We start from the raw sequence: 71795 nt of genomic DNA on the forward strand, positions 1-71795 counted from the left end.
TTTTACTACATCCCATGTATTAGTTGGGATCTACATGTGCTAAGTTAATGTCTGTCAATCTTCTGAAATCCCAATTGTTCCGAGAATCCTCATTTTTGTTTTCAAAATCTAGGAACCCTAAAATGTAAAAGCCTAAGGCTCTGAGCATGCTTTCCAATGTCCTGTGTCAGGAGGTCCTGCTGCCCCATAAGGGGTCACAGCCGGAGTCCCTGCACTGGGAGTGGCTACAAATCAGACTGGCCTGTATGGTGGTGGGACAGATCCTCCCCTCAGCCCCCATGAGGCTGTGTCCTTGGTTCTGAGGACAGCGGAGCTGATCCCAGCCACCGCAAGGGGCAGCAGAGCCCCCCTGCTTCTGCCTGTGCCCAGGACACGGATGCTCATGGTGAGGGACCCAGGGAAGCCTCACTGTCTGGTCAGCGAGGACTTCAGGGCTTCCTCCAGTTGTCTTCGAGGCCCAGATGATGGCTGCAGCTGGAAGCAGGAGGAGGCTCTGCCCAGAGGAGGAAGTCTTTGTCCCTGAGGCAACGATGTGTTTATTCTCTCTGGAACAAAATAGACAGCTGCCCATCCAAATTGCTTACCTTCTCACAGCTAGGCAGAACTCTCTTCTGGGTCCCCCTAAGTTCCCTGGCTCTTGCCTGATGGGGAGCAGAAAAAGCTTCTCCTCCTACTTTCGCAGCCAGCCAGGCCTGCCATCTAACACTGGACTCATTATCCAGCCATGAAAACTAGCTCACTCTCCATCTGCCCCTGTGTCTTCTAATAATCACGGCTGGAGGAATCTCTAGTCCGTCCCATGGACCTCTCACTTCATTAGTCCCAACTCATTAGCTCGAGCAATGAATTCATCTGTATCTTCTTTCTCCTGCCTACCCTGCACTGGGCCCTGATGGCAGGGAAGAGGGCTGGGGAGAAGGGTTTGGCCAGGTCCCCTAGTTAGTCACATTCATTCATTCATTCATTCATTCATTCATTCATCAAATGCCTACTGAGTCCCGGAACAGGTGGTGTAGTCCTGGTACTTAGGCCTGCCATACCCCTGCTACAAGGGGAGGTGTCAGAGGAGAGTTAAGGGTGGATGTGAAGAGCAGTCACTTTGAATTGAGCTTTATTGGGGTGCTGTCTGTAATTCTTACTGTAAGATCCACGTCCTGGGCTGGGGATTTAGCTCAGCAGCACAAGCGCCTGCCTGGGCAGCACCAGGTCATGAGTTCGAACCTAGGTACCAAAAATAAACCCACATCATTCATTGATTGTTTTAAATAGTTGTTTGTAACAAAGGATCTGCGTTTAGGGTAAAATGCAACTCTGTGCACCGATCCAGCGACGCATCTCCCCACTTCTGTCATTGTATCTAGTGTTGTAGACCTTTCTCCCCGCAAATCCCACAAGCCTCCGCCACTGTCACCGCTGTGCACCCGCCCTGCACAGCCAGTCGGAGTCAGCCTGTTGGCCAGGAGGCGTGTCTCACCAACTGACTCTAAAGCGGTTTTCACAGGTGAACTTCAAAATAAGGCACTTTGGAGGGTGGCTGCATCCCCGCACGTGTGGCTTCCCTGGACGATTAGAATGGGAAGCCCTGGCTCTGGCCGAGGGAGTTCTGGAAGGTTCTTTCTAAATATCTTGTTACTCTCTACTCAGCTATATGACTCCTACAGCGAAGATAAAAAGAGCCTATCTTTAGTTTTTCTCCCTATCCCCTTTTTTCTCTTCCTTTTTTTCTCCCTTTCTTCCTTCCCTTCTTTTTTTTTACTTACGTTTTGATATTGCATCTGGCTGTCATGGGCTTTGTTGGGCAGGGACATGCTGGAGCTGAGTTTTGGGGTAATGGCTAGCTCGTTCCTCCACCTTCCTGGCCCCTGCCAGCTAGAAGCTTGGGCCCAGGCCTCTTGGAAGCCAAGTCCCTTCCCTTCTGGCCCAGTGAGCAGCTGTCCTCTAGGGGCCAGCCGCTGCTCTCTTTGGGGGAGGAAGCAGATGGGAAGCCACAGACTCCTGGACTCTGTGTTTGGTTCGCTGCCAGTCCCTCCTCTCCCCCTTCCCCTCTCTCATGTCACTTAAGGCTGCCTTCATAGTTTGGTAAATAATCGCTCCATGTGATCCGCACTCAGCCCACCCTCTCTTCCTGCCAGTACAAATAATTTGGCAGCATAAACACTGTCATGGGCAATCATTCGCAAGCTCCTTTCCATCAAGCATGCTTTATTTATTTACTTATTTTTCAGAAAAAAGAAAGAAAGGAAAGAAACTGGAAGATGTGAGAGTGGGTTATGTGTCTTTCTTGTCTGTGGAATTTCAGGGGATTTGATAAAATGTTCTGACAGCTGGCAAGTTAAGACTGCTTTTAAGTGAGGGCTAATACACATCCTCCTGGATCAAGAGCGGATTGAGGGGGCTGTGTGAGGAAGGGGTCGCCCGCCCCATCTCACGTTGCTCTTCCTGGGCCACGTGGGAAGCGCCGCTCAGCTGAGCTTACTCAAGTGGCATTGAAACGAATCCAGCACTTCACCATCTGGCCTTGATTGTAAACATGTGTATACAAAAGTGAGTGTCACTTCAGCTAATTCACGAGGGCCGCAGCTTTGGTGCTTGCTGCAGCTGTCCTGGGATGAGGGGCAGAGCTGTGATTCTGGAGGAGCCTGGGGTGTACAAGTGGGCGTATGGCTTCCTGCAGGGTCTATCCTGGCCAGCAGGCCAGCAGGGAGTCGAGGCTGCAAAGCTCTGGGACGTGTGCTGGAGGTCCTGGCCCCACCTTTCTGCGAGCAGCTGGTAGCCTCAGAGCCAGCTGCCTGGACATCACTGCTCTGATTGTTAATCATTTTCCATCCAGACCGTAGATACCCCCAAGCAGGTCTGCCATGCTCCTGGGTCTCCGTGGTAGATTTATAATTGAGAAGTTATTGTTGCATTAAAATAAACCAATAACTTTTTCTTTGTCTTTCTGCCCACGGTTGCCTCGACTTCTGTTTTTGTTTGCTGGGTGCAGAGACGAGCAGGATTCTCACTCTTTCGAGGTGAAGGGCCAATTAATGGGTTCTCTCTGCCTCTGGAATGTGGGTCAGTGAGATATTGGTTAAGTGTTTATAATCTCCGAGGCTTAGTTTTATCATCGTTCAAATGAGACCATGGTCCTGTACCTCTCTAGGCCCCTCTCATAGGCCTCGCAGTCCTGGTGCCCAGGTGAGGAAAGGGACGGCACAGGGGACTCGAGAGCCCTGACTGTGGGACAGACCGAGAAGCAGATTTCTGGGTTGGGATGGGGTGACAGCCGTCATGGTGGACACTCAAACGCACCCCGTCCTGCTCTCCTCTGCAGCTCAGTCCTGTCCTTCTGCAGCCTCCCAGGCCATCTTGGGTGGTTTGATCAGGTGTCACCTGGTAGGTGTAGCTGTTGCTTCATGTCAGGAAACAAAGAATTACTCCAAGGAGGGGATGGCTTCCAGGCAGCACCAAGAGGCCAGGTCCACCATCTAGCCTGGCTGGTCTCTCTGGCCCCCGCCTCTGCTTCCCAAACAGTCAGTCCAGCCTCAGAGGACCAAGCTTCCCCTGCCCAGCTTTCTACCCCTCAGTCTGCCCCAGTGAGTGAGTGACATGTCCCTTTGTCTCCCTCCTCCTCTGCTCCTCAAAAACACAACAGCTTTAATTTTTTACACATGTGAAGAAAATGTACTTTTCCAAACAGCCCCAGGGACACACAAGTGGGGGCAAGCTAATTATCTCCTGTTTTCCTCTAGTGGGGGTGATTGTGGCTGTGGGGATGGGAGTGGGAATCAGCAGGGCCATGTTCAGCCCCAAGATGAAATGGGGGGGGTGCACTGCTGACACTCGGAATCAGGGGACCACAGGGCTACAGGAAGCCTGTGTATCTGTCCCCAGAGCCTGGCACCTGGAGCATGTTGGCAGGAGCCTCAGGGGTTCTACCAGGGCCAAGTCCATAGGGGCTGCTCAGCAGGTGTCACGGGGAGGCCATTGAGATGGGGGTGGTTGGGTGACAAGGCCCTGTTCTTTCCTTTAGGGGCCTAACAGCAGACAGGCTCCTGTAAAGACCGAACTGAGACCTCCAGGTGAAGGTATGGTGGCCCCAGCAGCCCCAAATCTAGGAAACCAAACAGGGACCACGCCTCACATGGCACACGCCCTGCGACAGAAACCCAGTTAAAGCTGGATGGAGGGAGGCAAGAAAACCACTTAATGTGGACTCTATTTGCCTTGCTAATTTAGGTGTGTGTGTGTGTGTGTATCTGTGCATGTGCTTTCCTGTTGAGTGAATGTTTATAAAATCTTAATTAGGTTGTGTGTATTGGAACAGAGATGGAAATACGCCTTTTTTCCCCCTGTAATGGTCTCACGTCCCCGGGGGGACATTAAACTCCATCCACGATATTCTCCAAGTACAGAAAATAGTAATGGCCTCTGACGATGAGTTTCAAAGGAGGAGGGGGAAGAGTCTCTGATTCGATTGCAGACGGATGGCTGATAGTTAACTTTTTTTCTTTTTAAATCAAAACCTCAAATTGGACTCAACGCAGCTATTTATTACCTGTCAGGAGAAGCTGGCCTTTGAATATCACACTCGTATTAGATACATTTTTAATAGCCTCTCGTGTGTCGGGTCCACAGGGCAGAGGGGAGCACTGAGCTATGCGCATAGAAGGTGGGTGCTAAGTAGGTGGTACTTGGTGGGCATGAAGGCAGGAAGGTCTCACAGTATCTTATCCCTCCTCTGCTACTGGGACCCCAGGACACTGCTGTTTCTGTCCAGTGCATGTGAGGGGTGCCCACCAGGGAGGCCAGAAGACTCAGGTCTGCAGGAGAAGGTGAATCGGCAGGAGAGTTGCTTCGTTTACATGGCAACCTTGGTGTGTCTGATGCTCACCTCCTGGAAGTGGCCCCTGGGCTGTTTCAAGGGGTTCAGTTCAGCACCAGTTCATCTTTGCTGTCAGGGACAGTGCCAGGAGTGTGGACAGCTAGGATGCCCTGTCAGATGCAGCCACCCCAGAGCTACGTCTGTCCACCTGGTCAGACTCAGGGTAGAAAGGCTATGCCATTTGGCTTTCGGTTTTTTCCCAAATCTCTCTGTGGGCCGCCAGCACCTGAAGCTTTGCATAAGGCTGAGAACTCTTGGAAACAGAGTCAGAGTGAAGCTCTTCAAGGTAAGAGGAGAGTGATGCTTGCTAGCTGTTCTCTTTTTGGGGAGCCAGCCAAGGCATTCCCTGGAGAAGGTGGCATGTCTCACACTTCCTTCTGCATGCACCCCTCTTGTACATCTTGTGAAAGGCAGAGCCTATTTAGGGCCTGAGATTCTGTGTCTGTCTAGTGCCCAGGTAAGGCTAAGGCTACTGGTTCAAGGACCATGCTTTGAATACGAGCGTGGAGTCCAGCACAGTGACGCTGGGCAGGAGCTCTATTGGCATCTCCAGAGGGCTTGTGAGAACATAGGTTTCTGGGTCCCATTCCCAGGGCTCTGACTTATCAGAGTGGGGTGGAGGGTGTGAACCTAAATTTCTAATAGGCCTGCAGGTGGTCACGATAATCCAGGGACCACACTTCTTTGGAGGGGGGATCTGAACCTCAGGCTTTCACATTGAGTTATATTCTTCCCCTATATTTCTTTTATCTTTTATTTTTTCCTTAAATTTGGAGACAGGATCTTACTAAGTGCCCAAGTGGAGCTCCAACTTGCTACCCTCCTGCTTCAGGCTCCTAAGGCTGGGATTACAATCTTATACCACCGTGCCAGGCCAGAGACTGCCTTTTGAGAATGGCTGGCCTAAGGACCAAGTCCTGCTGTAAAGGTGCTTAGCGCTGGACAGAGAAGTGAGGCCACAATAGCAAGCAGACAACAGGTGCACCCCAAGTGCTGTGGGAGTCAAGGGAAGAATTAAGGGTGGGCGTTGAAGACTTGGCCCAAATGCGGTAAGTGGGGAGGAAAGGGCCCTCCACTTGGAGGGTTTTCTCTGTAGGGCTGCTGAAATACCAAATGCGAGAGAGTTCAGCCTTGAAACTCTTCCTCTGTCCCTTCCTGCCCTCTTTGCCCTCTGGGGATCACAAGAAAAGTGAGTGCTGTCTGTCTCCAGTGGGGACCCCGAGATGCTTCATGCTCACCTTGGCTGTGTGTTCTCAGAACACCTGGCTATTTTTTTTACTGTTAGCAACATCTCAGACTTGTCCCCAGATTCCGACCTAATGGTTCTTAGGGAGGGGACAGATATCAGGGTTTTTTGTTTTTGTTTTTGTTTTTTTTAAACAAAGCTCCCCCGGGCCAAGATTGAGAATCACTGGCCAGAACCAAGTATAGTCCATCCACCAGCTGTGGCTCCCAGTGGGGCTGGGCAGTGGATTGCCTTCCATTCCTACACTGCATCCTTACCACACCCCAACCCTAAGCAGGTAGCTGAACCTCTGCTGAACATCTGCATCCCTGAGAGAGGGGCAAACTACTTTCCTGCCTGGGCTTCCCTTGCGTGTGGGAGCTCTTAGGACAGAGGAGCAGATGGAAGTGTCAGTGTGCCATGTTAATGCTGCTTTTGGGTGTCACCTAAGCTCTCATTTCGCTGTCAAGTTCCAGATGTGACATTTGGATAGTAAACTGCTGCCACCAGGCACTTGCTGGGGAGATCAAAGCACCCGACAGCATCCAGAGACACCCTGGCTCTGGCTGCCAAGGACTGGAAGCTGTGGGCATGGGGCAGGATGGGTCTGGCACACGGACTGTTTTAGCTTGAAGACCAGCTGCAGCAGACAGCTGTGCTCCCAGAGAAACCTTCATGCTCTGAGCGGCTCCTTCGCCTCCAGCCCTGGCTCTCCCATCAGCAGGTGCGTTGGGGTGCTCCTGTGTGTACTCATTGGGGACCTGAAGTATGGTGCTGTGGACTCTGACGGCCGCCTGTGGGTACACCACATGACATCCTTCACTGTGAGGAAGAGACAGTGTGGTCTAGGGACTGGGACCTGCAGAAAAAGCAAAGAGAGGCTGGACCCCTTCCTTCCATGGTGCAAGCGGAGGGGTGTGTCGGTATGAGATTGCCCACCTTTGAAGGTCTGGATTGTCCTTGTGTCGCTGGGTGCCTCTGCTGTGTCTTCTGGAGCTAGCAGACTGAAGACAGGAACTTAAAGGTACACTGGTCTCGGGCACCAATCTGAGTGCAGGTGGTCTTCTGGGAAGTGTCCTTGCTCCCCCTGAGTCCTCAGCAGCTGCCTGGTGTCACTGCTGTTTATTAACCTCTCCTGCACACAGCAAAGAACACTGCGTCTCTCCACATAAGCACTCAGGAATTTCACTTATTTAGTGCTCGGCTCCCTCCTCCCCACATTTCTGAAGACACTGTTATTAACATCTCCCTGGTCAGGTTTCTGAAAGAACAGTTTGTCTCTTCTTGATAAGAGAGTCTGAGAGAAGCGTGTTCTATGGGGTACACTTGGGGCCAAGAATCAACTCTGGCCTCTCCTTCCCCCGGTCCTCAATTCTTCCCACTGGGAGGAAGAAAGTTAATGGAGTCCACGCTGCCCTCCAGTGTCCCTCTCTGCTCCCAAGTTTTCAGAGGCTCTGGAGAGCCCATCAGGTTTTGTGCTCCAAAGAAATTTGATGTAGGAAGGTCTGGAGTACTTTTGGATAACCCAGGAAAGGGCTGGTTCTGGGCGTTCTGAAGGCCCTGGTAAAATGAGAGAGGTGAGAGATGCTCTCCCAGCACGTGGGGAGATGGCCAGTGGCATCTCCTCTCTCCTTCCTTCCCTCCCTCCCTCAGGGTGGTGTGGGGATATATGTGGTCCTGACCCCCACAGGAAGCCATCTTTAAACAGATTGGCAAATGGAAGGATTTGTGACAATGAGAAAGATGCCTCCTTGGCCACGTGCAGGAAGCTGTACCACCGAGCATGGAGCCACAGGTGCTGGGCAACCAGGGGTTCCAGTCTGAAGCGGTACTGGGGGAGGTTATTCTTGAATGTCCCTGTTAGTCTGGAGGGCAACGAGTGATGCCAACACCTCCCAGTCCTCATGGATGGGAGCTTCTCAGCAAAGCATCTGCTGTGTGTCTCTCAGTGAACAGTCAGAGAAACACGTTGGCAGGGCAAACCTACAAGACTGCTCCCAACCCTTAAGCCTCCCTACCAGGCCCAGCCTAACTTGGGCTCCCTCAGATGTATCAGCACACAGACGCATCATCACATGTGTGTCATGGTCACACAGGTGCATAACCAACACACAGATGCACCACCACCATGCAGGTGGTATCACAGCTACACAGGTGCATCACTGCACAGGTGCATCATTTCACAGGTGCAACACCGCACAGGTGCATTACCGCACAGGTGCATCATCTCCCAGGTGCATCACTCACTGCCCAGGTGCATCACCCTGGAGGTGCACTACCTGAATCCCTCCATCCTGCATCACTTTTACTTCTGCGTTGCCTGGATACCTCTCCTCACCCTCCTTCCACCTGCCCAAGTGGAAGTAATCTCCACAGAATTGTTGGCACACTTTCTCTCCCATTGGTGGCATAGATCGATTTCCCCTTCTTATCCTAGTTTCCCACCTGCATATCTTATATCATCTCTGAGTTGGCAAGCTCCTTAATGATGAGAGTCATAGCTCATCCATCTTTATGGCCACGTTGCACCCAGCACTGCACATGTTGATTGAATGATAAGAAACCCAACCTAGTGACATTCTGGGGATATGTGTCATCATGAGAAAGTTGTTCATCTCTATTTTGCTGCTGAAGTTGAGGATCTCTTGGTCCAGGGAAACGGAAAGGAAGAGCCTCCTATGAGTTGTCAGCAATTGACAGCCACTTCTGGGTCTGTTACTATGAGGTGGTATTAGGTGCTGACAGGGCTACGGGTGAGGATAGGACCCAGAGGGATGTCACTCTTCCTCTCCTTAATTAACTCACTCCCCTGCTACCGATGTAGTCCAGCCGCACTGGTGACAAGAATCCCCTGGAGAAGAGGCTCTCTTGGTTCTCACAGTACCTTCTCTGGTGCCACCTCTTGACTTCTTGGTGCACCCAGACCTGGATGTCTTTGCTCTGAATGTCTTTAGTGCACACACTATTCCTTCTCACCCTTAGATGCCCAGTGTTCCGTCCTTCTGTCCGTCCTCTGCACACTCTTTCCTATCTGAACATCTGTTGTCATTGCAAGGTTCAGGGGTTAAGGTTGCAGTCCTCTTCTGAGCAACTTTTCAGGATTTATTTGGTAAAACTCACTGCTTCTTCCTGTGATGTATTCCATATTCACTGGTTTATCTGCTCTTTGGCATAATTTTTTGTGTCAGGATGGAAGACCAAGCTGTTATTGTTTAAGCAACCGTGGGATGTTTGAATAACAAAGTGCATTTCTCTCTTACCCAGTAATGTTTGTGGGGTGAGTGGCTTGGATTGGTAGGCACTCTCTGCTCTTTATGGCATTTGGAGGCCTGGATTGTGAGGTTCTGCCCTGCCTGAGGCACTGTGGCCAGAGACGGGTCTGCGGTTGTTCAAGTCAGTCAACGGCTGACAAGGAGAGCTTACTCCATTGCTCCCTTCTCCGTGAGCTCTGTTTTGAGCAGTGCGGTCATTGGGTTTCTCCAGCGATGGCGCAGCACAGTGAACAGGCAGACAGCCCCAGATTTCAAGCTGTGGTAGAGGGAACCCTACAAATGTTTTCCCCACATCCCTGTCCCAGCCAGGTGTGACAGTGTAGGCCTATCATCCCAGCACTCTGCGAGGGTGAGACAGAAGGATTGCAAGTTCATACCTCGCCTGGGCAATTTAGTGGGTTATTTTAGTGGCTAAATTCTGTCTCAAAATAAAACAAAAATAGGAGCTGGGTATGTTGCTTAAGGAAAAGGCCCTGGGTTCAACAATTCCCAGTATTGTAAAGGGAAAAATTATCTCTGTCCCTCGATTATTCGTGGACACTAACCCACCTGGAGTATGCAAAAGACACCAGCCTCTCAGCCACAGGCTTGGCTGTAAAGCTAGTGCGCTAATTAGGTACTGTTGTTAAGGGATTTTGTAAATGTGATTTAGGGTCCTAATCAGCTGAATTTAAAATAGGTATATTATCTTGGATTTCTAGGCACTCACAGTAACCGTATACAAGGAAGGCTTGCCATCACATTCAATGCCTGGAGAAGAAGTAGAGAGGAGTTCCCGGCATGAGCAGCCAGGAACTGAGCTGGAGTCCTACAGCCACAAGGGACCTTACTCGGCCACGAGCTGGAGTGAGCTTGGACACACATTCCTCTCGTAGCTCCCAATGAGAGCCGCGCCAACAGACGCCGTGAGGGTGTGCTTTTGGAAACTGGAACCAACCTGGACCTCCGACTTGGTCCAAGTAGTAGATGTGCATTGGGTGAAGCCATGAGGTTTGTGCTAACTTGTTACGGCAGCAGCAGGAGTGCATACCGAGGCCTCGCAAACCCCTCTCTTCATGTTGGTCTGTGGTTAGGCTAGGACATGGCTGACCTGGGCTGGGCTATGCTGCAGACGCCTGTGCTGGATGGGGGCACTGCTACATTATCTGCAGAGCCAGGATAGCATTCTGCTAAAGGAGAGCATGGGAAACCAGAGACCACAATCCACTCGGCCCCTTCCTACTGATGTCACCCTGGCCCTGTTGTCTTCTCGAATAGCACCAGCACCTGCCTGCACATGACTCACCTGCTTCTTATGTTTATTTATATGCGTGCATGCATCTCCCATACTGAAATATTAACTCTATGAAGGTGGAGAGCTGTGGCTATTTTGTTCCCTATGTATCTTAAGCACTGAGATCAGATTTGGAACATAACAGGAGGTCAATATGCGTTTGTTGAGTGAATGAATGATCTCACCAAGGCATCACGAACCACAACAGTCCACAATGTGGACCATGATTCATTTTGTGCAGGAAAAGCAACCTTCACCACAGCCCAGTGAGATGGACAAAAACCTCATCACAATGCAAAAAACAAACTCAACTCTCAGTTCTCATTTGGAATCTCTGATGGTATCAAGGAGTTGGAGGATGCGCTAAAAATACCGCTCCAAAAACTCATCTGAGAGAACAGCGCTCTTCCCCTTCGGCTGGCTGTTGGCGGGGCCCTGGGTCTATAAATTCAAACCAGAGGGCGTGCCAATCCCCGAAGACTTCACTCCTGGAGCTGAGATAATAATCCCAGGGTTTTGGCAGGATTTTCTGGATCTCACTCGGCTTCTCTTCATCATGAAAGGACGGCCCGTCCCTGCCAAATGGAACCACCTCGGAACAGCCTGCCAGGCCCGTCAGCTCCTCCCTTCGCAGAGCCGGCTGACTGGCGGATCCCGCCGCTGTCTGGTGCCAGGCGTGCGCCTCCGTTAACCCGCTCAGGTCTCCACTCGGCAGGAGTTGTTTTCATCCTCTCATGGATGGGAAATGAACTCACTTTCCCCAAGTTACACGGACACAGGTGGTGGCCCAGAGGCTGGCCCTCCTTCCACCACGCTATGTGGGTGGAAGGTTCTAGAACTCCTGAAACTGGGTGTGGCTGGCCCTGTCTAGGGTCCGGTGCCAGAGGCGGTGTGCTGCATGCATATATGTGTGTGTGTGTGTGTGCGTGAGAGAGAGAGAGAGAGAGAGAGAGAGAGAGAGAGAGAGAGAGATCTTCTATAGCCTGTGACCTGGCTTCTTGCATTCCCTGGCTCCTTCTCAGGACTCCTGAACTCTTATGCAGAGAAGCATGGTAGCCTGGGGAGGTGGCCACTGGGAGCAAAAGAGTCACAGGAGGAGTAAGGAGCAAGGGTAGACCCGGTCACAGGTCGTGATGGCTGGAGGGGTGCCTAGAGGACCCAGGGGTTTCCCAGGAGCCATTGTCATCACCACCCCCACTGTAATGTGTTTATTGCTATATTCCTCATCAGCTATATCATCCCCTTCGCACCACTGTGATGGGGATGATTACACAATGTTATTAATATTGTACTGACATTTTAATATTAAAATAATGAACAACTTTGTCATCATTACATTATTATTCTATCACTCTATCGTAATCACCATATCATATATCAGAATAATCACTGTGTTATATGTCAGGATATGTAATCATATCACTATCATCATAATATAACAACAAATACATGGGGCATTTGCTGTGCATTAGACATCCATTAAAGACCTAGTGCACATATAGAATGATCCTCATTTGACAGAGAAAGAAACTGAGGCAGGTTCAGGCTCCTGCCTGAAGTACCCCTCAGTAAGTATGCAGCAGGGCAGAGCCCGGCGGGCTGATTCCAGGGCTGACAACATAGATATTGTGCTTTCACTTAAAATGCTGCATGACTGAGCGCTCCAGGCCCGCCCACTCAGAGGGAGAGGAGGAGCCGGGAGGGCAGGGCCTGGGAGACCCGGGATCAGAAGGCCCTGACCTTCTAGAGACATGGCCAGGGGGAGTGTACGGCAGTTGTATTAAAATGCAAATTTCTGCCTTGCTTGCTGGTTTATCATCTGACTCGTTATACAATTTGCCAGTTATAGAAGAAAAATTACCATAATGGGGCCCTAGGGAATGGTTGTAAAAAGGAGACCAAACGTTACTTATCGGCCGTTCCACTACAATTATCTTCTGCGTTTATTCCTTTCCTGCTGCGAAAAAAATGAAACCATCAATGCCAGGGCCAGGGTGCTGACCAGGCGGGAGGCAGAGGCTGGGTCTTTGATGTACTTTCTCCCTCTGTTCACTGTCCTGGCCTGGCCACTGTTCTCTCTGCCAGCAGGCTGGAGGAAAATTTTCCAAACAGGAAGAGATCAGTGTTCTTCAGGGGAAGTTCAGGCATCTCCTGGATTCACTTCTATAGAGCTGGCAGGATCCACTTTCTTAGGGGCTAGCAGTAGAGGTGGGACAGTTCAGGAGGACCTCCTGGGCGCAATCCCTTGGCCTCCACAGGGGCTAGACAGGCACTCTGGGCCCAGGGAGGCTGCAGGGACGCAGGCTTCCACAAGAGGGCGGTTGTGGTGTGGGACAGCCCCCTGGCAGCTCAAACTCTGAAGTTGTCTTTCCCACCTGTGTGTGCCAGCCTGACCCTATTCCTGAGCTCTCCACAGGCAGGGGATGAGTCTTTGCAGTTTGCTTATCTCAGTATCTAGCCTGGTGCTTGGAACCTAATAAGCAAGAAATAAATATTTGATGAATGAATGAAAGTGTCTTTCTGTGAGCACGTGCCTGTGTGTTTCCAGGTTATTCCAGAGTCCTCCCCATGGGCTGGCTTCTTTCAGGTCTAGCCAGATCTTCTCCAAGCCCCAAGGCCTCTGATGATTTCCTAGGCTTCTATAATCAGCATATGAAAACAGACAGGGGAGCAGATAATGATGCTCTGCAGGCTGCCTATGCATACCGTTTAGCTATTTATGTGTTTTTGCAAACTGTAGGCTTTCCTGTCATTCTTTTGTGTTCCACCATGGACTCAGATTTTCTTTTGTCTTATCCTGGGGCACCTGCTCCCCATTTACTTCTGCCACAGCATGCAAGATAAGCCCTCAGGGCTCCTTAGCTAAATTTGCACAGGACAAATTCAAAGCCACATACCAAATGCTTGGTAACAATGCCTAAAAGGGAGCTCTCCAACCTCCAGCTTCTCAGTCTCTCTGCAGAGTCCAAGCATGACTGTTAGCTTTTGCACAACTTCTGAGAAGTTTCTCAAGATGGAGAAGACACCCCATGGTAGCTGGGGCCAGGGTGTTGGAGGGATCAGAGAATACCTTTCCAGGGTGATCTCTATTCCCCAATAAGTGGTTAAAACCAGCCAAAGTTCATGCTTTTCCCATGCTTCCCAAACCTGTCAGGCCACTTCCCTGAAGAGGTTTCTCAGAACATTATAGTTTGTACTGCTAAGCCTTGTGGCTGAGGGGACAAGTTTTCCCCATATTGAGAAGTTTCTTTCTCAACAGGAAGGTGGAGCTCTGAGGTGAGATCAAGCGGAGGTTTCCAGTGACAATCACAAATCCCTAGAGCAGGGGTACAGCCCAAGGTTCAAAGATAGCCTACCATCTGTTATTTACAGCCCATGAGTTAAAAATGCTTTTGGCTTTTGCAAATGGTAGGGAAAAAAATAAAAGGAATATTAATCTACAACACAAGCCAGTGATATAAGTTCATATCCCAGTGTCCATGGGTATGGATTTACTGGAACATCACCATGCTCATTTGTGTGGTTTTATCTCTAGGGATGACTTTGCAGCAGTTGAAGAGCTGAGGAGTGGTGAGAAAGATCACATGGCCCAGCTGGGTATGATGGCATTTGCCTATAACCCCAGCACTTGGGAAGGTTGAGGAAGGAGGATCACAAGTTTAAGTCCAGCCTGGGCATTTCAGTAACTTAGACCTTGTCTTTAGAAAAAGGGGGCGAGAGGGGCTGGGAATGTAGCTCAGTGTAAAGGCCCTGAGTTCAACTCCTAGTAACACAAACAAAACAAAACAAAAGTAAAAACACAGGGCCCGCAAGAGTCACCATTTTATTCTTTAGAGAAAGCGTTTGTTAAACTCTGTCCTCGAGCCCAGACTGTTCCTGTGACCCCTACCCCAGCCCCAGTGTGGCACCTGGGCAATCTGAACATCACAGGACATACGTTTGCTTTTAGGGGAGTTTTTTGTTCTACATTACCTTATACCTCTAGAAATGGAGAGAGAGAAGCGGGGAAGGAGGAAGCTGAGCGCTACCAGTTATGGAACACAGTACGTCTTACGGTCCTGCTTAAGTCAGCTTCATTATCTCCCTGGAAAACACTGCTGCCAGCAGGGGACTGGGAAACCTCAGACAGACAGGTCTACAGTACTGATCGGGCACCAGAGAGCCAGGCTTCCGAACTCTGAACTCACTGGTGCTCCATCTGTCCCTGCCTTGGGGGCACTTGTCACACGCATCCCAATTCGAGTATTGAAGCTCTGGTCATAATGCAATGTGATATTAAATATTCAGCTCAGATGTTTGCTTGGCACTGCCACAGGCAGATGCTGTGACACTCAGTGAGAAGCCGCATTATCAGCAGGGCCAGTGCCCTGTGTTCAGAGAGCTCTGATGCCTTTGCGGCCATTGTAAGCACAGCCTGTCACAAGCCTCCTGGGGATCTGCCACTGAGCACCCACCACTTCCACATGCACGATTTTCACAACCACCCTTCTGTGGAAGACAAAATTAACTTCCTTTACAGAAAAGGGACTAAGGCTGAGTCCCCAGATTCCCCCATTAGTGGGGGTCTCTGGATCTGCTTGCCTGCAGTTAGCATCATTTTGTCTGCAGGGACGGAGAAGAGCATGAAAGGATGGTGTTACTGCTGGTCTCTGGACCTAGCTCCAGAGTGGGCTCACCTTGGGATGGGCCTCCACGTTAACTCTTAGGGACCATTCTCAGAGGGCAGTGTCTAAGCTCTCTGGCCTGCTGGGAGCCACACTCCAATCGGAGCTGAGCATGGGGAGGTGGGGCTTGTTTCATTCTGCCTTGAATTATTTGCTGGCACACCTGTCCTCCCTGAATTATCAACTTGTCGGCTCAGGGACAGTCTCTCAGTCTCTCTTAGATCTGCCAAGCAGACAAATATTAAGTGCCTACTGTCTGCCAGACAATCTGCTAGCTGTGGGACACAGTGCTCTATATATGTGGTGGGTGTGTAGGAAATGCTGATTCTATGAATGAGTCTCTGCTGATTCAGTTCACACCAGTGCCAGGCTTTTTCTAGGGGCTTCTCAGAGATACCAGAGTCCTTGAAAAAAGAGGAGGGATGACACAGATATGCAGGGTAGCCTGGTGTCTCCTGTTGCCTCATCCATCTGCATCGCTGCTCTGAAAGGGATGTTGTCTCCATCACGAAAGGTCAGCAGGTCAGTGTTGGCAGCTGCTGGTTTATCCAATGGCAGATTTTATGAACCCGGAAGGAGGCACAGATTCTTTTCTAATCTTCTTCTTTTGACTCCATTTACTTTGTCCTGGGACCTCTCTTTAATCCCATTACCATATTCAGTGCCCATAAACTGTTCGCAGTTAAAAATGGTAGGATTTCCCAGTGAAGTCTTCAGGTACTGGGCGAGGAACCCATTTCCTTGACTCTCAGGAGGAAACGCTTATACTGCTGGGAGAGAAGCAGCTGTCCTTCACTCCAGATTCGCCTTCTGCATCAGGTATGCTGCTGAGCCCTCCGATCTGGCTGCCTCTCCTCAGCCTTCAAAGTCATGCACTGTCCCTTGGAGGTAAACAGCATTCAAGGCTGCTCAGTGTCAGGGTTTGTAAACAGAAACAGCAGAGGGGTGACATACCAAATGACCTGGCTCCCTGGCCATATCTTGCTCTCTGACGATTCCTGTCTTTGTTCTAGGAAAAGCCAGGGAGGTGGTGGCACCATTGTGGCATCTGTCATCCAGATCCATCACCTAGACAGCTGTCCTCCTCCAGGTTAAGCCAGGAGGAGAAGGCCAGAGACTCATCACTGAATCTGGCTTCCCATTGGAGGACGCATTACCTTCTTGAACAATAGCCAACAAGTGACTTGACCCTCCAGGAAGAGACAGGACCTTCAAATCTGTGAATGCTACATAGGGCAAACTCTCAGAACTGAGTCCCAGTGATCTGGACTCAGTCACTTGGGACCCATAAGAATCTACCTGTGTTGGATGGTAAACAGCACCCTGGCCTCTGTCCCCCGAGATGCTAGTAGCACCTCCTCTTCCAGTGTCTCTAGATATAGCCAAATGCCCCCCAGGAGAAAAGATCATCCCCTTCTGAAAATCACTGAGAAAAAGGAAAAGAGAACTGGGTGGGAAGATTCATTTATTTTGAACACATGAAAGCTCCCTGAGAGCTACCAGTCCTTGACCTTGGACCGTTGAAATCTACGTTAGGCTTGGAGTTCACTCTTCCCCGCCAACCACATCCCCCCTGCACACACACACCAGGGCCCATCCCCGAAGAGTCCCGCAGATCTGCCTGGGCTTCAGCTCCCGGAAGGAAGCGTGGTGAGGAATGTTGATGAACAGCTGATTAAGGAATCAACACAGTAAAGGGCAAAGGGATCTGACTCAGAAAGGCGAGAAGGCCGCTGGGTGTTTTGATGGAGCAAAGTAGGATGCCACAGTCCAGGGCTGGGGTGGGCTTACCAGGGAGGGCACAGGAGGTGACTCTGTTTGCTAAACATTTAGAGCTTATAATCCACAGGATGGCTTTATCTCCTTCAACCTTCTGATGCATCCACTGTTTGATCAACTGTGAATCCCTTTGCCTTTTAAATGTTTAACTATAAGCTGTTGACTCTGGGTTAATGTATGCTCCATCTTTCCTTCCCTCCCCGGCTGAGCCCTCTCTCCTGGGCAGGGATGGGACTGTCATACTTTGTCCCCTGAAGGACCAAACACAAGTGGAGATGAGGTAGCCATTGGTGAGTTCTGAAGACATCAGCCGAGCTGGAAAAGGTTCATCATATTGTGTCAACTGGACTTAGGCATCAACGTGCACAGCATGACCCACTCTGCTCTTTAAGAGGTGGACAAATAGTTGTGTACTCACCAATCTGAAATATTAGCAGTTGGTACCTCTGGTGGTGGATCACCTGATTTTAGCTTCATTTCTCGTAATTTCTTTGCATGGTTTCAGGCTTTATTGGGGCCTCCAAGAAGCTTCTAGGGCAGAGGGTTGTCTGCACTGGGGAGATGGTTTTTTGGGACCTCTTTGTTTTGCTGTGTCTGTTTTTGTCTGCTTGCTATATTGAGGACTCAACCCAGGACTTACATACTGAGCTACACCCCTGCACACCCCCTTTTTTTCTTAAATTTGGGAAAGGATCCTGCTAGCTCACTAAATTGCCCAGCCTGGGCTGATACTTTAGATTGAGCCTCCTGATTCAGTCTTCCGAAGTGCTAGGATAGCAGGTGTGTGCCACCATGCCCAGCTTGTGGCTGCTTTTGAGTGCGTGTTGGGTGACAGGGCTACATGAAGGCCCCAGAGATCAGGTGGGAGTGTCACAGCCTCACTGGCTGCCCTCAGCCCTCCCTACCACATATTTCTCATTCTACGTAGCTCATTGATTGTAACAAAATAATTTTTCCCTATTCAAAACAATTCCATAAATGCACTTGTAGAAGATGTCTCGTTTCACGCCAAAAAGCATCTCTGGAGTTGTCATCACATGCAGTATGCACAGTGAGCTCCTGGTGGAGATGGGGAAAGTTCTAGGATGACAAAGTGGGGAAGGGCTGTGGCCTCCGGGATCCCCCGGCCTGCGGGCTCCAGGAGCTGCAGAGGTGCCCATAATGACAAGTAAACCACAGGGGTTATTGAAGGAGGGAGAAATTCTACTTGGGGGAAATCTAGGGTGGCTTCCTGGTGCAAGTATCATTTTTTTTTCTTTTTATTGGTACCAGGGATCGAACTCACGACCGCCTGCTTGCAAGGCAGGTGCTTATGCCGCTGAGCTAAATTGGAACGATACAGAGAAGATTAGCATGGCCCATTTTGAAGCACCCAAAAGGTTTCCAGAGGTCTTGGGAGTAAGGTGAGGAGGTAGCAGGGAAGGTGCAGGTGAGCAGAGACAGTGGAAGGAGAGAGCTCAGCAGGGTCCCAGGTCAGTTTCAATTCCCTGCCAAGGGCTTGGAACACTGCAGCCAGGGTCCCTCCCACCGGCCTCTGGCTCCCAGCACTGATTCCTTCCTGAGTTCCACAGCCTCACCCAGCCAGGTGCTTTGTGCTCAGCGAAATCCCCGAGTTTGGAATCTATGATAATTTCCTCCGAGCATGGACGATGTTGTGCTGTGCATTTAAAATTGGGTTCATAAGCAAATTACTTCAGTAAATAAAATTTCAAGGCCAGTTGGTTGTCCTACTCCAGCAAGCCCTTGTTGCAGACAAGGGCAGGAGGGAAGCAGGACACTGAGAAACAGGAGGGCGAAGCACTGCTGTAGGAATCCTGCAGCCCACTTCCTGTGGGGGTGGGGCAGGGTAGGAGGTGAGGCAGGCCCAGCCAAAGCTTATGGATTGACCTCTCCCTACACCAGGCTTCCATGTAGTCAGAAAGGCAGGTGACACAAGGAGCCTGTTCTGAATGTCACATCTGTCCTGTCCCCTGGGCCAGCAGTAAAGAGCATTAGACTTGCCACCAGCTTATGAATTCTGATTTGAATATTTACTAACTGTTTGGGCCTAGGCACGTAATTTGCTCTCTCTCTCTCTCTCTCTCTCTCTCTCTCTCTCTCTCCTTTGTGGTACTGAGGATTGAACTCCAGGACCTTCACACTGAACCACATCCCCAGTCCTTTTTAAATTTTCTATTTTGAGGCAAAGTCTCCCTAAGTCACTAAGTTGGCCAGGCTGGGCTCCCGTTTGCCATCTTCCTGCTTCAGCCTCCCAGAGAGCTGGGGCTCTAGGCACGTACCTCCATACCTGGCTTGATTTGCCTTTTCATAGCCTTGCTAATATCAATTTCGAGGATTTGGCAAATTCCAGGCATTTTGCTTAGTGTTTCTCCAGTATCAGCTATACCCACCCTTAGCAGATGAGGAAACTGAGGCAGAGAGTGAGAGAATGAGAGAGGGGTTAAGCAATCTGACCAGTGTGGGGTGGTGTAGCTTAGTTCTGGGGTAAGTGACAAGAGAGGCCAGGCTCCAGCACCAGGCTGCAGGAGGCACTTGATAAATGGTCATTTCTAGGGTTGGCTTGGGGCTTCCTGTTCTATGCTTCTGCTGACCAGCCAGACTCCCTGGGAAGGGCTGACCCCAAAAGAGGCTCCATGGAGTGTGGGGCCATTCATCTGTCCCAGGTAGCTTCATGGTGAAGCTGGGGACTAGAGGACCAGGACCGTGGAGGGCAAGTTTTCCTGTTTCCCAGCACAGCCCTGACTGGAGCCCATTTACATCTTAAAACCCAACTTAGAAAACCACAATCCATCAGCCAGTGATGGTGTAAATTGCTTTGCTAAATATATTTCTGGTACATGGTAAGTAAAAATATCATGAATTTAATAAGCCTTGGAATTCACATTTTTCCAATCCTAATTAAGTTTCTCCTCTGCGTCGGACGTGCTCTTCAGTTTGCGAGGTTGGCCAGGGAAGGCTAAGCTTAGCTCAGGGCTTAAACATCCGTTAATGCATTTCACCCACTGGGCGTGATGTGGCCAGGTCATTACTGCCACTGCACGGAGGCCACTGAACCTCAGGGAGGCCCACAGCCCTGTCGAGGGGCACAGGCAGAATCCAGCACTGGAATCAGGTATTGCTGCCTCCTTCTAGTGCCCTTCGTCCAGTGGTCCTAGTGGGTCAGTGAAGTGGCCTTTCTGGCCCCAGGGTCTGTGTACAGCTTGCCTGTCCCCCGGGTGTACCCTGGACCATCCATCTCCTTCATAGCTGTGTACATGACACCTGCTCACTCCTGAGTCCCCTGTACTTGTGTACACCGGCAGGGCAGTTGATGGTCAGGGGAGGCACCTCTGCCCTGAATAGCTGCTGTGAGGACGGAGGTTTACCATCATAAGGGTTAATTTTATTTGCATCCAGTCTGGGCCGCCATGACCTTTGGTCAAACCTTATTTGGGATATTTCTGTGAAGGTGTTACTGGGATGCGTGGAGCGCTCTGACCTCCACAGTGCAGCTGGCCTCATCCAACAGCTGAAGGCCGGGTTGAGCAGACTCACTTTTCCAGAGCAAGACAGAACCCTGCAGGCAGTGACCTTGGGGTTGGAGCCGTATCTCCAGGCTGCCAGCCTCCTCACAGCTATGTGAGCCAGCTCCTTAGGGTGCATCTCTGTGCCCAAGGGTGCGTGTGCCCTGAGAACCTCAGTGCCAGTGTTTCTTCCCATATGGAACCCCCATGGAGCCCCAGGAACAGGATCCCTAGTTGGTGTTTTTCAGAGGAGGAACTAGGGTTCCCAGAGCGTCAGCCTGGAAGAATGGGGAAAGCCCAGGAGCGAGTCTAAATCCCATTTGACTTTATGGTCACTGCTTAGGGCCTCTGCTTCTTCAGTCACACACTGGGGACAACACCTCCTTGCAAGGTGAGTCCAAGAGTCAGGGTGAGATCTGAGAGGACTTGGATGTGGAGGGCAAAGTGGGGCACAGAGCCAGGAGTGTGTGTCTGCCACTGGGTTAAGGCACCCACAGCACAGCTGAGCACCTGGGCTTCCTGGCCTCGGTCCTCAGGCTCCCAGGGAGCACGGGCACCTCCGGGTGGCCTGGGCCCTTACCAGGTGCCATTCTTGCTCCTGTGAGGCGGGGCAGATCCTGTCTGTGGGTGGGGAGGGCTGGCACTCCGTCTTCTGTCACTGAGCCTGCTGTGGTGCTGCTGTGTAACTGTCTACAGAACATTAGCTGCACATTACAGGGTTATGTTCCATAGCAAGATGTATTCCCCAGACCCGGGGATTCCGAAGAGTGGCACGTGGGCCCCGGGGAGGGGATGAGGCTGGAAGTCTCCTGCCCTCCCCTGCTGAGCCCGAGGCTGTAACACAAGCATCCTGCATCCGGGAGTCTCTGAAGCCTAGGACAGCCACCGGCCCCAGCTCCTTCCCCAGGGTCCCTAGTATCCTGAAATGCGTACTCTGGGTTGTATGGGGCTGCAGGAAGCCAGGTAAGGTCTCAGAGGTGGCCAATGGCTTTAGTGGCTGAATGCCCTCAGCTGACTGCCTTCCTCCATGGACTCAGTCTTTGGGTCTGCACTAGATCCGCTAAAGCCCTTCTGGCTTCTGATACCAAACTGCTTGGCTTCTATGTGGCTCTGAAGCTCTGCCCAGGCTTTGCTCTTTGGGGTGGCTTATCCTACTTCTGCTCGGGTCTCCACCAGCCCAGTGTCTCTGGTGACACAGCCTGGCCCTTTCTGGCTTTTTCTCTGAAGTGTCCCTAGCCCATCTCTGGGATAAGCGAGCAGGCCCTGCCACAACTGTCACAGGGTGCCCTCTCTATCCTGGGCCTGGCGACAAGGGCTATGAGGGGGACAGGCTGATACATCCTATTCATCGTTAGAGAATCATCGTCTTCCCCATCTGCAGGCCTCAGGGGGCTGCTTAGGGGTGGTTGAGGGCACTGGCTGCAGAAGTAGCCACTGGCGTTTCCCATGTGACCTTGCAGGAGCTGTCTGGCCTCTCATGCCTCAGTTTCCTTTTCTCTGAAATAAAGATGTCAACAGACTTCATCAGCTGTTGTGAGGAATAAATGAGACAGGGAAGGAGCCCGTGGAACAGAACCATGTCCTAAACACCAAGCCCATCTCGTCTCCCTTCCGCACAGTCAGCTAAGGCAGGACGAAGCTGCCCTGCTGGGTGTGCATGTGGAGGACGCCTCTTCTCTCCTGTCCCCTGGAGGGCGTAGCAGGAGCCGGCAGTGCTGTCAGCAGACTTCCTGTCCACCTCTTGCTCTCCCCTGGGCGCTCTTCCTTGAGTGGACTGAGCTCCATTCTCTGTGCAGCACCTCTTCCATGAGGGACTCTGGCTGGGGGAGGGGCACAAGGTTGAAAGAGGTGGAGAAGGCACAAAGCTAGTGGGAGCTGGACTGCTCAGATCAAGGAATGGGGCTTGGGGGGGTCCCCTCGGAGGCCACGTGACCCTTGCCCTGCTCTAACAATGGGACTAAGGGATGGCTGGTCAGGCTTAAAGAGACCCCCAGCCACTGGTCAGCTCCCTGGGCCCACTGCCAGAGGGACCAGCTCCGGCAGGGAGGCAGTAGTGTCCTGGACCCCACCCGTGTCTCACCTGGAAACCTGGGCAACCACAGCCAGGCCCGACCTGCTGAGGATGGAGATGGGATCGAGGGGCAGGGCTTCGGGTTTTGTGGAGACAGTGGTTGAAAATGAGGAGGATGAAATGCAGGATGGAATGATGTTGCTTTAATAAGGCATGGCTGAAACTACGGATCATTTGGCCAAATGTCTTTAAGCGAGTAGGCGAGGGAGGGTGGGCAGAATGGACTCAGAGGGAGTTACGGGGACACCATGCTCATTCTGCCCTGCTACAGTCCATGGGTTACATTTCTGATCTTCCTGTGGGGCCCACATGCGTGCTTTCCCCGGTGGGGTGGCACACCACCTGAGGCATAGTGAGCCTTTCAAAAATCCCAGTAGAATGGACTAAGGCAAGGGCCTGAGGTTTCTAACCTTGGAACTCAGGGAGGAGGAATTTCCAGGGCTTCCCAAGCTTCCCGAGAGGGGGTGACTGCCAGTGGCTGTCCTGGCCTTGTCCTTCCATACTGGCTCCAGGCCCAGGCAAGGATGAGGAGGGTGGGAAGCCAGTGTGGCACCTTCTCACGGTGTTCCTGGAGCAGGACATCGCAGACTGAGGCAGAGAAACAGCTGCTGTCAGCGTTGGCGGGAGCCATGCGTTGAGGGCTGTGGTGCAGGTGCCACTGGCTGCTCCGCCACAGGACACTGCCATAGCCCAGCGCAGACCCAGGCCGGGAGAGCCAACACTGGCAGCGAGGGAGGGGAGGGGAGGGGAGGGGAGGGGCAGGCAGGTGCCTCCTCCCCTAACTTTTCCTGCCGTCTGTCCTGAAAGCCAGGACTGCAAAGTAAGTGGAATCTCAGCCTCTCCTGAGCTCAGAGCCCCTCAGGCAGCTTGTGACGGTGTTCAGTGTCCACGGTCCAGAGTCCAGAGCTGCAGCAAGGAGATCCCGAAGCCTAGTAACTGGGAACTCACATTTGTCATCTGGGCTGCTGGCAACTGGGTCTGCTGGAGGACACGGCCCCTCCTCACGGTTTCCTCACTGAGCTCCTAAGTTATCTTTTTCAGATGTGTAGGGCCTACTCCCTTTCCTAACTGCTCCCGTGCTGCCAGCCCTCTGGGCTTCTCTTCTGTTAAACTCCTCTTCGGGTTTGAGACATACAGGTGTGCGCACATGTGCGCATGCGCACACTCAGGGCCGTGGGCCGGGGTCACCGCGCCCCTTCTTATTTCCACACCCTCTTATTTCCACCAGCACCTCCCTCTCTCGCCCCAAGGGCTTTCAGTAGCTTGTGCATGGTGCGAGGCCCTGGAGGAGCCGTCTCTCCCCATCCTCAGGGCGTCCTTCTAGGGCTGTCCAGTGGGTGGGCTGCCCTCATGGGTGGGACAGGTGGGGAACCCCCCCCCCCCCCAGCCCGGGAGGCCTCACGGCTCGCAGAGTCACGGCAGTGGCCTCTCCGCATCCTCCCCTCCTGAAGCTGGCTTTGGGCTCCAGAGTGGCTGCAGCCACCAAGCCCGGGACTGAGGCATGTGATCCTACCGCAGGTATTTTTAGCTTTCTCATTAACCGAGTGCTTTCAAATTAGCCTTCTATTAACCTCAAAGGAAAATGAAAGTGTGTTTTTTTCTTCTCAGAGTGAGTCTCTCCTGCAGAATATCAAGGTTTCCATGATTAACGTTTCATGTGCCTTGACGCCCTAATGAAGTTAGATTCTCTAATATCTAACTTGATGGAATAATTGGTCCGTCGTCCCGGCAATGGCGAGGGTGATGCTGCCCCGCGGGGGAAGTGGTCTTCGCCTCCTAGCTTGTGGTCGTGGGCTTCTGCTGCCTCTTTTCTCTTTTGGAAGACCCCACACTCCCGCCCAATGTCCCCCCTTGGAGAGGGGTCCAGAGCCAGCACCTCCTCTCTGTTCTGAGCTGGAGGGCAAGGCCTGTCCTGAACCGGTGATTCTTGGAAGCTCCATCCGGGACTGAGCCTCAAATCTGGGTCGAAGAGGCAGCCTGTTGACTTTGGCAGTGTCCTCTGAAGTGGCCTTATCACTCCAAATCAGGATTTGGACTGCAGAGGGGATAAATGGCCGTGCAATTTCCCAGCTGTGTCAGACAGGAAGTTGGATGTGGCAAATCCAATTTCCATGGCCATCGGAGAGGTGGGAGCCACGCGCTGGCCGGGTCACCTGTCTGCTCACAGGGTCTGTCTCGGGAGGGAGCCTGCTGGAAGGGACAAGCCAAGCAGGCGTTCAGAGGAGATCAGGGAGGAGAGCAGGTGGCTGCCGGTACCTGACTCCTGTGTCCCTGTGTCATGAAGGAAACGCTAGGGCTGGTTCTGGAGGCCTTGACTGGTCTGTGCCATCCCTGGTCGGACCTGTCCGCCCCGGTGTGCTGTCCTGTCTCCCCTCATTCCTGGGCTCCTCCCTGCCCTCACCACTCGCTGCCTGTCCACCACCTTGACTTTGCGTCCCTCCTCTCTCCTTCTTTGCAGGTCTGTGCTTCCTAACATCATCACAAGACAGAAGGGCTTGGGGCTTCTCAGCCGAAGGTCCCTGCGGGAGACACTTGGGTCCCCGCAAACAGTGTGGACGGAGAGGCTTCTGCCCTGTGTGTGCGTGTACTGCCCCATCTCCTAGGTGGACAGGGGCCTCCCTAGGGGTCCGGTGCTACTCCCTGGCCACCCCAGCAAGGAGTTGACTGGTTCTCTTCTGGATGTGGCCAGGTTTCTGGAGGCCTGATGAAAGGTAGGAGGCCCAAGAAGAAGGTGACAAAGCAGGTCATTCAGTCACATGGACAGGGGTGACCCAAATAGGTCTCCAGCTCCTCCTCCTCTTAGCCAGTGGTCCCCTATCCATGAGCCCCTGAAGGTCCTTCTGCCCCTTCATTTTGAGTTTGAAATGCACCCAGTGGGTGTAGTGGTGCATGCTTGTTATCTCAGCACTCAGGAGGCTGAGGCAGGAGGATCATGGTGAATTCGAGGCTAGCTTGGGCTACACAGTGAGTTCAAGGCCAGCCTGAACTGCGTAGCAAGATCAGGTCTCAAATAAAACAAAACAAACAAACAAACAAAAATTAAAACTCAAGTCAGAGCACAGATCAGGGAGAGCCAAGATGAAAGTTAGGCCCCTGCCTGTGAGTCGGCCTGTGCATGGACTTGGGAGAGAACACCCCCATCGCCACCCCCTTGAGCAACCAGCTGACCGGCCGATTAGATTCACAGGAACTGTGTTACCTGATTGACTTTGTAAGCCTAAAACCAAGCAGCTATTTAGAGGACAACAATATGCAGTACAGTAACTATTGTGGGTTTCCTGTGGTCTTATCATTGCTTTGATTCATTTGCTTGCTGTTTTATTCCCTTTTATAATTAAATAAAAAATAAATAGAAATTAAAAAGCAAGCCCAACCCTTCCCCGCCAGACTTCTGCCTTCTGTAGTTGCTACCAAGTTAGTAGTGTCACCTCTGTGCCACTGACATCAGAAATCTGGGCACCACCCTAGGCCCTGCCACACCCCGTGCCAATGACATCCCTCCGCTGGCTCCCTGCCCTCTGCCCGCTGTCCCTGCAGGAACTCAGGGCCTTAGCGCCATTTCTGAGCACCCTACAGTCAGCCCTCAGCTTGTCTTTCTGCTTAAAAGCTTCACCCCAAGCCCATTGTCCTTTCTGCAGCCACAGTGCTTGCTGCGAAGTGTGCTTCTGGTTGGGCAGCTCTTTTGCTAACACTGTCAGTGGCTCCCGGTTCCCTTTGGCTGAAGCTCACCTCCCCTCCATTGACCCAGAAATGTCCCAGGAGGAGGCCGAGCTGTTTCTCTAGCTTCTCCCCCCTCACTTTCCCTTATTCACAGCCAGGATCAACCAGCTGTGCTTACCGTTTGCTGTTTCATCCCTCTGGGCTTTGCACACAATGGTGCCTCTGCCTATAATGTTCTGCTCCATCCAGTGTACTCCTATTCATCCTACAAGACCTCTTCAGATTTACCCTCCCATGTGAGCCATAAGAGCAGAGAGGTTCTTTTGCACATGTAATGAAATCCCTGCACCTTGTACATGCTGTGCCCTTGATCTCACTGGTGGCCCCACTGAGGCTCTATGGAAATGTAGAGGAGCGTTCTGGGTCTTCTTCATCCTGAAGGGTGTCATGACATTCTGTCCTTTCAGTCACGGTGCTGTAGTCTCCTAAGCTTTCTGGACAGAGTGAGACTCACGCTGCCCGTGCCAGGTCCCCATGTTCCTCCTTTTGACTCCACCTTCTTTCTCCTCAGCATTGTTTCTCTGAGGAGTAGAAGCCCACGCAGGGTACCAGCCTCTCTACCATCCTCCGTCCTCTGCCACTTCTTCTTCCTGCCCACCCTGTGACAGCCGCCTGTCCTCGTCCCTGCTTCCCAGAGGCCCTGGCCAGAAGGAGCACCAGACTGGAGCTGCAGATCGTCCTTCAGGCGCCACATCCGTACAGCGGCTCCTGCAGCCCGTCCTCAGTGACTGCAGCCAAGGGCTGAGGGTGGGCGGGTCCCCTGGCACTAGAGGAGGGCGGCCTCTGTTTTTCCTGTGCCCCTTCCCCTGCCCCAACCATTTGCCACCATCGGTCCACTCAGGAAAGGTGGCATCAGGGTGAGGCGCATTTTGAACAAACTCATACATGAAAACCCAGCTGTAAAGACAGGGAGGGGGTAATTAGTCTCTTTTCAAGAGAATTCTTATATTTCAAAAGGCTCTGTGGCGGGGAGCCTGTAATTAGCTGGCTCCCCAGAGTACTGACCCAGCATCAGCGGGCAGCCAGGCGGGGCTGCTCCTGTATTCACCCGGACCCCACCCACTCGCTTTCCTTCCTGCCTGGATGCTTCATTCTTCCTCCTCCTCTTCCTCCTCTTCCTCTTCTCCCTGCTCCTCTTCCTCCTCCTCCTCTTCCCTTCCCCTCTTCCTTCTCTTTTCCTTCCTCCTCCTCTTTCTTCTCCTCCTTCTTTTTGATTTTTAACTCATCTCTGTATATTACCCCTTCCCTTTGAGGTAGAGAAGAAGCCAGGGTTGATTTTCCTTATTTTGTAGATGTAGGAATTTGAGGTTTTAATCATACAATTGGAAACGGGTTCTAGAAGAGGCAGAAACTGTTAGTCCACTGAATAACTGTGCTCCTTCTCTTCCTTAGTGGGCGAATCCGCCTTATTTGGGAGACATAATGAAATTGTCTGTAGTTTCTGGCTTTGTGAGTAGCTGGGACCGGCCACGGGGTCCCTGATGGGCGGTGCTTTGAGCAACAGGTTCAGCTGGGAGGAAGCACTGCCAGTAGGTCCCGCCCTCACTGTCTTCCTCCTTTCTCCCTGGAAGATGGTGGCAGGAGCTCCAGCAGCTTTTGTGTAAGAGCTTTCATTCAAGAGAAAAAAGAAGCTGCCATCTTGGTTCAGCCATTGATAGCTCGGCTCTTGTGTTCTTCCCAGCAGAACCTAAGTCTCGATAATCAAAATTCAGTGACTCAGCTCCAGGATGTCATGCTTGGTTTGGAGGCAGAAGGGGTAGGATTGGTTTTATTCCATCTTCGTAACTTTCTCCACATCAGTGTCTGTCACCATCTCGCTCTTGTTAGCCTGTGGATAAGTGTCCTGGGAGCAATCAAGAGAAGACTCTTAAAAACGAGTGGTCCAGGGCCACAGCACTCAATAGGAAGTGTTACAGGGGCGTCCCTGGGGAGCTGTTTCCAGGTTCTTGGTGCCCCCAGTTGTGCAGGACACTCAGGAAAAATAGCGAGGGTAACGTTCAGTAAAATGAAAGTACACTCCTTAGCGTGAGACGAGGCAGTGAGGAGAGCTAGCAGATGAGGGGGCAGGCACTGGGATTCCGCTGGGCTTGGGATTATGGGAGGATCCCTCCCTGTGGATTGACAGGAGTCACAGCCAGTTGGGGTATCCATCTCACTGGTCCACCGTGAGGAGGGAGTTCTGGATCATATAAGCTTTTTGAAGGAAGCATCATGGCATCCAAAGCCCATGGTGAGGATGTCAAAACCACATGCAAATGAAGGTGGGTGCAAGCCCGGGTCATGTACTTTTGGTTTGATGCATTCCTGGGGTTAGGGGGACAGGATGACTGTTACCCCTGGGTTTCCGTGTTTTGACATGGTCGTCCTTGTTCCCTCTGGCTCCTTGGTCCTTGCCCCACAACTTTCTGTTGTCTACTGGTCTTTGCTCTAACTCCTACCTGGGACACCAACCACCACACTGGGCAGCAGCCGCAGTACCAATGCCATTTTGGGATTTGTTCCCCTCCCCTCTCTGACACTGGCACAGTGGAAGCAGATTGGTGAGTGTTCAGAGTTTTCTGGCTGCACGCACGATGCCCAGTTCCACTTTGGATCTGATCCTCATTGTCTTCCCCAAGGCCTGGCTTCCCACTCTGACCCCTGTCTTTTTGCCTCCCATAAAATAAATGAGCTGGCTTGACCTTCAAGACCTTTCAGCCTCTGAGCTCGCCCAGGTAGGATGTTTTCAGAGTCTCCAGCCCCGTAATGTGTTGAGCAAGACTGTGGCATCTGTGGGTCAGACCAGCAGCCAAGCAGGCAGGGGACAGTCACAGCTTTGTCACAGCTGACCGTTCTCCAAGGAGCCTAGCTATGGAGTCAGAATGTTGTGGCCTCTGGCTGTCCTCCACCTCTTGCTCCAGGAGCCTTCCAGAGAAGGACAGCCCTGGAAGAGCTCTGTGCAAACCCGAAGTGTCCTCCTGAGCCCTTCTGCAGGGAAATGCTGTTAGCAGTCCATGCAGTCCTGGAAAATAGGATCTGAAGACCACATCCATTAGAAAAAGCCATGTAAGTGGAGGTTGGTGTCACTGTGGCTAGCGCAGGCTTTGCTGGGACCACTAGCTTCCTGATTTCCTGGCCTTCCCGGATGGACTTCTTAGCATATAGCCCAGTCAATGTTTGTGGCTTTGCCTGTGGGCCTCGATAAAGTAGTTTGTGGTTTCTAATCTAGTCATTCTTTTCAAATTACCTAGGTGCCTGTCTCTTTTACTGGAACTTCTTCTCCTGAGCCTGGGGTTATATCTACCACTCAAGAATGGGTTCATGGCGTCCTTGCCACCCAAGATACAGAGAATCATAAGCAGGAGACTGCCCTTGTGTCCTTTGATGTTAAGCTTGATTGTGTCAACTTGATTTGGATTGGGATCCATCCAGGGAGTCAGTGGAACCCAGTCTGGTGTGTCTGGGTGATCGTGAGGTCCTGAGGTCCATGTCCGGTCTCTTGCCCTTGGCAGCAGGCGCTGTTACCCTGCAGAATTAGAGGTCCAGTCACCATGAACTGAGCAACTTCAGTGCACCCCGCTCTTCCACCCTGAGGTTCTTTCCTTGGAGCCGGTGGACTCTGGACTGAATCCCTGGAAAGTGTGAGCCAAATTCAACTTCTCCTCCCATAAATTGTGGGTGTTGGGTAATGTGTCCAGCAAAGGAAAAGCTGATGATTACATGTCTCCATCATAGGACCCAGCAAAAGCAGAAAACTAAGCTTGGAGTCCCAGATACCAGCCTGTGGCCTGTTTCCTAGAACATGTGTGAGCTGAATTCAAAGATTCAGGGGAGAGTATGTGGGTCTGTGTGGGTCACATAGGAGTTCCACTCCTCGGTCCTATTGTTCCTGCCCATCTTCCTAGGATACCACTGGCTAGACTCTTTTTATACTGATTGACATTTTCCCCATTCCTAAAAAATTCCGAGAGGAAAGTCAGTTGCCACCACCGGAATGCTTTTAATGGTCATCAGAATTCTTCACAAAGAATGTTTTTCTTTATAAAAACCTTACTGATGGCAGGAACCCTAGAGATCCTCTGGGTACAGCCTCCTCCTGTTGTGGGTGAGGAAACTGAGGCTCAGAGAGCACTCAATTTCGTGCCCATATCAGAGCTCCTGAGACCTGGACCACCCTGTCTGTCTCCTGACTAGCCCCAAGCAGCTTGAGGTGTGGCTGGAGGGATGCACCTCCCCACTATAAGCTTCTAGGGATTGAAGGAGGTCAGATTACTTCCAATCACTAGCACTCCCAGGACTCTGAGAATTCTCTGAGCTTCCATTTAAGAATTCTGTTTTCTAGACTTGACCTTTTAGAATTCTTCCTGTTACAAAATTCTTCCAAAGAGATCTTGGGCTTGCGTGGTAAGATCCTGGACTTTTCTGAATATGCCACAAGGCTGGTGATCATGCCATGTGAGACAGCTGGCCTCAGAGTGGAAGGTTCACAGCAGAGGGTTTGGGAGGACAAGGAGAGAGGAGAGTTTGGGCAGGATTGGAGGTCCAGGTGAGGGTATTTGCATGCAGAGGCTGTTCTTCCAGACCACTCCATGCTGATCCTCAGTCCTAGGGCAGAGAACTCCAGCAGGAACAAAAGCAAACAAGCCAAAAAATATGGATTTCACAGGAGACTCTGCAGGGTGCTGGGAATGCGATGCAGTATTTCCTTCACCCATAGAGCATTCTGTGAGGCAGAGAGATGTGGAAAGGGATTCCCTGCCTGTCCCATCATGGCTTGGTTGGTGAAGGGGCTTCAGTGGGTGTCTCCAGCCCTGTGAGACTCAGGGGGACATCAGTGGGCAGGGACACTAGTGACAGGAAGTGGCAGTGGTAAGTAGGTATCTCATGCGGAGTTGCCCAGGAAGCATACTTTTTAGGGGGAGTTAATTCTAGGAAACACAGGTAAAGGTAAGGGAAATGAAGCTGGAAGGGGAGAATTCAGGAGACCACTGTGGCTCCATCCATTCAAAGCTGTCAGCGTAGAATTCCAAATTGTCCCACTGGAGGGGTGAGGAGCTGGGGCATTTGGTCACCAGCTCTCGGTGAGGGGCGGGGGAGGGTTGACTCTCTGGCAGCTTCAGTTTCCGCAGAGAGAGGAACTGTTTAGCTGGGAGGAACAGGATATGCTTTGAACTCCCACAGTTCTATGTGAGGTCAAATCAGAAAGTTGCTGGATTCCTTGCCCCACCCTGCTTCTCCCCTTCTCTTTTGTCCCCTTCACATGTTACATCCCACAAGGAAGCTGGTGTGACCTAAGGGAAATATAGGAGTAGTTCCCACCCCGCTACTCGGAACGGGTGGAAACCAGGACCCCAAAGACTGGAATCAGTGCAGAGGCCATGCTGACGGGTGGTGGTGACTCAGCAACAGCTAGAAGATTCTATGGAGGGAAAGGTGTGGTGGCTCAGGTGGGGTACTCCCCGGCCCCTAGAAGCAGGCCAGTATGAATGGCTGAATCTCCTCTCCCTGGCTGAGGTGGCACCTTGCATAACCTGGGTCTCTGAGCCACTGGAACCAGCAGAGCACCCAGCAGGTCCGGGTTGGACGCTAGTCTGAGTGAGATAATAATGCCTATATTTCCCTTTTGAGATCTGGGTGCTGTCTGTTTCCACAGCACAAGCTGACCCTCTTGAGGGATAGAAAGGAGGAGGACCCCAATATTCCCAGTCGCTTATTAGCAACATATTTACTGCATGTATACCCAGTGGTACCAAACAGGAGCTGGGTTGCCACCTGAGGTGCCTGAGGTGCCTGAGCAGAGGTTATACTCACCATTTTCCAAAGACAAATGGATAAACCCAGGAGATTCTCCAGTCCCCTGCAGGCTGGGACGCAGAGCCACTGTGATGCAGGAGTGGATTGCCCAGGCTTACCCTGTGCCAGCTTTCTGCTTGACTAAAAAAGAAAAGAAAAGAATTAGCCTTTCTTGAGTTCTTTAAAAAAAAAGTCTGGAAAATAAATCTCCTGGCCTGGAGAGACAAAAGAACAAGCTGCATTGTTGCCCCTCAATGCTATACAACTAATAATAACAACACAGAACACGGCTGACTTAGAAATTTTCTGTGCTTTAACACCGCTGAAACATAAAGCAGGGAAAATGACAGGAGGGTGGCAGACACTCATGTGCATACTAGCCTGCCGGCCGTCTAGTGTGCAACACAGTTGATGGCTTCTTTGCACCAGCAAAGATGACAATGTGCAAACCCACTCGAAACCAGCCCCGTCAGACTGCACGAGAGTGGAGAGAACATGCCTATTGTCTGTCCCAAGGCGGAAATGCAACACTCATCAACAGCAGGGATGCCCCTTGAAAGGTCTTCTCTGGTTGCAAGTTCCAGGATTTGGATTGGAGTAGACTCTGGTTGGTGAGCTCCCTGTGAATCTGGGGCTCCCAGGCTCTGTCTTGGTGTCTGGGCTGGGATAGATGGGGATGTGGAGTCAGAGTATGGGATGGTTGTTTTCAGAATGGTTTAGTAGAGCTGGAGCTGGGCGGTGGCATGGAAGACGGCAAGACTTATGAGTCGAGGTGGGCTGAGGGCCCCGGGGAGAAACAAATGGTCAGAGGAGAGAAAAATCAGGCGGGTAGGACTGAGAGCAGCAAGATAGATGTTTCAAAAGCTGAAGGAGATTCTAAAGGTAGACGTGCTAAGGGCAGCGAGAGGGTGATGCTGAGGGAGGTCAGCTACAGGTGTGAGATGGGAGCCATCCCTCCTGGACTCATGCTGGGCTGGGGCAGGACTGCAGAGAAGGCAGTTGGGGCAAGGGGGATGTGATTAAAAGGAGTCAGTGCCCCACAGGGTGACAGGGAAGCATGGGCATAAAGATGCTGCGATCACAATGCTGGGGGAGGGGGTGGGACCCCAGTAGACATTATTCTCTCTCTCCACTGAATAAGTGCCCGACGGAATTTACAACCCTGGTGCCGTGAACACGGTGGTACAGTCTTGCACCACTAGCTGTAGTGTAACGGCCGTATTGGGGAGAATTATGACTGTGATAAAACCTGCCGGGCTGCTGCGTGGCTCTGAAGAGTAAGGGCTCTTAGGTTTGGGCCTCAGAGTTTGCAGCGAAGAGGAAATGAACTCAACCAGAGATGACCTCCGTGGCCATCACTGAATGTTAAGAGGAGCAGCAGAAAGGGAAGCAGGAGAGAAGGAAGCAGGCTTTAAACACGGCATCCTTGAGGGCTGCAGAAAGCACAGTGCTGACCTCTCAGAAGGGACCTCTTCATGCAAATGCAAATAAGACAACCCTCCTGCCACACGGGGGACCCAGGCTCTGTGCCTCAAAGGTCACTTTTCATGCTGCTCTGCCAGAGTCTTGGACTAGCTGGGGGTGGTGGTGCTGGAGGAGGATTTTGTGTGACCTTGCCATGTCTTGCTACTGTAGCTAACATTTGTCAAGGTCTTAATATGCTCCGATTCCGTCCCTGTGTGAGTGTGTTATGGGAAATAACTCGTCTAATCCATACATGCCTAGGGCGTAGGTACTAATGAGAATATCCCATGTTTTACAGATCAGGCAGCTGAGGCACAGAAAGGCCGTAAGCTAACACTGACCTGTGCCGAGTGCAGGCAGCCAGGCTCAGAGCTCGTCCTGTCAGAGCATCCCTGGTGTGGGCAGCCCAGTGCATACCCATGGAGAGCACTTGGTAAACAGGTGGAGAGGCCACTGGTCCCGTTTATCGTTGATGCTGTCTGGCTTCTGGATCTGGTTCTGGAAAGTGTGAGAATTTGAGCTGTGGAATTTCACACGCTGAGGCCAGGGTCCCAGTTCTGGTTCTTAAGATGTGAGCAATGTTAGAGGTCTTTTTAAAAAATCTGTTTAATTTGCATTGTGAAGGTGAGAGGACATGGGATGTTTTGTACTTCGTGTGCTGTGAAGGGGCGGGTGGTTCTCCTCTGGAAAGCTTCCACTCAGTCCACCCTTGTCTTTCCCTAAGAAGCATCATCTGATGGAGTTAACTGTGTCCTGCGATGGGGGCTTCTGCTTCTTTTTACCCTGATTTCAGACCTTCAAAGACCTCTTAGAGCCTCTTATCGACTCCGAGGACAGATTTCTCCTTGCCACAGGCTCTAGCCCAGTAACTGAACTCCAATGGCCACGGTGTCCTGACTCCCAGGTTGCTGACTGCACCACTTTGGTGCCCTCCTTCCCTCCAGGCCAGGTGGCCCCGTGGCAGGGGCCCAGAGGAAGGGAGCTCTATGAAGCGAGGGAGAGGACAGGTAGCTTGATGTTGCTGGGATGTGCATTGTAAAATGGGCAGGTCTGAGAGGAACTTGGGGCCAGATTCATGTTCTACCCCAAGAGGTGAGAGATGGCTCCCGAAGGTGGTGGGAGCCTAGAGAAAGGCAACCTGGGGGCCTCAGCTCTCCCTCCAGTGCCTGTGGAGGGTGGCTGGGCGGAAAGCAAGCCTGGCCAGCAGCCCACCCGCTGGCGAGCTGCTGTGATGGTGCTGGTGTTCACTGCAGAAGAGACCTTCAAGGCCTGGCCTGGTTTCTGTCCTGGACTTCGCTCTCCTGGACTTGTGCTCACTCTGCTCGGCCTCACTTCCACGTGCCATTCCTCAGACCCGCTAAGGATGCTTGTGCCTTCATTGCTGCTTCTACCTATCAGTATGGCTTCAGGTCTCCGCTCAGTGGAAAGAGCGTCCCAAGCACTCACGAATCAGGCTGTGACCTCATGCATCTCTGTCCCCTCCTGCCCTAGGATTCTCTTCCTCAGCACTTAACACTATTTGATATTATATTTGCCCATTTGTTTACTAGCTGTCTCATCCCACTAGAGCGTAAGCTCCCCAAGGCAGTGCCAGGATCTATTTGTTCTCTGCCGTCTTCTCAGAGTGAGCCACTCAAATATGCATGGAATGAATAATGAATCAGGTTATAATTTACCATCCAGGTGGCTTCACCTAATCGGCAATGAGCACCTGTGGCAGAGGTGTTTTGGGGCACAGTTCAAAGCTACTCTCCTGTGCTCATGGGCAGACTATTGATTTTGAGTTCTAAGCACTGAACACAAGTGTCTTCCATGGGTAGGTGGGGGAGGCTCACTGTTAGAGACGTATCTCCCTGAGAGGCTGTGTTAGGTACCGTTTGCAGGGTGAGGCTTGCAGAGATGGGTGTGGCACAACTCAGCCCCTGTGAAGGAGCACAGAGGAGTGTTCTCAGTTGGCGCGTCATTCCTTCCTGTGATGGTACTGCTCTTGAGAGGTAATCAGAGCCTCCAGGCCACCTCTTTCTGTGGATGTGCATGGCTCCAACACCCTAAGTGAAGTGCCAGCCATGGCAAACAGAATATTGCAATGCACAGGCATAAACCAAGAAGTCAATAACTGCTTGACATTCTGAGGGGCAGATGCTCACTGTAAATCCAGCACCAAAGAGGCCTTTTCCCAGTGAGCATCAAAGTGGTTCAACAATGCTTGCCTTTTGTGGAAGTCCCATTTGAAAGGAATGAAAAGCTTCAGGAAAGCTGGAGGGTTTTTATCTAGTTTTGGGGGCACTGCAGCAAAGTTTGAGTGAGAGTTGTCTTAGAAAGGATACATGGTGGCTGCCTTGATGCTATAGGCTGAGAAGGTCAAGGTGAAGGTCATAACATACTAATTTCTCTTTTCTCATAGCAGTATCAGATATTCCAAAAGAATTTAGTCCTCAAATTATCTCATAAATTGGAGCCTTTATTAAAATGTAGCATCATGCCAACAATCATAGGTATCCTTCCAAACTTTAGGAAGATGTTGGAGCCTTCAGAAGTTTTTAAACTGAAGATGTCATGCTCAGGGTCTCTCTGGTTAAGAAATGAGTATCTAGAGAACTACTTCCCACTGCTAAGTGTGGATAAGTTTGGAGACATTCTGTGCATTAGTCAGCTCTTCTTGGCTGTAACAAAATACCTGACACTTGCAACTTAAAAGAGGAGAGGTTTATTTTGGTCCATGGTTTCAGAGGGTTCAATCCATGACCAGCTGGCCCCAAGGCGGAAGCATCATGGTAGACCAAAGTTGTGCAATTCATTGCAGCTTGGAAGGAGAGAGAGAGACAGAAAGAGAGAGAGAGAAGCTGAGGGAGAATGATACAACAAGAACTAGATACAGTCCCCAAGGTCATGCCTCCATGACCCACACAGAGATGCTCAGAATTGTGCTTCACTAATGTCAGTGTTCTCAAGCCAATCAAGCTGATAATCAAGAAAACCATTACATTTTTGTTGCTGGAAAGAAATTTGCCTTCCCTGCAACCGTGTGTACTTTAAGTAGATCTAAAGAAAGGGGATAAAGAAACAGAATTCTTGAGAGTCTTTGTCACTGCAGCATGATGGACATTTTCTGTGTTAATTTTCTTTAAAGCCCCACAAGATAGTTATTATTATCCCAGTTTCATAGATGAGAAAACCATGGTTTAGAAATGTAGAAGTTTTTAAGGCCACACAACCAAAAACTGTTAAGATTGGACTTTGCGTTTACGTCCTTATAACCTCTGAGACTCACATGTATACCTACCTTCAAGTCATTACTGTTCCATTTGCTTCTGATCTAAGGGTATAAGTAGGTGATTTAAGGAGGATGTTTTGGGGTATTGGTGGATGTGTTAATAATGCAATTAGATGCTTAAGATCTATAATTTCTTTCCTTGGAGAAAAACACAAAGTTTACTTCTAGTTTTCAAAGGGGTCAGGCGGGACCATGCTTTTCCCTCTCACATGTTCTGTGTTCCTTTAAAGTCAGTGGAAACTTCAACCCAGAGGCACAAATGACTGTGGATTTTGATGGCCAAACATGAGGCCTCCTGTGAGCTTCCTCCATGCAACAAAGACTAGAAAGTTCTTCCTCTCAGGCCAGGTGCTCCCATGTCAGCAGTCTTCAGGTACCAAAGTTGGGGGACATCATAATCAATCCCCCTTGTTTCACGGAGGATGTAATCCAAGGCCCCAGAGGCCCCTAAAATCATGAGTAGTATAGAATCCGATATATACTGTGATTTCCATTTTGCAGTCATGTGCCTGTGAAGATACAGTCTGAGAATGAATCACAAGGTGATTTCATTACTGTGCAAACATCAGAGTGCACTTGGGGCAGCCAGGAGTCCTGCGTCCGTAACCCAGTGTGGCTTTCTCACGTGATCGAGTGGCACAGGGAGCAGGAGCTGTCTGAGGCTGCTGCCAGTGTGACATGACATAGGTAGTGTGTGTTTTTTATGTAAACAGAAGGAACACATTCTGGAATATAGCATAATAAATATATAAACCAGTAACATAGTTATTCATTGTCACCATCAAGTGTTATATATTGTACACAATAACAATAGCTATACTTTTATATAACTGGCGGCACAGTAGATTTGTTTACCTCAGTTACCACAAACATATGAACAATGCAACTTACAACCACACTACAGTGGCTGTGACATCACTAAGGGCTAAACAGTTTTTGGCCTATTGTCGTTTGATAAGATCACTATTTTATATGCCTTCTGTTTTGACCAAAATGTTAGTATGTGGCACACAACTGTGTACACAAACACATATCTCAAGCCTCCTCCATCTCAGCAAAACAGTAATCACAAACTGGTTTCACAGTTTGAGTTGTAACTGAAAAATGATCATGAATTTATTTTTCTTTCAATATTTCAAGGATAGAAGATTTGCTCTTCCTGTAGGTAATGGTTGATACATTGTGTCAATTTGAGAAGTTGAGCAGTTTAAGTGCTTCACAGGGAGCCAAGCTCCTCACTTTGTAAACACCCTCATCCTGTGAGAGAGGAGGGCTGGGAGATGTTGTGAGTGCTACCCGCCTGGGTGGGGGTGGCCTGCATACAACCCGAGGGAGGAAGAGGGGCTTGCTCTTCCTGTGCCTGCCACCCTGCCTTGGAGCCGGAGGATTTCAGACTGAAACCTCCTCAAAGCGTGAGCTAAATAAACTCTTTCTTCTTTAATTTTGGGTGTCAGGTACTTTGTCTCCACGATGAGACAAGAGTAACCAAGACATCATAAATCTTCAGAACCTCAACATGCCGTTTTTTCTTTCCTTATTAAGTCAAGAACTTTGACCTTTCTTCCTTAGTGTAAGCACCTGGGCCTTCTCCTTGGCATATGTGGCTGCCAGCATCGCTACTCTTGTGCTTCACGGCCAGTTGGAAGTGAAATGAAAGCTACTGATACAGAAGCCCTGCAGGATTGTGACTGTCACTCGGTGTCCTCAGTGAGCGCTAAGCCACTGATGGGTGGGCGACATACACAGTGTGGAGGGGTGGTCGTTACCCCGGACAGGGCAGGCCGAACAGCAGAGTATATAATATAACTCATGCATTACTTATTCTGGAATTTCCCTCTTAAAATTTTTGACTTTCAGCTAAATGCAAGTAACTGAACCTGCTGGAAAACCCAGGTGTAGCTGCGGGGCTTCTGTCCTGGGGGGAAATGTAGAGTCAGGGCTGCTTTCTCTTGATAACAGTACAGTGATTTGTGTCACCGCTCTTCCTTCTTCTTTGGTTGGGCTGCCAGGCTGCCATGATATCCGGAAGTGACTCAAAGTATTTGTCAAAACATGATGGTGTCTCCTCATCCACTCTACCACTGTATGTAGGACTGTGCGACTTTTGGTTTTTCCCTAAAGTCAAAATGACTGTGGAAGGCAATCATTTTAAATGATTCAGGACATCCAGGCAGCCACAACAGCTCAACTGTAGAGACTCAGGAAAGAGGCCTCATAGGACCGCTGCAGCCAGGGGCAAGGATCATGAGAGAAATGCATTTATGTGAGGGAAGTCTCTGCGGGGGGACTTAGAGGCAATTTGGTGACTCTTACTGTAGTAATTTTTAAAAATTTAAACCTTCACTGTATTGTTCAATCATACTTTGTATACCCAGCCAAATTATCCCTCAAAATAATTAGTCTTCTAAGGCTGCCATGACAGCCTGGGCGCCTCAAACAGCAGGAACTTACTTCTTCACAGTTCTGGAGACCAGAAATCCGAGTCAGGTGCCCGCACCGGCCTGGTGTGAGCTGGCTCCCAACATGGCGGTGCTGCCTTCTCTCTGTGCTTCCACAGAAGTTTCCTAGGTTCATACTCCTGGAGAGTAGGATGGGGAAGAGAGAGAGAGTTCGGAGAGAGAGAGAGAGATAGAGGCAACGACAGACAGAGAGAGAGAGAGAGAGAGAGAGAGAGAGAGAGAGAGAGAGTCAGAGAGAGAGGTCATATTGTATGACAATGAAGCATATGAAACCTGAAGAATCTGCTCTGCTTCTATAAGTAAAACTACAATATACTTACAATGGAAATGTCACTCTATAATAAAATGTTTTTATAATTACTGAAATAATTATTATTTCTCTAATAAATAAATTAATAGCTATATCATATTTGAGGATTATATGATTCATATTGTTAACATGCAAATTTTCTCTTTATCTTAGTTTCAAATCAATCCCATTCAAAATTTCCCTAGACAGTTTAAAAATAGAAATTTTTGACAAGCTTCTAGTATTTGAATGGAAAGATGAAAGACCCAGAATAACCAGTCAATCTTTGAAAGGAACAAGCTAGAAAACTCACACTTCCTAGACTTCATTGTCATCGAAACAGTGTGTCATCATGGTAATAATAGGCTAAATGACCAATTAAACAAAACAGAGAGGCCAGAAATAGATTTATACTTAACACAATCAATTGATTTTTGACAATGGCTCTAAAACATTTTCATAGGGAAAAGAAATTCAATCTATCTATCCCTCTATTTAGAACAATTAGGAATTCACATGGGAACAAAACAATCTTTAATTTCCTACCTCACACAGTACACATAAATAAATACAAGGTGAATAACAGACACAAACATGAAGACTAACATGTAAAAACTTTAAGGGGGGGAAGAAAGAAAGATCAGTAAAACAAATAAGGAATTTTTAGGCAGGATACAGAATACCATCAAAGAAAAAAAGAATAAATTAGACTTTCTCATAATTGCAAACTTCTCCTCATCAAAAGAAAAGATTAAGAAAATGAAATGCCAAGGCACAGCCTGAGAGGAAATCCAGCAGAGGACTTACAGGAGTGTATAATGGGTGTCTGTAACTCAACAGTGAAAAAGCAGACACCTAATGCAAACTAGCCAAAAGATTTTAAGAGGCATCTTACCACAGAAAGTGTGTGAATAGTCCATACGGCCATACAGAAGTATCAGTGCGTTATTAGTTATCAAGTAAGTGTAAAGTAAAACCCTAGTGAGATTGCCACACCCACCAAAAAAGGCTAACTTGGAAAGCCTGGCATGGCTGCGTGTTGGTGAGGACACGGGGCAACCTGAGCAGACGTGTTGCTTGTGAAAGTGTAACATGTTATGACTGCAGAAGATCCTGTGTTTGATTGTTTATTGCAGCTCTGTTAATAACAACCCGAACTGGAAAGCATGTGAATGTCCATGAAGCCAAGAGCAGGGCTGCACACGTGCGTGGCCACACTGAGGAAGACTCCAGGAGGAACTCGGGGTACCAGCAACAAGTGGGAGTGATCTCTCTGCAGCTGCGTGGAGAGAAGGAATCCAAACCAGAAGGAATACGGAGGGTGTGAGTATTGGGTACGAGTTCCGGAACAGGCAGAGTGAGGCTCTGGTGGAGACAATCAGAATAGCAGCTGCCTGGTGGAGGTGATGGGAGTTCTTGGGAAGAAACGCGCCAGCTGATTCTAATGAGATGCACTGTTGTATGTTGTGACGAGGGGCTGGGTTAGCATATCCATCTGCCAGAATCGCAGAGTGCAAGTTGGTGCATTTCAGTGTGTGTCCATTCTACGTAAAAACCTCCAAAAGAGACAAGTGGCAAGGGGTCAGTGGGAGAGAGCTGGGGACCTCTGAGCAGTGATGGGTGCCTGGGATTTATTATACAATTCTGTTTACCTGTATGTGTTGGACATTTCTTACAATAAAGAAACGCAGGAAAACATGCCCAGTGACTTTCCATACTTTGGCTCAGGGCTGTGTTGGAGATAATCAGAGTCACATCTTCCCTGGATGAAGACAGTGCCGCTAGTGCTGGTTTTCTCTCTGCCCCCTCGGCCTTTGTACGCCTCGCAAGGGCTGTGATGTCTGGAGGCACCTTGCCAAGAGCTGTCTGCCAATAGTGTGCCCCTGGGCTTTGCTGTCACACAGAGGAGACAAGATTCACCAATACTAAGGATGTGAGAGCCTCTGACAGATTCTTCCAGGCTTCTGACAGAATTCTGACTGGATACTTCCTCTCAAGGTGACCCATGCTTGCACAGCCAGACTTTCTGTCCTCAGCATTGAGAGCAGCTGAGGCGGCAGGCATCAGCCTGGATCTGGCTGCAAAGCCAGGTTCCAAGCGTGGTCTGCTTCCTGGTCCTTGATCTCTAGGGCTCACACCCATAGGCCTAGCATCTTGCGTTTGTGGATTGTGGGTTGTCTATGTCTCTGTAAAGGCTTAGATGTCAACTTGATATCTCGGAAACCACTCAGGGGATTACTAAAGCACACCTCTAGATGTGACTAGGCGGGCCGTGAAGGTGTGGCTGGGATGGGTGTCTACATCTACGCCCTCAGCCCTTCCTCTCCAGCACTGATTTCCTGCCATGCCTCCCAGTCACCGCTAACTAAGCTTTGCCTTTCTGTGCCCTTCTGCTGTGTCTCTCCTGGAACATACTGACATGGACTGAATCCTCTGTAACCACAAGCCAAACAAACTACTTTCTCTTATAAATTGAGAGTATCAGGAATTGTGGACCAGCACCGGGAAAGCTGACCAATACAGTCTCCTTGCCTTGGACCTTTCTTCGCATCACTCATTATCAGAATAAATTCTGGTTCACTCGAAAATCATCTTTAGAAACTGTTCTCGTTTCTTCTGCTCACCAGGGTAAGCTCCATCAAGTCATCTCCAGAATTCTGTGACTGCTACAGAAGCAAAGAGGCAGTCCAGTCACACTTTCTGCATGTAAACTCACAAAGTCGATCCAGTATTGTCTTGAATGATGCTGGGAGCCGATCTGACTTCTCCCAGAGCTTGTCTCCTCTCCCAACCCAAGATTGGTTCCAGCCAAATCCCATACCTGTCTGGAACTCAGCCGCTTGCCTCGCTTTCTGCCTGTACCTTTGCTTGCACCAGGATGAAATCAGGCATTTCCACAAATGCATTCCGCACCCCTTAGGGAAGGCAGTTGTTTTGGTTAATTTGAAAAAGACAGAAAACATTAGAAGTGTATAAGAAACTTTTTAAAGTGTATGCTCTGATTAAGCATCCCTTTCTGCAAATAATCATTGAAAACTGCATAACACATTCTTAGCAGCCGGAGTATTTTTTTTTTTTCTCCTTCTTCCACTTTTGGGGTCAGGGTGGAGCGAATCCAAATGCAAAGCCAGGGAGGAAGTTGGTGCACGGGGTCTCTTCCACAGGACCCCTCTGCTTCCAGCAGCTACTTTGATTCCCAACTTTGTGGGATGGAGGTGAGGGTCCACGGTACTTGGTGATTTGCCTGTAGCACTGGAGAGCTAATTTATCCTGCCTGCTGCTGTAAAAGGATGCTTATCCACATCATGGGCAGGGATAGCAGGAGGAATCTGGCAAGGGTGAGCAGGCCGGCAAGCAGACAGTCCTTTATTATGTCAAAGTGTCCCTTTAATTTTTGTGACAGTCATAAGAGTCCCAGGCCATTAAAGAAATCAGATTTGGTTCGGTTGGGAGGCATCCCTGGAAGGCTTCATCATGTGCTCCACACCTGAGGTGACCTTGCACGGTGCCAGATAGAAACGGATGGGCCAGTCCTGTCCCTACCCATGTAACACACAGCAGAAGAGGCTGGACAGATGACAGGATGCGCCGTAAAGCAGACCCCCAGCTCCTCTGGACCAGGCTTCCCTGAGAGGGATGGGGAGCAGCCCAAAGGAGAGTTGTAGCGAGGGTTCTGTTGCTATAACAGAATACTCGAGACTGAGTGACTTACAAAGAAAAGAGATTTGATTTGGTTTATCCTTCTGGAGACTGGACAGTCAAAATTGGGTGACTGCATCTGGTCACTTTCTGATAAGAACCTCGTGTTGCTTAACTCATAGCAGGAAGCAAAAGGGAAGCAGGGCATGTGGAAGAGGCAGGTACAAGGGGCCACCTGACAGTGCATCTATTGATTTATTTTTAGTGGTACTGGAGATCGGATCCAGGGCCTTTTCCCTGAGCTATTTCCCTAGCACTTTTTTGTTTTTGAGACAGGCTCACAGGCTTTACCTTGCCCAGGCTAGATTTGAAGTGGTGACCTTCCCACATCAGCCTTCACAGTGCTGGGATTCTAGGCATGTACCACCAGAGTGTTTCCATGTTGTGTGTGAATGTGAATCCTTGGGGGTTTGTTTCTGTGTGTGTGTGTGTGTGTGTGTGTGTGTGTACATGAATGTGTGGGGGTCTCTTGAGTAGTGGATCTCTCCGTGTGAGTCTGTGTCTCTGACTGTGTGAGTGTGTCTGTGAGTATATACATATATGTGTGCTGGGTGTGTGAATGAGTCTGTGTGAGAGGTGAGTCTGTGGCAAGTATATTCGTGTGCCTGTAAGAGTGGATCTGTGTGTTTGAGTGTCTGCATTAAGACCTGTGTATGTCTGAGTGGGTGTGCTTGTGTCAGTGTGCTTGTGCATATTTGTGTGTCTCTGTGAACCTATAGGTAGCTGGGTGAGTGTGCCCGTGTGTTCTGTGTTGCTGTGAAATGCGTGTGTGTCTGTCTGCCTCTGTGTGAGTGTGTTTCTAAGTGTGCTGTGTATCTGTGTGCATCTCTGTGACCTTCTCTGTAAGTGTGTTATGTGCGAGTGCGTCCGTGTGACCGTGTCCATGTGAAGCGCAGGCCCTCTGCAGTCTGGGGTTTTGGGGACTCCAGGCGTTTGGGCATAGGGCGTACTTCTGGGCCTGGATGGCTGCACCTCTGCATCCCGAGGACAAGGGGCGGTTGGAAAGGCGTCCGATGAGCCCAGGATGAGCCCAGGATGGGCCCAGGGGAGGCTGATAGCGGCAGGCCGTGTGCGTGGGGACTGGGACCTGAGCAGGTGTGACGCAGGGCGCGGGGTCGGCAGGGGGCGCTGCGCGGCGGGGCTCACGAGGCCAAGCCGAGGACGACTGCACAGCAAGGCGCACCGGGCACCCACTCGGGCAGGGGATCCCAGGGCTCCCGAGGCCTTGGCAGGAGCCGAGGGTGGCGGCTTTGTCCCTGCGCTGGGCCGGGAGGCAGGGGCTTCCCTGCGGCTGGTCTCCCCCAGCCTCTGCGCTCAGCGCCGGCTGCCCTTCACCCAGCGGGGACCCTGCGCGGCGCTGTGCTCCCCAGGAGACCCCCTGGCTGCCAGGCTGGGGGCTGCCTGCCAGGCGCCCATCTCCCGGCGGATCCGGTGGCGTAATTTTGGGTTCCGGCATCAGAGCCGTTGCCATGGGGACCTCGCTGCTTCTGCTTTCTGATGATGGGCTCCGTGGGGACCCATGTGAGGAAGGTGGGAGGTGGGCACAGCAGGGGCCGGCGGGTTCTCTCCTGGAGAGGTTCGGCAGGAAGGAGGCTGAGGAAGTGGGGAAGGGGCGGGCGACTTCCTGGGAACAAAATGATGCGAACTGGGGACTGATAACCTCAGAAATGGATTCCTCCATCATCCAAGAGGCCAGAGGTGGAAGTCCAGGGGAGAGCGCCCTCGCGGCGATCCCGATCCCCGGCCGGCCGCGCGGCCCTCCCAGTGTCAGGTGGCTGCAGGGCCCTTGGCACACAGACGGGTACATCGCCAAGCTGGGTTCGGCGCCATGCGGCCTTTTCGGTTTGTCTCTTCCTTTTCTTCTTTACAGGAACACCCCTCATTGGATCAAGGGCCTTCCCCACATCCAGGGTGACCTCGTCTCAGTGTCTCATTCTATCTGCAAAGGCCATTTCTCCAAACGAGGTCTCCATTCCAGGTTATAGGACTCAGGACTCGGCCACATCTCTTTGAAGGCCGCGATTCAACCCACTACCTTGGAGGCCCTCACCGGATTGTGTTACTGGGATCGGGGAGGTAGCTCTGTTACAAACTTGCTTCTACCCCTTCAGGGACACATGTGTGGGACACTTGTGAATGTAACTCTGCAGCCAATCAGGCTGAGTTAGCCCCTGGTGGGTCCTTTGTACGTAGCTGTGTGACTTGGGGAAATGACTGGACCTCTCTGTGCTGCAGTTTCCTGAGCTGACAAACCAAGGTAGGAAGAGCTTCTTGAGCACAGTGCTGGTGCCAGGCACAGGAGGCTAGCCAGCAGGGGCCCAGTGTCCAGCGCTTGGCACACCGTGAACGAGGTCCCACTCTGTCTGGTTCGCTCATGTGGCCTCCAGGGCGGTGACTGTGGAAGCCGCCCAGGTGGGGGGGATCTGGGTGGACCCCCTGCATCCATCCCAGTGGTGCAGTTTCCCCTCATGTCCTGGCTTACCTCCCCCACATTCTCATCCCACAGTGTCCGCCTACACTATTTCCTTCATCTGGGGCAAATGAGAAAAACGAGGGCATGCTAATAAGATTTTATGTCCACTGCCTGCACAAGTTATTACTACTTTTAAAATCTGAATATGGAGGGATGTCTCTTATTCTGTAATTAGCACACGGCATGCTCCCTGTTTGATGATATGACCAGGCCGATGGATAAGGCACTGCTTGTTTGCTTGTTTGTTTGTTGTGTTGCTCAGATGGCAAAATAGAAAGTTGGGATCCTCATACAGCCCCAGATTTCCGGAAACATCCTTCGTGGTGAACTCAAACTTTAAGAACTGCTGCTTTGGGGTTTACCAGACATTTTCAGACACAGAATATCACTGTAGTTTCCCATTTTAGAGAATGACACCATGGTTCCTAGAGATTTTCTGACTTGGCCAAGGTCACGAAGGATTTCCTATCACAAGCCTGTGCCATCGGTGGTGCCGGGAGTGACCCAGCTCTTCTTATCCCCTGCCTGGCCCATGCCAGCCTCGCCCAGTAGTCTGCAGTCTCTCTTCCTTTGGAGGCTCTTTGCTGAAGCCCAGTGCTCTCAAGCTCCTGGGGTCTCCACCACCTCCCTGGCCATGTTTCTAACTCCTGTTCACAGCCTATAAATGCAGGTGGGTCTAAGGCTGAGACTCCCTCCTCTCTGCCAACTGGGCCCACGCTCATCCATCCTCCAACCTTTAAATACCATTTATAAGCTGAAGACTCTTAAAGTTTTATCTCTATCTTGGACCTTGCATTGAACTCCAGACTCATATATCCAGCTGCTGGCTCAGTCTCACTGTTGATACCGCCACTGATAGGTCTAAGAGGTGGCAGCGGCTGGTAACATTCTCCATTCACGTGTCTGTTATGGGGACCAGGGTGACCAATGCTCCGCTGTCACCTTGCTGGCACTGCTGTGGCAGGATGGTAAAACTGTGCATCCCCTTCCATGGTGCCAGGCCTGCCTGACAAGAGGGCGCCCCCTGCCAACTCCTGCAGCTTCCCCTTAGCCCTTGCAGGTCCCCCCAGCTTGTCTGCCACAGTCCAGTCCTGTCCCCATGTGTGCCCCTTGAGGACCAGCTGAACAGTGACACCTCAAATTCCACACATTCCAACAGAATTAACCGGCAGAGGCCCTGCTGCCCAGGAAACCTCCTTCTCCCTGGTCTGTACCAGCTCCATAAATGGCTGTGTGTGTCTTTTCAGTTGCTTAGGTCAAAAAATACCATGGTTCTCCCTGATTCACACTCCTGCCATCCTCTATCCAGCTCGCCTGCCCTTCTGGTCCTGCACCCTGCCCAATGACCTCACCCCGCAGCTCAGAGACCTATTTCGAGGGTCAGGTCCCACCAGTGCCTAGTGGCTACCAGGCCACTGGGGACAAAAGCCATTCTCCAGTGTCACTTGATCCCCCCACTCTCTGTTTGCTCCTCCTCTTTCTCCTAAGCCACATATTCTCAGGGCAGTGTCCACCTTGGGTCTGCTGTTTCCTCTTCCACATTCTCCAGGCCCTGCAGCTTCCTCAGTCCCCCCTGTCCTTCCCGTCCTGGCGTAGGCACGGCCCTCCCTGCTGGCACCTCTCATCCTTCTCAGGGGCAAACTCCAAGGGAATTGGATCCAGGACCTTTACACTGAGCTCTGTCCCCAGGCCTTTTTCACTTTTTATTTTGAGACCTATTCTCACTGTGCTCTTGGGGGGAGGACGTGTGTCACACATTCAATCCTTCTTCCTCAGCCTCCCCCAGTGCTAGGACTGCAGGTGTGCACACTGCCTCTTACAGCTGTTCAAATGTGTGTGTAGGGTTGACTCCAGCTGTGAGAATGGAAGCTCCCTGGAGGCCAGATGTGGGCTCTTTCTCTCCCTCTCCATTTCTGGTCTGTGCAGTGCTCGGGGCGTAGCAGGTTTGCAATAAATATTCATTGCATGAATGAAGAGTGAAGTCACCCATCAAAGTGCCTGACACATAATAGTGTTTGATAAATACTGGCTTTATACAATTTTGACTGTTTATATTTCATAAAATTCAGGAGCTTGCAGAGCAGAAGAGGAAAAAAAATCCTATAATCCCATTGTTTGGAAGCTCCCTATTGACTTTTGAAAAAAGACAGAAATAATATATGCAGACAGAAAATCCCATTTGATCTCAAAAGGCACAGACAGAAAGTTTCCTACCGCCACCTCCCACATTGGCCCTGACAACTTCACGAGGACACCATCTCCTCCGGGGACAGGAAAGAGCCCATCCAATAGGGACAGTGGCCAGGGAAGGACGGGGAGTGGCCAGGAGCCAGCCGTGTGGTGGTAGATTCTGACATTAACGTTGCCTGCTGTCATCCTTCTGCGCAGAGACCACCAGGGGACCCAGCAGTCTTAGGAAACGATTCACACTCTCCGTGGTTGTCCCTAAGGCTCTGCCTGTGCAGATTCTCCTGCCCTACTCTCACGTTTCTCTCTGTGCCCCGGCCAAGCTGACTTCCTTCCAATGGACTTTCCACTGGCCTGTGGCACACGGAAAGCCTTCTTCCTCCCCTTGATGGCCCACTCCAACTGCCTTTCCTGTCTTGGGGTAATAAGAGCGATTCTCACGTTTGAGGAGGTACCAGAGTCACTTGGAGAGGGTACAGAAACTCAGGCAGCTCGCCTTGTCCCCAGTGCTCTAGTGTGGCAACTCAGGAGGCTCTGTGACTTTGCATTTTGAACAAGGTTCTAGTCAGATATGGCGGCACATGCCTATAATCCCAGTACTTAGGAGGCTGAGGCAGGAGGCTCACGGTGAGTTCACTGGGCTACATAGTGAGACCCTGTCTCAGAAAGAAAGAAAGAAAGAAAGAAACAAACAAACAAACAAACAAACAAACAAAGTAATAAATTTCCCAGTGCTGCCTCCACCAAGAGGACCCTACTTTGGGAATCACTAACCACTAATCATGTTTGTTGTGTTTTAAGACGCCAGCTCACAGGTTCCTCCCACCACCCCTTCTAAATTAAGTCCTCTTGTATCTGTGCTTTTCCTTTATATTAGGTCACAAATTTTTAATTAAAAGTTTATTTGTGCTTAATGACTACCTTTTCAACAAGAGTGACTATGGTTGCTCCTCCACCCTTTTTTAGGGCTAAAACATTAACAAAGACCAGAAAATAGATACCATACAAGATTGTCATGAGTAACTATGTCATACAATAGTAGAAGCTTTCAGAATAAAAATAATTGACGTGACCACCATTGATTGGGCTCGTGTTAAGTGCCAGACGACAAGCGTGGGCAGGCTCTATGACTTCTGTTTTTGTATCTTCAATGCCTGGTCCATAGTGACAATTTTTTTTTAAAAAGTTTGATGGATTAATGAATGAAAATGTAGTCCCTCCATCATATCTGTGCTTTCCACATCCTTAGAATCAAGCAACTGTGGATATAAAATATTCAGAAAAAATTGCATCTGTGTTGAACATGTACCTTTTTTTCTTGTCATCACCCCTAAATGATACAGTACAACAACTATTTACATAGCATTTACATTGCATTAGGTATTATAAGCAACCTGGAGATGATTTAAAATATATGGGAGGATGTGTGTAGGCTCCACGTGAATGCGACTCCATCTCATGGAAGGGACTCAGGAACTGGTACGGGAGCTGAGCCCTGCGGGCACCCAGGAACAACTCTATACATTTCTCCTGCTTCCTCCTCTCCTGGATGCTGGGGAAATCATTTCGTTTTAGTCTTCCGGGCCCATCTCCCTCTGGGGTGGGAGGCCAGGATCGCTCAAAATCTTGAACTAGATCCCACTGCCCAGAATGATTGACAGGGTCCCTGGAGACGTTGAGCTGGTCCAGGTAGCGACAGAGATGTGGGGAAAGACAGATACGTTGTCTTGCTCTTCCGCTTATGTGGATGATACAGGTGCAGAAATAAGATTGAAGAAAGGAAGGGGCGGGCTGGGGGATTCACAGGCTGTTGTTATTCTCATTAAATACAAAGCAAAAAACAAGAAGATCAAAGCCGCACTGAAAAGAAAGAGACAAAAATAAAAGCAAGTGAACAGGAGGGTGGGGAGGGAGGAAGCAGAGACAGAAAGCAGAGGGTTGTCCACGCTGGAAACTGGCTCTCTTCTTCGGGCGTCCGTGAGCTACCTGCCAAATCAACTGATTACATCTGTAGGCAGAGTTACCTTTTTATTTCACACCAATTTTCACACACAGCGTAAGATAAAAATGGGAGAAAGGAAATGAATGGGAAAAGATGATTGAATGTTGATGTGAAGGGGGGCTCAGGGACGTGGCAGGAGGGGCCTGGACCGCAGCAACAAGAGGTGGCTGGAGAGGGTACTTGGAATCATGTGGGCTCCCCCACTCCACTGTCCTTTCTTCGTGTCTTCTTTGGAAGCCTCTGCCTTCTCTTCCCAGTAGTCGTGGCCTCCGGGACCGATGTGCCCTGGGCTTCTGAAAGCACGGCGGCCTCTCTTCTGTTCCTGATGCTGAAGTCTCAGGGCCTGATTATCAGAGGCACAATGCAGCTGACACCTCGCTGCATGGTCATGAGTCCGTCTCTTCTGCTCCTCAGGCCTCAGTTTCCCTACCTGGTATGTGATGCTAATCCTCACTTGATGTTGCTGGGGAGTGTGGACATGTGAGAGGTTTGAGTAAATGTCAAGGATTACGATCAGCCTTCATAATCACAGCAAACACAGTGTGGGCACTGCGGATGCAAAGTGGTGGCCCCTTGTCACAAGGTGTGTGGCCCCGCCCTGGCCTGGCCTGGCACTCAAGGACTCGGTGCACTGCTGATCCCCTGGAAGGCTTCCCACCCAGCTGGATGCCTGAGCTCTGTCTACAGGCTGATGGTGGGGGGCTGGGTCTGTTTCCTGCAAATCTTTGAGTTTACACCCACTATTTGGGAAGTAGTTTGGAGTAGGGCCTTGCTGAAAATCTCTTCTGCGAAGAACTGGCTTCGAGGGTCCTGAAAGTTGTTTCCTAGGGTGTCATAGGCAGAGGAGATGTCAGGCAGACACACCTCCCAGATTCCCATTTGCTGTGTGAAGCCAGCAGCAACACACAGTTAAAACAGGGCAAAGTACAGTGGAGTCAAAGGTGGGTGCACCTGCTCAGCACCACTGTGGCCAGAGGGGGAGCCGCACTCCTCTGTGGAGGAGAAGGTGACACAGAGAACCCTCAGGATACTTCTGTCATCCCTCTGTGGCCATAAGTTCTCCTAGCAGGTAGCTGGGCATTCCTGGAGGCTCTAGGATCATGGAGACACAGCAAAATGAAGCCCAGTGAGAGCAGGGACCTGTCCCTGGCTAGTAGCTTGTTAGAGACAGCAGGAGGATTGCACGTGTACCTGTGCACATGTCTCTGTGTGTATAATTTTGCTTGTGTAATCCTATGTGGTTGTATGTGTGTCCTTGTGCATGTATGCATGCATCTGTGTGTGCACACATGTGCAGTGTACACGTGTCTCTGTGTGTGTGCCTGTGTGTGTATGCATGTGTGGAGAGGGCAGTGCTATGCTCAGGGCACCTTTCCGGGAAGCAGGCCTGTAATTGCGGGTGTGTGTGTGGCTCCTAGGACAGGCGTGGAAATGACAAGTGCATTTGCCTCGTAAACTCAGAACAGGCCCTACCTGGGGAGCAGTGTGTCAGGAATCGTGGGAAACACTGGATGGAGTTGTTGCTTGTATCCCCTCTTTACAGCCCTCACAGGACCTGCACACACAGCGGCTGTCACTCGGCTGTCCGGGCAGGCAACTCCAGGCCCCAGTCTGCCCACTGTGGTGATGGGGAGGACATGGGGAGGGGGGACAAAGGACAAGGGAGGGACTAGAGAAGAAGCCAAGGGACCCTCAGAAGCTATGAGGTGCTGTGGCCCCTAAGTGTCACACTGCACGTCAACAGTAATCGTCCTGAACCCCAGACTTCTTCACAGTCCCTGTGACAATAGCTATCCCTGAGGTGGGCACAGGATGGGGGGTCACCCTCATTTTATCTGCTGTCTTGGGGACGCAAGAAGGGATCCAGATGCAGACATGGAAGGAAGTAGGAACACCTGCTCTATGCACATGGATGGACAACAGGTCCTGTGGGCAGCCCCTCCCCACTCCTTGAACGTCCCAGCCTCAGTGGAGAGTCCGTTGGGGTCTCTGTCCATGGGAGGTGCCATCCCCCTGCACAGGTGAAGTATGAGGAGCCAGCTGCCTCAGTGGGCTCCAAACCCTAGGGGAGGGGCCCTGCCATGGCTGTAACCTGCTCACCAAGGCCACGTCCCAAATAAACCAATGGCTCTGTTGTCCTTGCCAAGAGCCTGCTGGTGGGAATTCCCGAGTGCAGACAGGAGGCTGCTCCATCACATGCAGGGCAGGGCCGGGTGACCTGAGCTTCAGGGATGCTGGCCGCCAAGTTCAGTGGCGGTGGGACACCAGGCATGGCCCATTCCTTAACTTCTAATATCCTGTTTCTGGATTTGTAAAGCAAACTTATTGCTGCACAGCTCCTTAAGTCTGCTTCTGAAATGTTGAAAAAAAAAATCAAACTCGCTTGGGGCTGCCACAGGGCAGAAACATAGGCTGTGTGCTGTATATCTGGATTACAAGATTAAAGATCAATACTGCGTTGCACAGAAGCAAGTGTTAAATTGGGTGACAAATTCGAAATAGAGTTGGGAAGGAGAGAGGAAGGATGTTGTCAGAGATGGCTGCTTGGAAGGCTGGGGTTTGAATTGACTTAAAGGACACTCGTGTCCAGGTGGGGCGGGCGGAGGTGGCTTCTAGCACCAGACTCAGGGTGGGGGTGCTCAAAGGCCCAGAATGGGGCTTTCCAAGCTAGGGGTTCATAGCACCAGACCCCCAGCTACTACTTCTCTTGGCACATGGGAGGTGTTAGGATCCGATTTGTGTAAAAAAAACTGAGGATCAAACTCATAACCTCATGCTTGCCAGGCAGTTGCTTGTGCCACGAGCTATATTCCCAGCCTGGCAGGTGTTAGGACTTTAGTGATCTCTTTTTTCTTTTCTTTTCTTCCCTTCCCTTCCCTTCCCTTCCCTTCCCTTCCCTTCCCTTCCCTTCCCTTCCCTTCCCTTCCCTTCCCTCTTCTCTTCTCTTCTCTTCTCTTCTCTTCTCTTCTCTTCTCTTCTCTTCTCTTCTCTTCTCTTCTCTCTCTTCTCTCTTCTCTCCCTCTCCCTGTTCCTCTCCCTCTCCCTCTCTATCTCTATCTCTGTCTCTGTCTCATTTCATGGCTACCTGCAACTTTTTGGAAAAAAAGAGGGCACCAGAACACGAGGATACATGATCCACATCTCTTCCTTTCGTATCTCATTACATCTCATTCAACCTCTTCCCTTCTCCTATGTCCCCTTCCCCTCTGTCATCCCGTGTGACTCCGATCCTACCTTCCCTTTCTGTGTGTCACAGTTTCACATCCTGCTGCATCCTATCTGTTTCCCATTCCCATCCCATCCTTCACTCCCCGTCCCAGCCTCCCCACTCCAACCCATGCCACCTATCTCTTTCCACCCCACTCACAGCTCTGGTGGCAGAAGGGATTTTGGGCACACATGGGGACTTGGGAAAGTCGTTTCTTTGACACAGCCTGCAGGCTGAGGCTCTAGCCACTGAGAGCCTCCAAGAGCATCTCAGTCACTTTCTTGTTGCTGGGGCACAATCCGGAATCTACGTTTAGTTAGAGCTCAGGATTATGGAGGGTTCAGTCCACATGGCTGGCTTTGAGGCAAGTGGGGCATGGTGGATGGGTCTGGCGGAGGAAAGCCAGAAAATATAGTACAGAGAGAAGGGAGAAGCCTGGGAGAGAGAGTCACCCTTCCAGATCACGTCCCCAGTTTCCATCTCTTTTGAGCAGGCCTCACCTTCTAACAGCTCTGAACTCATGATCCAGGCATCCTCCAAAAGCCCTACCTATGCACACATGAGACTTTTGGGGAATATTCTTGATCTTAACCATAAGAGCAGTGGGAGTTATGATAAGACAAATGGCCCAAAGGAAGTGGTAGCAGCACTGTTGTTTCTGGAAGGACTGGAAGCTGTCTCTGTAGTTTGGGCCTGAGCAAGCCCTCCCTGGCATACTTCTCACCTTGCCTGGTGAGCTGGAGCCAGAGGAGTCTGCAGCAGCCCCAGCTGGGGACCTGTCCCCTGCTTGCTTGGAGAAGGGTGTTGTCCACTCTGTTTTGCCTGTGGCTGCCTGGCCACTGCACGAGGCAAGAAGAATATACAGTGTAACTAAGACCTCAAATACTGGAGCCTGGCTGCCCAGTGGCAATCAGGCCCTGCCCCTTGCCAGCTGTGTGGCTGGTGCAAGCTTCCTGACTGCTCTGTGCCCCTCATAATCATCGAGCTTTCCGACCGGGGTGCCATCAGGATCAGATGAACTATGGCACGAGCCCCTTGTGAGTCCTCTGTGGGGTCTGTCATCCTTTGCTATCATCATTTATTCTTGTGGAAATGGAAAATCTGACATTCAGATCAGACTCCCTAGGACACGAGTTCCTGGGGAAAGTCCAGGCTCAGTGCAAGGGACCCCCAACACTGTCCAAAAGCTGCCTCCGGATGTGCCCAGCCCCTCTGGTGGTACGCCCCAGGGTGAGAGCAGGGCTACTCTACCAACCTTGCCCTTCTCCTGCTAGGCTGGCTTCCTCATCTTGTCCTTGGATCCAGGAGAGCGAAGGACTGGGTGGGTACTGTGACCCAGGGCCCGTGCTGGACCAGAAGGGGTAGCAGCTGTCTTGTAGCCAGTGCACCACCACAGCTACCTCACCTCTCCTCCCTCCTTTCCTCTCCTCTGCATCACTCTCACAGATGAGCCTGAGCCAAGAGGTCTAATACTGCCCGCTTAATGGCTTATAGATCGCTAGTGAGTCGAGCCTGATGGAAGTGTCTGTTAAGGTTGGCACTGGGATCCTGAGTCAAATGGCCCGAGACAGATTCATGGCTGTCTTCCAGGCCACCCTGGGAAAATGCTCTGTGGCAGCACACCCAGCTCTCAGGAGCTTGGGAAGCCCAGGGACACAGAGCACTCTTTAGGAATGGCAGTGCTCTGGGATCCTATCTGAGGTGCAGGGACCCTCTAGAGGTCAGAGTGGCACCCTGAGTTTGAGCTGGACTGTGAGCAATGGGCAGATACCCAGATTCACCCAGAAACAAGGCCAGGAGGTGTTAATTAATGGGTACTAATTTAAAAAGAGACCAGACTGACCTACAAATGGATTCTGAATTATGGAATTTTAAAACACAGTTTTAGCACTGTCAAGTAGATAGGTTTCATTAGACTCATAAAACTACACAAAGTGTGTGTGTGTGTGTGTGTGTGTGTGTGTGTGTGTGTGTGAAATACAGAGATTCTTGTCCTGAAGTGATTCACAATAGGCCAGGGAAACTGATGGTACACAATTGTATTACTCGGCATTAGTAAAATTAACTTACCAAAATGGTCAACCGGAAGTTTTCAAGGACCTGGTAGAATGAACAGACCAGTGATGAGTAACCGCTCATCTGTGTATTTATGTGCAAATTGGATCCTCCTGGGCAGAGCTCCATGAGGCTGGCTTTCCTCCACAGTTTAAACACCTCCTTCCCTCCAGATGCCCAGCCTGGTCCGCTGTGCTACCTAGTGCTTCTGGCTCCTAATTTGCACAGGTAAATTCCTGGTCCTCTGAAGGAAAGTACATTTGTTCTCCAGTGAATGGAGTATAGAGTCCTTCGGTTGTAGGTGTATGAGGACCTGGAGTGAACCCACCTGGGAGCTGGGGTCCCCAATTTGGGGAAAATTGCCAAAGGCCTAGGGAACTCAGTACTTTTCAGAAGCTTTCAAACCTGGGGCGCTTTTGCCTCCAGGGCTCCTTAAGAATCTCTTAGCTTTCACCTCCAAGGGGAGAGTTGGCATTTCCATCTCTTTGGCTGGCAAATTGTAAATTTGGATATGAGCAGGAAATATAGTGACATCAAGGTTATGTGGTCTGCAGCTGACAAGACAGATGGCCCTCAGCAACCAGCACTTGCCAGCGTCTTCTGGGTTTGCACACACTCTCTCTCCATCTCTCTTTCTTTTAACCTTTTTTTTAGAAAAAGAAAACATTTTCAGAGACTTTAATAACTGTGGAAGGGTGCTGTAAGGCGGGCAGGGAAATCGATCATTTTTATTTGGTTGTACGTGATAAAATGTAAGTTTGAGCAATAAATCTTGTTACCTTGAGGGGAAAGAACAATGTGGTTGCCCATTAATATGATTCCCTTTTGGAGCTTTTAATGAATGAATGAAGCCCCTGGCCTGAGTAATTAAGAGTGATAGCTTCCCCCTCCCCGGTGGGACGCTGGGTTCCTGACTCAGCCGGGGGCTGGGGCAGGGCTCACAATTCTCCTCCATCAAGGCCACTGCTGGCTTCCCATCTCTCTCCTTGTCTGTTGTATTCGTCATCTATTATTTTAAATCAGTGTATCACCAATGCACATGAAGAACCCACTGTGTGCCAGGCACCATGCTTAGCATCACGGGGGTGGCAAAAGTGTATCTCAGGGTCTGGGGCAAGTTGTCAAGCAGAAGTTGTCTGTAGGACTGGGACGATGCTGGGGTGGTGGGAGGGTGTGAATGGCTGGGAGGCCGGGAGATGGACATTTGGGGAGGAGAGTCAGATAAGGTTGCTGGGAGAAAGGGACTAGAATTCTAGAGTCACTCTTCTTCAAGGACTTGGAGTATGGATTGCTGGTTTTGAGGCCAAAGTTTGGGTTTTAATATTGGGAATATTTAGAGGAGTGAGAGACAGAAGGACTTCTGGTTTCCTATTCCTGAGTCATAACCTGCTCCCAAATTTTCTATGAGTGCTAAGAAGTTTTCCTGGGCTCTCTAGACCTGTTATTATCCTAGCTATCTGTCTGCTTGTCTTGGGCAAAGCCCCCTGGGAACATGACAAGAAATGAGGGAAGTAGCTTGTGCTGGCTACAAGATACAGTTTAAGGTACCAGATACATTGGCAACGATCTCTTGGACTTTGTTCTCAGAATATTCTGAAAGAAAAGCAGGCCCCTGTTTCAGTTGGCTCTGGCTGATATGACAAAGTGCCATACATGGGAAGTTTAGACAGTAGACATAGGTTTTGCACATTTCCCAAGGCTGGATGGAAGCTCAAGATGAAGGTGCTAGCTAATTTGATCCTGGTGAAGTTCCTCTCCTTAGCTTGCAGGTGGTTAGCCTCTCTCTCTCTCTCTCTCTCTCTCTCTCTCTCTCTCTCTTTCTCTGTATGTGTGTTTGTGAGAGACAGAGACAGAGAGAAAGAAAAGAAACAGAGAGACAGAGAGACAGAAGAGAAAGAGAGAAAGGGAGAGAGAGAGAGAGAGAGAGAGAGAGAGAGAGAGAGAGAGATTTATAGCCTTCCCTTTCCTCTTCTTAAAAAGCCACTAATCCCATCACAGGGGTCTCACTCTCATGATGTTCTCTAACCCTAATCAAAGACTTTCTTATATTTCAGCTTCCTATTATTGTAATAAATATCTGAGGTCATCAACTTATAAAGGTCTGTTTTGGCTTCTGGTTTTGGAGGTGCAGTCCATGTCTATTTGCCCTGTTGCATTCAAGGCCCATGGGGAGGCAGCAATCGTGATGGAGAGTGGGTAGGAGAACAGAGCATCTCACTTCACGGCCACGACATAAAAGAGAAAGAGCAAAAAGTCCCACAGTCCCCATCTGGGGCACACCTCAAATGACAAAACCTCTCACTAGGGGCTGGGGATTTAGCTCAGTGGCATAAGCACCTGCCTTGCAAGCAGGCGGTCATGAGTTCGATCCTTGGTACCGATAAAAATGAAAAAAAAAAACCTCTCACTAGCCTCACCTTCTAAGGATTCCCCTGCCTCCCAGTAGTGCCACAACTGTAGACCAAGCCATTGAGGGACATTCCAGATCCAAGCTGTCGAAGTCTACATCTTTTAAGTACATCCCATTAGAGGTTTGGGCTTCAAACCATGAATTCTGGGGAGATAAAACTGCACTGTGTAGCAGACCAGTGGGGTGGAGCTCAGCTCTGCTTTCTTCTCAAGGAGCACAAGTGGGGAGTGGGGGATGGAGTCTGCAAAGAGAGGGGTCTCATAGGAAAGGGGTCAAGGAGTGGCCTCTGCTGCCAGAGGGCAAAACGAGTGTGGGAGCCCCTGAACCCCTCCCATTTTCCAGCCACTCCTCAAGTGATAGGCTGGGGTTCAGCAGGGCTCTGACTGTGACCAGCAGGAAAGTGCCTCAGCGTCTTTGGGGAGTAAGTGGCCCTACAAACAAGGGCAGGACATCCTGTTTGCTTCTCAGACTTGGGTGGTTTGCCCAGAGCATCATTGGTTGTCTTGAACTTTTCTCCTTCAAACCCCAACGTGGTTGAGGTTGAGGTCCCCCAGGGCATGGGCACATCTTATCTCCTAGAGCTATGTGATATTGGGACCACAAATTTTGTTCTAATGGTGAGAAAACTGGGCCTAGAGAGAGTATTTATCCAAATCTCTGAACTTTAAGTGGTGAAACAAGAATTCAAAGCCATGTCTGTCTGTTCCAAGATGGAGGCCTTTCTGATATATCGAGGTGCCTCTCTGTGGGAACCCAGCCTTCAACTGGTCACCCTGATCCAGCATTGACTCAAACAGCAAACATAGGACACAGAAAATGTGGTTAAATGCCTATGGAGCTAGGGTGCCAAGCTCTGCCTACAGCTCAAGGGATGGGTCAGTGTGACATCTCAGAAAACAAAGACCACTGATTGCCTTCCTCCTCTGGATGCGGCCTTTAAAGATGTCTGGAGTCCTCCTGAGTCAGAAGCACTAGGGCCAAAGTGCTTCTGACTCAGGTGCTTCACACACCAATGTGCTGTGAGTAGGGACACATCCTCCTGGGGACACAAAGCAAGTATTTTCTAGAGGTCTGGGGGTATAAATTACAGTATATTCACTCTAGGTGATGTTATATGCCATTGAAAACAGTTAATTAGAGCTGAATCAGAGTGTTCCCTAGGGTATTGCTGAATAAGAAAAGTAAGAGGCAAGAAACAAATGTTACATAATTCAGTGAAATGAGCAATGACCAGAGCCCAGCGGTACGTATATAATAAGCACATGTGTGTGTGCATATAAGTACATACGGTGTATATAAACAGTTGCATACATATATTACATATATACGTGTGTGGTGAATATATACCCGTGAAGTCAGCCCTCTGTACCTGCAGTTTTTACAGCCATACTGTGGCCATTAATTGTGATGGTGTAATTGTAATGCCTGGCAGACTAGCAAAGCACAACTTTGAGTGTCTCTAGATGTATCTAAGTGGGTTATGCAGGTGCAATCTTGGGTACTACTTGTGGGCCTTGGCTCTTTTGTCTCTGGTGCTGTTCCCTTTGTTGCTTCCCAGTTGCCCTGCCTGTCTTTCTGCCATGAACCGAATTCCCTGAAACCATGAGCCACATTAAACCTTTCCTCCTTTAAATAATTATCCATTATTCTGACCTGGTAATGGGAATGCTAACACATGTGGATTCAACCAACCTCAGGAAAAAAGTTTTCTTTGAAATTGCGTCTGTATGAAGATGTGCAAACTTTTTTCTTGACATTATTCCTTGTACAATTGTTTACATAGCATTTGAATTGTATTTATTTTAAGTCATCTAGAGATGATTCAAAGCATGTGGGAAGATGCTTGTAGGTCATGTGTTAAGACTGTTATTTATATAAGGGACTTGAATATCCAAGGTTTTGTTGTCCACGGGGAGTCCTGGAACAAAACTCCTACTAATATGGAGGAATGGCTGTATTTATTTATGTGTGAGTTTATTTTTTACTGGTACATAATGATTGCATTCATCATGGTGAGCTGGTACATGTACATAACACATCTTAATTCCTTCTTGTAATTTTCATCCCTTATCCCTTCCATCCCTCTCTGGTCCTTGCAGTTTGGTTCCCTTTTGGTTTGTAAAAGCTCTATTTACAATTTTTTCAGTTCTTTGTTATCCATCTCCTTCCCTTCCGCTCCCTTTCTCTCTCTCCATCTTGTTACCCCTTCCTACTTCTTAATATCTATTTTGTATTTTGCTCCTAATATTTTTGAGGGTTTCTCATGTAAGAGAAACCATGCAATATTTAAGCTTGGGTGTCTGATTAATTTCCCTTAATATTATGGTCTCAGGATGCATCTATTTACTTATAAATGCATTTAGTTTATCTTTCTTTATATTAGAGTAGTGCTCTATTGTGTGTAAATAACACTTCTTCTTTATTGATTCTTCTGTTGATGGGCACTGGCCATTTCCAAGATTTAGCTACTATAAATTATGGTGTTATAAACATGGGTATGGTTAACTCACTCTAACATGATGACTTTAACTCTTTTGGGAAGACACCTAGAAGAAAAATAGCTTGGTCAAGTGGAATTTCTGGTTTTAGTTTTTTGAGGAGCCTCCATACTGGTTACCCAAGTTTGCACTCCCATCCACAATGTAGAAAGGTTCCTTTTCACCCCAGCCTCACCAGCATTTGTCTCTTCACTCTGGTGGTTGTTTCCTTTGCTGGGTAGCTTTTTAATTTCATTTGATACCATTTGTTGACTCTTGGTATTATTTCTTGTACTCTGGAGTTCTATTCAGAAAGTTCTTGCACATTCCTATGTCACTGAGTATTTTACCTATTTTATCTTCAAGTAGATTAAGTGTTTCTGCTTTAAGCATTTAAATATTTATTGATTTTGATTTTAGTTTATTACATGGCAACAGGCCCCACCCACTCTGAGGTGCTGGGCAGAGCCCAGGGACCCCATAAGAAAGTCACCTTAGTCTCCCCAAAACCCTACAACAGCAAGAATGGGCTTCATTCATTCCTTTTTGAGGTTCTGGGGACAAAACTGAGGGCTTCATGTGTATGTTAGGTAAGTTCTCAACCTCTGAGCCCCAACTTTAATCCACTTATTCCACTGTGATTTGGGGGTCTCCTTGGTTGTTGCCTCGGAGACCCCATTTGACTGAAAGGTAAGATGAACAGTTCAGGGGAGACTTCTGCTAATCTGTGACACTTACCATCTCAAAAGGGAACTCTTGATAGTGATCAAGAGTTTTAGTTCAAGAGTTTAGATCAAGAGTTTAGTGATGGACAGCAGGTACAAACCAGGTCTGTCCCTGGAAAAGCTGGCTGTAGGGTCATCCTCCCTAGGGCTCCTACATGGTTCATATCTGTGTGCAGATATGAGTGATAGCATATCCAGGACTCCTAATTGTTGTAACTAAAATTGCTCTTAATGATCATCCCACCGTGGGAGTGAGATCCCTTTTCCCTCAAGATTATGGCATGGCTCCTGAGGTCCCTGCTTAACTGCACCTGCCGATGCACCAGGCTGAGCAGGTCTGGGATTTCTGCTTGTGACCTCTGAAAGTTGGTGGAGTTCCCAAAAGACTGAGTTGATCATTGTGATAGTTTGCCAGAGCACTTTGTATTTAGCATTGGTAACTTGGAGTACAAAATGAGTGCGTTCTGATCGATATACACTTCTAGATGGATTAACCATCAACATGGCTATCTCAGGGATGTTTCACTCCCTTCTCAGTGTCCCTCTTAAACAGGAGCCCTTATTTAGTTCAGTGGATGCACAGAGAAATGGTGACTGAACAGGGGATGGAGGAAGTGAGGGAGAGGTTAAATTTTTCCAATGCTATGTACTAATCTGAAATGCCACCACTTAGGGTCTCAGGCAGTATTTTTTGTGAATACAAGAAGAAACACTATTTGAAATGGCATAAAGAATAAGACTAACACAAAGGAAGCAGAGTACACAGCTAGGGATGTGACAGAGACATGGATGATACTTTTAGTCCCTAGATCTGCAGAGGTCACAGTTATGACACTGCTGGCAGGGAGTCATGAGCCAAGGACTCTGGACATTCACTGCAGCTCGCAAAGGCAAGGAAAGAATTTTTTCCTCGGAATTTCCTATAAATGATTTCTGACAAATTTCCACTGCGTTGTATCCCTATTCCTTTTACAGTATTTTCTTTTGAGACAGGATCTCTCCAAATCAGAAGCTGCCCAGGCTGGGCTCCAACTGGTGACCTCTGCCTCAGCCTCCCAGAGTGCTGGGATTGCCGGTCAGAACCACCACTCTTGAACCAACATCTTGATTTTAGCTGCATAAATCCATTTTGGGGCTTCTGACCTCCATAACAGTAAGGCAATACATATGTGTGCGCATGTGTGTACATGCCTATGTGTGTGTGTTAAACCACTGGGTTTGTAGTAATTTTTATAGCAGTCATGGAAAACGAACGTGCCTGTTACCTGGTTGCTTGAACCAAACTTGCTTGAGTTAGGCTTGCCATTCTCTCATTTGTAACCCCAGGAATCCTGAGTAGTACCCCAATCCCAAGAGGGCAGACTTTTTTTCACAGCAGCCTCACTCCCTATGAAGCTCTTCAACTCACTTTCATGTCTGCTACCTCCGAAGATCTAAGGCTGGGATTTGAAAGGCCCATTGAGGAAGATTTGTCCAACTTTCTCCTCCTGCAAAAGAGGAATCCCAGTCAGGCCCAGCTGGATCACGTGATTTGCCTGGGCTGTAGATAGATTTTGTAACTATCCTGAGTCCAGGCTGTAGAGGAGCAGGGGACCTGTGGAACCTCAGAAATGAGTGTAGGACAGTTTGGGATTGTGTCTGAGTATGTTTCCCCCTGAGGCTCCATGTACGGTTGGTCCAGAGCCCGAGTCTTCCTCAGGCTGTTCTTGCAGCCAGGATCCCTGGAGACTCGGCACCTCCTGACTGCAGCTCAGTCCAGGGCTCCACATTAGCTGCCCCATCTCTTCCTTCCTCACAGGAGACATTTCTGGCCAGAGCTGCCATTGAACTCCGTCTCCAGATACCATCTCGTTTTCCAGATCTGATTGTTTTGACAGCTTTGCCAAATTACAAAGCAAAGTCCCCATTTGGTAATAAGAAAAGCAATATTATGGCAGAGATGCTTCATTCCTTTGAAATTGGCGGTAAGTGAATTTGCATCCACTTAGTAGTAAATAAGTCTGTCTGGTCCCCTCTCCAGTGCGATTTAGATGCATTTGAGTCTGCTTGATAATTTTATGATGGCGAGAAAGCGAGGAGGGAGGGAAGAAGAAGAGAGGGAGGAAGAGACAGAGAGATTTCTTGGGGTGGGGAAACTGAGGACAGGGAAGTCTCATGGTTTTTGGCAGTGTCTCTTAGCTGGTGACCAGGCTGAACCAGTCAAACAAGGGTGGACAAATCTTTGTTGGGAAAAGAAACAGTCCTCTTTCCTCTCGTTCAGTGTGTTATGATTTAGAAGAATCTGAAGAACCCTTGTCATGACATGCTCTCTAAAACCCTCTTTAAAATTCAGCTGGAAAGGCCTAGGGAAAGATATAGAGGCCTTCGCAGAGTGAGAGCTGGAGGCCTTTGCCAGCCTGCTGTGGGAGGGGGAGGGAGTGTTCCATGCAAATTTGTTTAAAGTCCCCCTTGGCAACTGCTGGGAAGGAAATCGCTTTCTCCTTTTTAAGACTAAAGTGGACACTGTCTCTTTCTGATTGGATGGGGCCCAGTCGCTGAGTGCTTTACATTTTCTGCACGGAAATGCCCTGGGTGACCCTCTTCTCTTTTTTCCTCCTGTGCTTGGATGAAAGAAAAGTCTAGCTGGGGAGATGGAGGAGTAAGATGGAGGCAAAAAAAGCGGGTCGGGGTGCATGTGACTTCAGAAGTGAGACCAACCGAATTAGAAATGGAGAACCAGCGAGAACCAAGGCACGACTTACATTTTAAAGTGATGCCGAGGGTCAAACACAGGCCATCCATCATGCCAGGCCAGTGTTCCATTGCTAATGCAGGCCCAGCCCACGACTGGACTTTCTAACATGGCCTTCAAGGCCTCCTGAATTTTTGCTTTCTATTACCCTGAGTAGAGTGCTCTGAATCCTCTGCATCCGCAGATCCAGGAAGTCAGGTAAACAAACTCTCGGGCAATGGAGTTCACTCAGAAAACTCACACCTTTCTTTAATCCCATCGCTCTGGGAGACCAAAACAGGAAGATCACAAGTTTATACCCAGCCCGGAGAACTTGGTGACTTAAGGAGATGTTGTCTCAAAATAAAAAGGTGTTGAGGATGTAGCTTAGTGCAGAGGCCCTGGGTCCAACCCCCAATACTGTACAAAAAACATAAATACACACAAAGTCACAGAGTACTTCAGGAAAGTCCATCCCCGCTTCTCCACCCATGGAAGTTACAGCATCCGCCTTTCCCGGTGTCCTTAAGTCTGCTCCTTTTACATAGCACTGCAATGGTCTCACAGGTCCCAAGGAAATACTTCCTGATGAAAGCAGCTGACTTTCATTTATCATCCACTCTGAGACACGGAGAAGTAGGTGACTCGTCCAGTAAGGACAAGGTGAGGAGACAGCAGGTAATATGTGTCCTTAAACTGACATCCTAGACACTTTACCTGCTTCACCCTATTTCCGACCCATCACCCCAAGGTCTCTCAAGATGACATAACTAGATGGGGGCCAAAACAGGAACCTAACCTACCACCACTCCACCGTACAGCCAGTAGGTAATCACATACTTACCAATGTGTGTACCTGGCACCTCGGTACGTTAGCTGATGTTCATCCTGTCTGGAGGAGGCAGGGATTGTTATGACCTGCATGTTATAGGTGACGAAAATAAGGTGCAGAACAGCTGAGTAACTCACCCACCCAGAATCACACATGGAAGAACGAGTCTTTGACTCCATGCCTGTTGACTCCAAGCTTGACATCTTAGCCATAAGGAGGCTAACAGCCAGCAGGGTGGGACTGGGGATGGGGTCTTCAATTTCCCAGAATAACATTTGCTAAGCCGTGTCGTGCCTTATGCACTAGATATTCCTGGTTCCTGCCCAAGCAGAATTCAGAGTCCGGCGGGATGATAGGCGTGGAAGTGGGTAATCAAGCAGTGAGGAGCCACCGAGGGAAGGCAGCCTCCAGGAACTCGGGGTAGCAGAATCATGGAGCTGGGCTAGATTCTCGGCATTGAATTTGCAGCTGCCTCGCCTGGAATTAGCACTGGGGGCTCTTACATTCCTAGGTGGCATGATCGCTAGCATGAATGGAGGTGGCTGCCTTGCTCAGTTCCTCACGGCTTCAGGGCCTAGGGGAGGTAGGGATAGGCTCATAGCAGAGCCATCACAGCCACGCACCCTAAGGCAAAGCATTCTCAGCAGTAGCCAGCTGCGAGCACCCCCGTGGCGCTCACCTGGTGATGCTCTAGGCTTGTTTACTGTTGCTTTCATTGAATCTGACGAGGCTAGAAATAATTGCACTAATATTATTGACATTAATCGTACAGCAGGATGTATTTATGTTGTGCTTCTTCCTCAACTCAAATTCAGTCTCATTCTCACTCTTGTGCTTCCTGGAGTGGCTTGCAGGCGGACCTGCTGCTGAGAGGGAGAAGCCACCCAAGCACCACACCTATCTGTGTGCCTTTGGTGCCAGAGGCTCTGAGCCCAGATCAGACACCCAGTGGCTGTAGGTGGGAGATGGGAAAGTGGGCTTCCCTGGAGAGATTCCAGGACTAAAGTGGGGAACGAGTCTCCAGCTCCCGTCTCCCTCATTCTCTCTCCACTCTCTGCTCCAGGAAGTCACCCCTCTCCATCCCCCAGAGCACAGGTACCGCTCTTCTCTGAGACATCCCTGATGGGATGCTGTGGTGGGCGTCCTCAGCAGTAGCCAGCAGTACCTTGGCACTTACTCTTCTGTTCTGCTCCTCTTAGCTCCTGGTCTGCAGCTGGAAGCCTTAGCTTGCAGAAGGGAGATTGTCTCAAGAGCCCTCCTTTCAGTGCCCAGTGTCGCATGACTTGCAAATGCAGGTGTGCATGTGTGTTTTATTTCAGAGGTACGAGAGAATCTCGGTTCTCAAAACTTAGACTTATAATTCACTGGTTTTATTTTACTATCCACTTGGGACCTAACTACAAAAAGACTTCTTGCTACTTTTTTTTATTCTAAAGAGTGCATAAAATGTATACATTCTGTTAAAGAATAATAATAAACTAATCCACCCGTATATTCACACTGAGCTTAAGAAATAGAGCGTTACATCCCCAAGAAGTTCCCTGTGGATTTGCTCCCCATCGCATCTCCCATCTCTGTACCAGAGCTAACTGCTAGCCTGAGTTTCACACTGATCATTTCCTTCTCTTTTCCATGAAGTTTTACCAGGCATGCAGGTATTCCTAAATAATACATTATTTAGCTCTGCCTGCGTTTTGAACTTTATAGTATAATGGAATCATACTGTGTATTTTCTTCTGCGTCTTGCTTCCTTTGCTTAACAATATATTTGTTGGATTCATCCATTTTTAATGTGAATAGTTGTGGTTCATTCATTTCTACATCTAAATAGTATTCAGCTATATGAATATCCTGCAATTTATTTGCCTAGTCTACTGCTGGTAGAAATTCGGGATTCAGGCTATTATGTATATTGCTATAAATATTGATTTATATAACTCCCATTCGCTACCCTAAGAACAGAGCTCAGAGTGGTAACTTTGACATCAAATGAGAATTTCAGGGTCCTCTTCCAGGACTACTGAATTTGCACTTTAAGTATATGCACATAAAAGTCTGAGAAGCACCACTCTGTACACCTGGTTTTATAACTGGGAGCTGAATATCTTACAATCAACCAGATACATTTTTTTCCATAATGGTTTTACCAGTGGCCCCTGCACCCCAGCAGAGGAGGGATGTTCCTATTGGTCTATACTTACATCATCTGTTGCTGTTAAAAACTTCCCTGCCTGGCGGGGGTGAGATGGAGTTTTCTTTTCGTTCTCCTGATTAGCCACATCTCTCAGCTGATCCCAGCACTGTTGTCCTAGGTGCACACATACAAGCCACCCTTGGAAACCACAACTTTTCAGATGTTCGTGGGCTGTCATGTTTTTCTTCCAGAAAAGCCCTGTTTATGGTTTTGGTCATTTTTCTGTTGGGCCAGCTGTTTTTTTCTGATTGACCACAGGAGATATTGTGTGGAGGGAACTTCATATGTTTTCCAGGCAGCGTGCTCTGTCCACCATTTTGCTACCCTGAAGCCAGTGTCCGGCCTTACTTGCAGCCAGGTGAGGTTCAGCTGACCGAGTCTCAGTTAAGGAATGACAGGTGTGCTCATTGGCTAGGACCGTGCTAGCAGATGAGGTGTCTGGACCAACAGGAATGTATTTTCTCACAGTTCTGGAGGCTGTGAGTCCAAGGTCAAGAGTTGGTTCCTTTGACTCCTTCCTCGTTGGCTTCAGGAGGGCCACCCTCCCTCTGTGGACACTGCACTGGGCATGCACAGCTGTGGCTTCTGATTTCCCCTCTCATGGGGATGATGGTCATATTAAATCAGGGCCCTCCCTAAGACCTTGTTTTAGCTTAACTCTCTTTGTAACTTCCATTTTCAAGGTCAGTAACTGTCAGAGACAGTGGGGTGGAGACTTTAGCCTATGAATGTAATGGAGACATAAATCAGTCCACAGAGTAGGGTAAGCCACTTCTGTATCTGGGGCTAAAATCAGCCCACAAGATCTTTTTCAGCCTTTCTTGCCCTTTACTGTGAGTTCTAGAAGCCACGTGTTCTCAGTACAGGAATGGTAGGAAGCCGCCTGGATCCCTGTGTCACAGCATGGAACCAAGCGGCCAACCCTGCCACACTCTCTTTGGAAGAGAACCAAACCTTGCCTATAGAAGACCGCTGAGATTTGGAGGTTAGTTGCTGCAAAATGATCTGTTTTATCCTGACTAATGGGATTTTTTCATAAGACTAGGCAGACTTTTTAGGTGTATGCTGGTTTTCTTCTGGTATGGTTTTGGAACTAAGATTATAGTAGTCATTGAAAGGGATCTGAGCAGGCTTCTTTTTTATTATCTAGAAGTGTAGTTCCTAAAACATGTGGTAGAAATTGCTGATAAATCACTTGGACCTAGAATTTTCTTCCTGGAAGATTTCAGACTAATAATTCAATTTCTTTAAAGGTCATTAGACTATCCAGGTTTTTTCCTACTTCCTTGATAAATTGTAATTTTCTAGAATTTATTCATTTTGTCTAAGTTTTATGATTTATCCCAAATTTTTCCACAACCTCTTTCCATCTGTTTAATCACATCAGCTTTTGCAGTTTTATCCATTTGTAGTTCTGAATATTATAAATCTCTCCTCCACCATTTTTTTATTTTCTTCTGATTAACCTTGCAAGGAATAATATTTTTACAAAGCCTTTTTCAGAGAACTGACTTTAGGCATGGAGCTTTTTTCTATTGTGCTTTATTTTTGCCTTTAGCTTTGCTCATGAGGTTAATATTTTCTTTTTCCTGTTTTCATTAGGTTTATTGTACTATTTTTTCTTCTTCTTCAATTGGATGCATGTCATTAACTTTGAGTCTTTCTTTAACTATAATATAAGCAATTAAAAGTAGAAATTTTCTTCTGAATACTGCATTAGTTTCAGCCCTACAATTGTTGTACGGCATAATTTTGTTATGACAGTTTTTTGTATTTCTATTTTTTAATATTCATAATAATTTCCTCTTTAAACCATTATGGTTAGGTCTTTTAAAATGTCCAGCTATATAGATTTTAAGATATATTTTTAATATTAAATTTCTTATTCAAATGCCTCAGACCCAGAATTTGTTGAGGCCAATTTTGTGGACTAACAGTCAGTTTTTAAAACTAATTTGTTTATGTTTTTAAGTAAGTATGTGTCCTCTGATTGTTGATAGCAATTTTCTCCATATAACCATGAGACCTTTCTTCTTTGCACTGTTCAAATGGTCTATATTTCTGCTAAGTTTTTGTCTGCATGTACAATAACAGATCTCTTACTGTGATTGAAAATTTTTCTATTTATTTTGTAGGTTTGTCAATTTTTATTTTACATATTTTGAGCTTTGCTTTGGGTGCATAAAGCAAAGCTTGTATTTTCTGAATGAATTAAACATTTTATCCTTGGATAGCAAGTTTATTTTTAGTAATGCTCCTAAAAGTTAACTTTATCAAATTTCTACGTAATTTCACTGGCATTGTTTTGTTTGCTATTTTGTTTAGTATTTTTCACTTTTTTTTTTTAGCTTAAACGTTTTTTAGACTTTCAATTCTTGATTTTTCTGTCTCCTCTAAACCCGCTTACTTATATCTTATTTTAAACGTCTGATACTCTTGGTCTTTTTTTAACTCATAAATCAAATTCACTATCATATTGGCCTGTCTGAATTAATTTCCACTACCTTTTACACACTTTCTATCTGAACATTTTGCATTTATTTTTCTTTCTTTTAGGATATTTTTAAAAATTTATTATTATTTTACTTATGGGATCTAGTTGGGGATTATGTACCCTTATTTATCCCTGTTTTATTTCAGAGTTAATCTATTGCTTTATGAGGCTACTTGACTTGATAAAAGTAAAGTTAACAAATGCACTTGCATTCTTCTTGGGTCATGTAATAATGTATTAATTCTGATTTCCCTCCTCAAATTATTTGCTACAATTTTTTTTTTTTGCAGCATTGAAGATTGGACCCAGGATCTTTGTACTGAACTACTTCTCCAGTCCTTTAAAACAATCCTTTTAAAATTTACTTTGTGACAGTCTCACTAAAAGTTAAATTTCCCAGGCTGAGCCAGAACTCACACTGCTCCTGTCTCAGCCTTCCATAGTGCTGAGATTACAGGTGTGCATGATCATGCCTGGTTTATAATTAAAAAAAAAAAAAAAATATATATATATATATATATATATATATATATATATATATATATGTATAATGCTGGACTCACACTCTAACCCATGTGTTTCAGGATCCTTGTCTTGGGCACTCTGCTGTGTGAGCTGTGGCGAGCATGAGTTCCGGTCACTATGCCTCCCTGGCAGTGGTGGTGGACATAGGTGTGCGATTCTTCAGTGACAGTGGGAGCTTTCTACAGCATCCTCAGACCTCACTGTCCTCGCTGCCTCTGACTGAGACCTCATCTTTTGCTTCTTTTAGTTCTGTGTATGTGTTTCCTGTAATGCATTCGGTTTTCGTATTAGTGTGGCAATGGCCTCATTTAATGACTTGAGAAGTGTTCGTTTCTCTTCTATCCTCTTAAAGTATTGAGATAGAACTAGAATATTCTTTCAATCAGTGTTTGGAGCACTTGTCATGGGGCACATGCAATTTGTAGGAAGGTTTTAAATTATGCATTTTAGTTCCATAATAGATACAGGAGAATTCAATGTATATACTACTTTTTAAGTCACCTTTGATAATTTGTGTCTTTCGAGAATTGTGTCCATTTAATCTAAGGCGCCGAATATATTGGCGTAAACACATCCATGATATCTCCTGTGGTCCGTTTAGGGCCTGTAGGATCTGGAGGGTGTCTCCCGTTCCCGCTGCTGGTAACGTCTGTCTTCTCTGCCCAACGTTTCTTTTCTTTCCTCTTTTCGCCCTTCCTTCCCTCCTTTTCTCTCTCCCTCCCCTCTTTCCCCACACCTCCTTTTCTTCTTTTCTTTCTGTCCTCTCTGTGGTGTTAGGAATCGAACCCACAACCTTTGCACTGAGCCCTTTATTTTAATACTTAATTTTACATTTTGAGACAAGTTCTTACTATGTTGATACGCTGCCTGGCTCAGGCTTGAGCTTGGGATCCTCCTTTGGGTGTGCATCCCTCCCTCCAGCCCAGAACGCGAGGGTTGCGGGAGTGCACCACCAAACCGGCTTTGTTACATTCACTGTAATGTATTTTTCATTTATTGATTTGTGTTCTTCTCTCTATTACTTCTCCCCTTTTCCTCTCCTTTCTTTGGATTTATATTGCTCTTCATTTTATAGTTTCTTAAAATCATAGTTTTATTAATTCATGTGAGACATTTCTTATTTTCTAATATAGGTACGTACTGCTGTAAATTTCGCTTGAAGCATTGTGGTAGCTGCATATTCAAAATTTTAATATATGTGTTCTTATTCTTTATTCAGTACAAAAATATTTTCTAATCTCCTTGTTATTTCCTCATTGACTCATTACAAATGTATTGTTTAAATTAAAATATTTGTTAATTAGCCAGATATGTTTCTGTGACTCATTTCCACTTTAATTCAGCTGAATTTAGAGAATATATTTTGTGTAATTTAAGACTTTCTGAATGTACTATTTGGCTCAGGATGCAGTCTGTTCTCTTAGATGATCCACATACACTTGAATATGTACCACTAAATACACTGTGGGCTGGAGCAGTCCATGAATGTCAGTTAGAAGAAGTTGGCTGACATTGCTTACATCCCTGCATTCTGTGTTTTTCTCACTTAACCTCATACTCAGATGGAGGCATTCGAGTTCCATCTACTTTTGCACATTTATTTACTCTTTTCAGCTCTCATGTCTACTGCTTTATGTATTTTGAAATTCTGCCATTAGGTACCTACATCCTTAAGATCATTATGTTGTCTTTCTGAATATATTATTAATCATTCAACAGTGGCTTCTTTATCTTTGGTAATCTTTCCTGTTCTGAAATCAGTTTTTACTACTTTAGCTTTCTTTAATGTCTGTATGGCTTACATGAGGGCTTCATTGTCCATCAGTTTACTTGTAACTTGCTATGTGTTAATATTTAAAATATTGTGTTAACATACAGCATATAGTTGGGTTTTTTTGTTTTTTTTTTTTTTTTTTTGGTCTTTTTCCCTTTTTATCGGTACTGGGGATTGAACTCATGACTGCCTGCTTGCAAGGCAGGCGCTTATGCCGCTGAGCTAAATCCCCAGCCCCTATAGTTGGGTTTTTAAAAAAAATTATTTCATCTGGCAGTCACTGGCATTTAGTTGGCTTGTTTTAATTATTTACATTTAATATTATGATTGATGTGGTTTGATTTAAAATTCTTATATTGCTAAATATTTTGTATTTGCTCCATATTTTCTTTCTCTCA

This window comes from Cavia porcellus, unplaced genomic scaffold (genome assembly GCF_034190915.1).
Source record: "Cavia porcellus strain 051 isolate PalLab524CR breed Dunkin Hartley unplaced genomic scaffold, mCavPor4.1 scaffold_32, whole genome shotgun sequence".
Classification (NCBI taxonomy): Eukaryota; Metazoa; Chordata; class Mammalia; order Rodentia; family Caviidae; genus Cavia; species Cavia porcellus.